Source organism: Dama dama, chromosome 16 (assembly GCF_033118175.1).
Source record: "Dama dama isolate Ldn47 chromosome 16, ASM3311817v1, whole genome shotgun sequence".
Classification (NCBI taxonomy): domain Eukaryota; kingdom Metazoa; phylum Chordata; class Mammalia; order Artiodactyla; family Cervidae; genus Dama; species Dama dama.
The window spans coordinates 17,621,830-17,693,918 of record NC_083696.1 but is presented as its reverse complement, the minus strand read 5'-3'; the positions used below and the strand labels follow the sequence as shown (position 1 = coordinate 17,693,918).

The following is a 72,089-nucleotide window of genomic DNA, read 5'->3' as shown; positions in this document are numbered from 1 at the left end:
CTGCCAGAGGACCAGGAAAGACCTGTTTGTTATGAATTCATGCTACAGGACACAGAGTTCCCTGGCTACTATGCAGTGAGTCTTAATTAGCTAAACATGATAAGAGTGTTCAAATACTGTGTGCTACTCTAAAAAGCTACACATTGACACAAAGTAATTCATAACTACTGGGCAAATTCCTTTCTGTTCCTTGCTCAATGCCTTTGCATGTTAAACTGCTCTTGTGATCTCAAAAGTCTTTATGTCTCCCTACTATCTCTCACTGACTAGACCCTTAAATTCCATTTCCAATATTTAGTCTCTCTTCAGTGAAAAAACATCTTAATTTCAAACTTGACACATTTAACCCATCGGTCCAACTCTTGCTTGTAGTTGATAAGATTTGGTTCTTGTCTTTACAATAACTTACCTTCAAACCAGGTACTAACTCTCTTTCGAGGTTGGAGCAACAATAGATATTTTTATCTTTCTTTTTTACCTGTAGCCAATTTTCATGACTCCTCATTAGTAGCTGAACTTCTAAAAAGGCAGCTACTGAAGAGTAATCATTTTGCCATAGAAATTCATTGATTTGTTGACATCTATAGAAATATGCAGGTTGCAGGTATGATAACTAGGATAAATTCCTCGAGTTCAAGTAAAGCATTGTTAGATTCCTCTAGTTCAAAATAGAAAGAAAATTAATATTTAGCAATAAATTTTAGGAATAGGACAACTTGCCCCTGAAGCCCAGGCTGAAATACAACCCCATTGTGGAGACCCACAAATACCTAAAGAACCTGCTTCAGGCTTTGAGACACAATTTAAATGTTCTAAAGGATGTTTCTAAACCTCTGTGTAAAATTTTAAATTGCTTCATAGATGAAATATGTATAAAACTTATGGGACTCCAGCAATAAGGCCCTAAAGACCTAATTACAGGAAGCCTATTACTCTGCTTCACAAAATCAGGAGGAACCGTGTACAATGTTATCAAAATTTTCCCAGTTGAATTCTCTCACTTTCTCTCTCTCTTTCTCTATCTCTGTCTATCTCTACCCCTGGCTCTCTCTTACACTACTCACACTAACACACAAACACACTTGTACCATATTCAAAGTATAAATGTATTTTGCTTTACTAAATAAATAGTATTTACAGTACAAAATTTCTTTATAGATTTTTTTAGAAACTATAGATTTTATAAATATTCACTTTATATATTTAGCTTACATAAATGCTGACTTTTTGAATAAACATATTACAAATTTCTAAAACTGATACATACTGTAAAAGAAATTTTTTTTTTTTAATTTAAAGAAAGAAAAAAGGAAGGAAAAGAAAGTAAGGCAAGCAAAGAAAGTGTATCCTTAAGCAATACACACACACACACAGGTGTAAAGAACAAAGATGAAAATAAATTGAGACTTCTGGTTCAAGACGGCAGAATAGAAGGACATGCACGAGGAACCAAAATTAAACTAGTTGTTCAACAACCATCAAAGGGGACTCTGGAACCCACCAAAAAAGATAAGCTCCTGCTACTGCTGCTAAGTCGCTTCAGTCGTGTCCAACTCTGTGTGACCCCATAGACGGAAACCCATCAGGCTCCCCCGCCCCTGGGATTCTCCAGGCAAGAACACTGAAAGGATTGCCATTTCCTTCTCCAATGCATGAAAGTGAAAAGTGAAACAGAAGTCCCTCAAGTGTGTCCGACTCTTAGCGAACCCATGGACTTCAGCCTACCAGGCTCCTCCATCCATGGGATTTTCCAGGCAAGAGTACTGGAGTGGGTTGCCATTTCCTTCTCCAAAAAAGATATACCACAAAAAAAGGTATACCACATCCTAAGACAAAGAAGAAGCTGCACAAAGACAAAGCTGCACCAAGATGGAGCTTCAGCTTCAGCATCCATCCTACCAATGAATATTCAGGACTGATTTCCTGTAAGATAGATTGGTTTGATCCTCTTGCTATCCAAGGGCCATAAAGATGTTATGTTAAAATGTGAACTTTAAACTGATTGGTTAGAAAGTACATATTTTAAGGACAGGAGCCAACCAAAAATGTACAGATCAATACTAGGAAGGACATAAACTGCTGTAACGCCTGTATTTCTGGGGGACTATTTACACCCTCTCAGTGTTTATGCTGTCTGTGTAAGGAGATCAAACCTGTCAAACCTAAAGCAAATCAGTCATGAATATTCATTGTAAGGACGGATGTTGAAGCTGAAACTCCAACACTTTGGCACCTGATGTGAAGAACTGATTCCTTGGAAAAGACCCTAATGCTGGGAAAGATTGAGGGTAGGAGGAGAAAGGGATGGCAGAGGATGAGATGGTTGGATGGTGTCACTGACTCAATGGATATGAGTTTGAGCAAGCTCCAAAAGGTGGTGATGGACAGGGAAGCCAAGTGTATTGCATTCTATGAGGTTGCAAAGAGTCGGACATGACTGACTGACTCAACTGAACTGACTGAGTATCTGTGCTGAGAGCTTTGTACTTTTTTCTCTTTAATATAAATCCTACTCACTTGCATGCAACTGTGAGTGTTTGCATGTTCTGTTCGGAAGTTCAGCTCCAGAAATAAGAACTCAGATTCCCATCTCAGGAATCCCCAGGGAATCTGGCCTTGAAGTTGGCCTTAGGCCAAAAAACTACCAGGAAGGGAATGCAATGCCACACTCATCAGCAAATAACTGGATTAAAGTTGCACTGAATAAGGCCCTGCTCATCAGGGCAAGACCCAGTTTTTCCCATTGCCAGTCCCTCCCATTAGGAAGCTTACACTTACCTAATGCTGCAATAAAAATGGTGACTTAGTGTGCTATGGAGGTAAAAATGAAGGCAATTCAGAATCAAGAAGTAATTTCCAAGAGAGGTGATAGGTGAACTGATCCTTAATTTGTGAGTAAAAACTTGAGAAAGAAGGAATATGGGAAGAAAATGTCAAGAAACAGAACCAATAACAACAAGGGTGAAAGACAAGACATGGCATCATGAATTCAGGGAAAGAAAAACTCAGCATCAAAGAAACCTAAATAAAGAGGCAGATGGGGGTTAGGGGAAGATGGAGGAAACTAAACAAACCAAAGCAAAGAGGGCCTCATTTGCCATAAGTGTCAATCATGGCTTAGTTACAAATGACAGAATACACTCTGGATGATTTAACCAGAATGAAATTATTTCATTTAATTTTATCATTAGATGATAGTGTGGGGGTGTTATCATTCCTTTTCAAAAACTTTTTTTTCCAAATCACAAATCCTGAGAAAACTTTTAAAATATAGAAGACTTTCATAATAAATTTTCTGAATGAAGAATCCTTTAGAGGCTCAAGTATTAAACAAGTATATCTGTATTATAATGATAGTGTATTTAACATAATGAGAATGTATTTGCCAAGCAAACTTGAATACATGGCAACATCAAAACAGGTGACTTGCCTTTCTTTCCTCCACATCTTGATTCCACAATCCTTTGAAGGGGACCCCCTTCTGGTGTTCTACTCTGAGGAGAAATGCACACATTAAAATTTCTATTTGCTTTAATACATTTTCTAGAGGAAATTTATAAATTGTTAAAAGACTCGGACCTAGATCAGTCATCTCAGAGAGTTTCTGGAAGCAGCTGGACTCAAGTTCTTAGAAAAGACAAAATTAGCATGCAGGATATCCTGTGGGTCAAAGATAACATGCCTAACTTCAGAAGTTTTCCACCTACTTGGAACTCTTAGTTGAGGTGGATGGAATTCTATGAGCTGGTGTATGGAAAGTAATAGGTTCTCATAACTTCTTTTGTCACAGTATGAATCTGATACATCAACGGTCTCAACTTTTGCCATCAGATTTAATCTGTGAATGATGATGATGGAAGCTAGAGGTAATTCAATATAGTTCATGACTATTTAATACTCCTTCTACTAAAATTAAAGAGTAATCTTGGAATAATAAAATAAATATACCTCAAATTCCACAAACATTTTTTCTTATTTGTCTATGTAAAAAATGTTTATGCTCAACATTCTAAGAATTTACAGATTTATCAATATAAAATGTGTCCAACCAAATGAATTTCCTAGGATGTGCCTCATTCTTGAACAAACCTATCATTCATTTTAGACTGTAAATTAGAAGTATTCTCTTTAAATAGAGTGAAAATTTGAAGAGAAAGCCAAGGAAAATCAAGATAATGTTATCTTCTTCTGACATCTCCCAATTCTCTGCTTCCAAAGATCACTACCCTAGTTAGTAACAGAGATAAGACATAAAGTCAGATATACACTAAAACCAAGAGCTTGGATATTCGAAGATTTAGAAAAGTAATTAAGATCCTCAGGATATCAAAGAATCTGGTCTTCTAAATCACACTGATATGACCTCCCATCTAACTCAATATTTGTCCACATTTTGACTTGAATCAGCAGACTGAATTTCAAACTACTTTTTAATTTTGCAAAATGTTCTTTATGATAATATTATCACATAAGCTGAAAAAAGATTTAAGGAAATACAAAAGACATCCTGATTGATTGCATAGGGCTCACCCAAAAGCCCCATTTACCCACTCCCTCCAGAGTTGCAAATGTTCAATATCAGTAAACTCCACAGGAAAATAAAATATTCGAAATACTGAGCAAGAAAATAGCATTTAGGACTACTTGGAGATTAGTGGGAAACTACAACTGGAAAGTGGGTACAGTGTTTTGGGAGATTTCTGTTTAGGTTTTTTCCCAACAAAGACAATTATTTACTTTGAAAGATTTAATGAAGTAATGCCTATAAAATAATATTGCATGAAATGTAGACATAAAAGGGCATGTAACACACAATGCCAATACTACAATGAATAGAGCATATTTTTCATAAAGTGTTAGAGTAATAGGTGATCTCTCTCTTCTCATTTTACTGTCCTGTATCTTGCAAATTCCTTATAAAGAGGATGAAATAACTTTGAAATGCTATATGCCATTATTGAATTTTTAAAATATAAAAAAGTTAAAATATAAAATAAAATATAAAAATTACAAAAAGATGTCAAGATAACCAAAACACTACATAATTCTCAAGTTTCAACACTGTCCAACATGTTTCCAATCCTATGCTTCTTCCATTCACTTGCTGAAGAAACTTCCATTAAATAGATGTGTTACTGCTTCCTTCACATCCTTGTTTCTGAGACTGTAGATTAAAGGACTCATCATGGGAGTCATTGCTCCATAGAACACAGTTTTAAGTTCGTCAGTAGCATCCATGTTATCTGAATTGAGCATCTCTTTAGACTTGGGCTTCATGTACATGAAGAGAATAGTTCTGAAGAATACTATAACCACAGTCAGATGAGCAGAGCAGGTAGAGAAGGCTTTGCTTCTCCCCTCAGAAGTGTGGATCGTCAAAATGCTGGAAATGATTAATGAGTAAGAAATGACAATCAAGAGAAGGGGTATCAATGTGGACAATGTCATAGCCACAAACATGATGAATGCATTGCCTGAGATGTCAGCACAAGCCAGTTTCCTGACACCCAAAATTTCACAGGAGAAATGATTGATGACATTATTCCTGCAAAAGGGCAACTGCATGCAGTTCATGTGGCAGAGTTGATAACCCTTGCAAACCAGGAGACAGCTGTCATGGGCAAATAGGAAGCCTTGCTCATGATAACAGAATATCTCAGAGGGTTACAGGTAGCCATATACTGGTCAAAGGCTATCAAACCCAAGAGCACACACTCTGTTGTCCCCATGGCCAAGCCAAGGAACATCTGCACAGCACAGCCAGAGGAGATGGACTTTTTTCCGAGACAAAGCTCACCAGCATGGGGGAAATGGAGACAGTGGAGTAGCAGATGTCCAGAAAGAAGAGGTTCCCCAGGAAGAAGTACATAGGGGTGTGAAGATGGGGGTCTAAGATGCTGATGAGAATAAGGGTGCCATTTCCCAGAAGGATGACCACATGCATTATTAAGAGCAGCACAAAAAAGAGTAGCTCATGCCTTGGGTAACCAGAAAGCCCCTTTAGAAAAAATTCCACCAGAATGGTTTTATTTTCCCACACCATTTTACATCTTTCTTTTACCTGGAAGAATTCAAATAATTTTTTTTACCAACAGTTTGTCTACTATGATAAGTCCAAGTTAATCAATGAACAAATACAGAAATTTTCCTGAACCTAATGAAAAGAGGGAAGAAAGAAAATAAGGAAGGGGAAGAAGAGAGAAGGTATAAGGGAATAAAAAAGTAAATAATACAGGAATAATACAAGAAGAGAATTGTGAGGGAGAAGTTATTGTACAGATTACTCTTTGTGAACCAGCAACTGTGTGAGGTTTTCTTCCACACATTACCTCATTTAAACTTCACAATATATATCACTTTAAAGATAAGGATCTTATCTAAGTTAAACTGTGACAGTTTAAGTCTAAAGTCATATAACTGATGTGTAGCAAAACCTGGGCTCAAATTCAAGCCTGCTTGTAGCCGATAATTATCTGAGAGTTAGGCAGCCTAGTTCCCGGGTCAGGAGGATCAACAGTAACCCACTGCTTACTGAAACACTGAAAGAAGTGTGTCAATCTGATGACAGAATGGTTAGTGATAAACTCAACTAGTGGTTATTGACTGCCTATTGCAAAAAAAAAAAAAACAGTTGCAAACCATGTGGAGCCCAGTAATCTAAAGTCTTCTTACAATGCAAATACCTTTCTTGGTGAGATACAGAGTGACTTTTTAAATTTTACTTTAAATTATCAGGCAGTAAAATATACAGAAAAATTTTGTCTCTTTCAGCTTATAGTTCTGTGAGTTCTAACACATATACAGATTCATATAACTATCACAGTAATCAAGACATAAAACTCTTCTCTCATCTTAAAACCCCCTTGTTTTAGGGGGTTAAAAATCACTCATTTCATCAATTCATAAATCCTGGCAAAGATGTATATGTTTTTGATCCTTAGAGTTTAACCTTTTGCAGAATGCCATATAAAAGGAATCACATAAGCCATTGCTGTCTGGCCTCTTTCACTTATTTTAAATCCTTCGAGGTTCATCAAAGTTGTTATAGGTGAGTAGTACTCCACTGTATTGATATTGATTGATATTCTATTGATAAAGCTTATCTATTTACCTGTTGAAAGACATTTGGGTTCTTTCCAGTCTGGGGTAATTACGAATATGCTGTTATAGACTTTTATGCTCAGATTTTTGTGTGAAAACAAGTTGCATTTTTTAGGGTGAAAATCAAGGGATAGCATACTGGATGATATATGACATAAATATTTAATTTTATAAAGACACTGTCAAACAGCTTTCTAGAGTGGTTGTATCATTTTTCAATTTCAACAAATAAGAATTCTAGTTGCTTCCCATCCTGATCAACAATTGGTATTGTCACTATACATATTTTTTACCCATTCTATTAGGAGTGTGGTGATATAATATCATAGTCATTTCCTTAATGACTATTGTTTTGGGGTTTTGCCACCCTTATGTTCTCTTTAGTAAAGCATCATTCATGTGTTATGCTCATTTTTAATTGGGTTATTTACTATCACTGCAGTTTGAGAATTCTTAATCTAGTCTGAGTGTGAAACGTTATCAGATATATGACTTGAATATACTGTCTGTAAGTCTGTGACTTGTATTGCAAACACATTTAACTGCCATTTTAATTGGCTGCTGCTTAAGTCCAGTGGAAGGGGACGCACAGAAAGACTGTGACCAAAAGGACACATCTTCCAACAGGTCTGTTCTTTGACAGATCTCACTTGAAGTGATTCCTCAGGGAGAGATCCACTGCCACCACCCAGAGAGCAGAAACAACAGGCCCTGCATCCAAATACCTGGCCTCATGAAAGCTTCAGGCCATTCCTTTTAAAGTTTCCTCAGAAATAGCACCTCTCTCCCTCAACACACACAGACACACACATACACATTTCCAATAATATTGTTCATGGTCACAGAATCCACTGAAACTGCTCTAATTCATTTACCAAACACACAGGCACTTAACATACAGACCATTTCTCCTTACTCAAGTAATTGGTGCATCGAGTCTTTAAGTAACACTTCTGGAACTATGAAAACAGCTACTGATCACTTGTATGTGCTTGCTGTTGTTCAGTTGCTAAGCAGTGCCTGTCTCTTTCCGACCCCATGAACTGCAGCACACCAAGCCCGCCTGTCATTTACTATCTCAAAAGTTTGGTCAGATTCATTTCCAATTAGTTGGTGATGCCATGCAATCATCCATCTTCTGACCCCTTTTCTCCTCCTGCCCTCAATATTTCCCACCATCAGAATCTTTTCCAATGAGTTGGCTCTTTGCATTAGGTGGCCAAAGTACTGGAGCTTCAGCGTCAATATCAGTCCTTCCAAAGAATATTCAGGGTTGACTTCCTTTAGGGTTTGATCTCCTTGCAGTCTAAGGAGCTCTCAAGAGTCTTCTCCAGCACCACAATTTGAAGGAATCAGTTCTTCAACACTCAGCCTTCTTTATCGTCCAACTCTGACATCTGGACATGACTACTGGAAAAATCACAGCTTGACTATATGGATTTTTGTTGACCAAGTGACTTTAATACACTGTCTAGTTTGTCATAGCTTTCCTTTCCAGGAGAAAGCATTTTTTAAATTTCATGGCTGCAGTTTTGGAGCCCAAGAATATAAAATCTATAACAGCTTCCACTTTTTACCCTTCTATTTGCCATGAAGTGGTGAGACCAGATGCCATGAGCTTCATTTTTTGAATGTTGAGTTTCAAGCCAGTTTTTTCACTCTCCTCTTTGACCCTCATAAAGACGCTCTTTAGTTCTTCATTTTCTGCCATTGGATTGGTATCATCTGCATATCTGAGGTTGATCAGATTCCTCCTGGCAATTTTAATTCCAGCTTGTGATTCACCCAGCCCAGCATTTCACATGATGTATGCTGTATAACATTTAAATAAGCAAGTTACAATATAGAGCCTTGTTGTTCTCCTTTCTCAATTTTGAACAAGTCCACTGTTCCACATCTGGTTCTGGTTCTTCTTCTTCTTCTTTTTCATTTATTTTCACTAGTTGGAGGCTAATTACTTTACAATATTGTAGTGGTTTTTGCTATACATTGACATGAATCAGCCATGGATTTACATGTGTTGCCCATCTCGATCCCCTATCTCGCCTCCCTCTCCATCCCATCCCTCTGGGTCTTCCCAGTGCACAGGCCTGACCACTTGTCTCATGCATCCAACCTGGACTGGTGATCTGTTTCACGCTTGATAGTATACTTATTTCAATGCTATTCTCTCAGACCATCCCACCCTCGCCTTCTCCCACAGAGTCCAAAAGTCTGTTCTGTACATCTATGTCTCTTTTTCTGTTTTGCACACAAGGTTATTGTTACCACCTTCCTAAATTCCAAATATATGTGTTAGTATACTGTATTGGTCTTTATCTTTCTGGCTTACTTCACTCTGTATAATGGGCTCCAGTTTCATCCAACTCATCAGAACTGATTCAAATGAATTCTTATTAATGGCTGAGTAATATTTCATAGTGTATATGTACCATAGCTTCTTTATCCATTCATCTCCTGATGGGCATCTAGGTTGCTTCCATGTCCTGGTAATTATAAACAGTGCTGCGATGAACATTGGGGTGCACGTGTCTCTTTCAGATCTGGTTTCCCCGGGGTGTATGCCCAGCAGTGTGATTGCTGGGTCATATGGCAGTTCTATTGCCAGTTTTTCAAGGAATCGCCACACTGTTCTCCATAGCGGATGTACTAGTTTGCATTCCCACTAACAGTGTAAGAGGGTTCCCTTTTCCCACACCCTCTCCAGCATTTATTGCTTGTAGACTTTTGGATAGCAGCCATCCTTACTGGCATGTAATGGTACCTCATTGTGGTTTTGATTTGCATTTCTCTGCGAATGAGTGATGTTGAGCATCTTTTCATGTGTTTGTTAGCCATCTGTATGTCTTCTTTGGAGAAATGTCTGTTTAGTTCTTTGGCCCATTTTTTGATTGGGTTATTTATTTTTCTGGAATTGAGCTGCGGGAGTTGCTTGTATATTTTTGATAGTAATCCTTTGTCTGTTGCTTTGTTTGCTATTATGTTCTCCCATTCTGAAGGCTGTCTTTTCACCTTACTTATAGTTTCCATCGTTGTGCAAAAATTTTTAAGTTTAATTAGGTCTCATTTGTTTATTTTTGCTTTTATTTCCATTACTCTGGGAGGTGGGTCATAGAGGATCCTGCTGTGATTTATGTCAGAGAGTGTTTTGCCTATGTTTTTCTCTAGGAGTGTATAGATTTTGGTCTTACATTTAGATCTTTAATCCATTTTGAGTTTATTTTTGTGTATGGTGTTAGAAAGTGTTCTAGTTTCATTCTTTTACAAGTGCTTGACTAGTTTTTCCAGCACCACTTGTTAAAGAGGTTATCTTTTCTCCATTGTATATCCTTACCTCCTTTGTCAAAGATAAGGTGTCCAGAGCTGTGTGGATTTATCTCTGGGCTTCCTATTTTGTTCCAGTGATTTATATTTCTGTCTATGCCAATACCATACTGTCTTGATGACTGTAGCTTTGTAGTATAGTCTGAAGTCAGGCAGGTTGATTCCTCCAGTTACATTCTTCTTTCTCAAGATTGCTTTGGCTATAAGAGGTTTTTTATTTTTCCATAGAAACTGTGAAATTATTTGTTCTAGTTCTGTGAAGAATACCGTTGGTAGCTTGGAAGGGCTTGTATCAAATCTATAGATTGCTTTGAGTACAATACTCATTTTCTTTGTATTGATTTTTCTGATCCATTAACATGTTATATTTCTCCTTCCATGTATTTCTGTCAACTTTGATTTCTTTCATCAGTGTTTTATAGTTTTCTGTATATAGGTCTTTTGTTTCTTTAGGTAGATTGTTTCCTAAATATTTTATTCTTTTCATCTCAGTGATGAATGGGATTGTTTCCTTAATTATTCTGTCTTCTCATTCTTAGTGTATAGGAATGCAAGGGATTTCTGTGTATTAATTTTATATCCTACAACTTTGCTCTATTCTTTGATTAGCTCGAGTAATTTTCTGGTGGTGTCTTTAGGGTTTTCTATGTAGAGAATCATGTCATTTGCAAACAGTGACAGCTTTACTTCTTTTCCAATCTGGATTCCTTTTATTTCTTTTTCTTCTCTAATTGCTGTGGCTAAAGCTTCCAAAACTATGTTGAAAAGTAGTGGTGACAGTGGGCACCCTTGTCTTGTTCCTAACTTTAGGGGAACCACTTTCATTTTCTCACCATTGAGGATAATGTTTGCTGTGGGTCTATCGTATACGTTCCTTCTATGCCTGCATTAACGAAAGTTTTTTATCATAAATGCCTTCTGAATTCTGTCACAGGCTTTCTCTACATCTATTGTGATAACCACATGGTTTTTATCTTTCAATTTGTTAATGTGGTGTATCACATTGATTGATTTCCAAATATTGATGAGTCCTTGAATCTGTGGGATAAAGTTCATTTGGTCAGGATGTATGATTTTTTAAATATGTTACTGGATTATGTTTGCTAGAATTTTGTTGAGGATATTTGCATCTATGTTCATCAGTGATATTGGTCTATTCAGTTCAGTTCAGTTCAGTCGCTCAGTCGTGTCCAACTTGCAATCCTATGAACCATAGCATGCCAGGCTTCCCTGTACATCACCAACTGCCGGAGTCTACCCAAACCCATGTCCACTGAGTCGGTGATGCCATCCAACCATCTCAACCTCTGTTGTCCCCATCACCTCCTGCCTCAATCATTCTAAGCATCAGGGTTTTTTCAAATGAGTCAGCTTTTCACATCAGGTGACCAAAGTGTTGGAGTTTCAGCTACAATATCAGTCCTTTGAATTAACACCCAGGACTGATCTCCTTTAAGATGGACTGGTTGGATCTCCTTGCAGTCGAAGGGATTCTCAAGAGTCCTCTCCAACACCACAGTTCAAAAGCATCAATTCTTCAGTGCTTAGCTTTCTTTATAGTACAACTCTCACATCCATACATGACCACTGGAAAAACCATAGCCTTGACGAGACGGACCTTTGTTGACAAAGTAATGTCGCTGCTTTTTAATATTCTGTCTAGGTTTGTCATAATTTTCCTTCCAAGGAGTAAGCGTATTGTAATTTCATGGCTACAGTGACCTACAGCAGTGATTTTGGAGCCGAGAAAAATAAAGTCTGTCACTGTTTCCATTGTTTCCCCACATATTTGCCATGAAGTGATGCCATGACCTTAGTTTCCTGAATGTTGAGCTATAAGCCAAATTTCTTACTCTCCTCCTTCACTTTCATCAAGAGGCTGTTTAGCTCTTCTTCACTTTCTTCCATAAAGGTTGTGTGATCGGCATATCTCAGGTTATTGATATTTCTCTCACCAATCTTGATTCCAGCTTGGGCTTCCTCCAGCCCAGCATTTCTCATGATGTACTCTGCATAGAAATTAAATAAGCAGGGTGACACTATATAGTCTTGATGTACTCCTTTCCCTATTTGCAACCAGTCAGTTGTTCCATGTCCAGTTCTAACTTTTACTTCCTGACCTGCATACAGATTTCTCAAGAGGCAGGTCAGGTGGTCTGGTATGCCCAACTCTTTCAGAATTTCCCACAGTTTATTGTGATCCACACAGTAAATAGCTTTGGTGTAGTCAATAAAGTAGAAATAAACATTCTTCTGGAACTCTCTTGCTTTTTCCATGATCCAGAGCATATTGGCAATTTCATCTCTGGTTCCTCTGCCTTTTCTGAAACAAGCTTGAACATCTGGAAGTTCACAGTTCACGTATTGCTGAAGCTTGACTTAGAGAATTTTGAGCATTACTTTACTAGAATGTGAGATGGGTGCAACTGTGCGGTAGTTTGAGCATTCTTTGGCATTGACTTTCTTTGGGAATGGAATGAAAACTGACCTTTTCCAGTCCTGTAGCCACTGCGGAGTTTTCCAAATTTTCTAGCATATTGAGTGCAGCACTTTCACAGCATCATCTTTTAAGGTGAAATAGCTCAACTGGGATTCCATCACCTCCACAAGCTTTGTTCGTAGTGATGCTTCCTAAGGTTCACTTGACTTCACATTCCAGATGTCTGGCTCTAGGTGAGTGATCACACCATTGTGATTATCTGGGTTGTGAAGATCTTTTTTGTATAGTTCTTTTGTGTATTCTTTCCACTTCTTCTTAATGTCCTGCTTCTGTTAGGTCCCTACCATTTCTGTCCTTTGTTGAGCCCATCTTTGCATGAAATGTTCCCTTGGTATCTCTGATTTTCCTCAAGAGATCTCTAGTCCTTCCCATTTTATTGTTTTCCTCTATTTCTTTGCATTGATTGCTGAGGAAGGCTTTCTTATCTCTCCTTGCTATTCTTTGAAACTCTGCATTCAGTACCTTATAACTTTCCTTTCTCCTTTGTTTTTCACTTGCCTTCTTTTCACAGCTATTTGTAAGGCCTCTTCAGACAACCACTTTGCCTTTTGCATTTCTTTTTCTTGGCGATGGTCTTGATCCTTGCCTCTTATACAGTGTCAGGAACCTCAGTCCACAGTTCTTCAGGCATTCTCTCTATCATATCTAATTCCCTGAATCTATTTCTCACTTCTACTGTCTAATCGTAAGGAATTTTATTTAGGTCATACCAAAATGGTCTAGTGGTTTCCCCTACTTTCTTCAATTTAAGTTTGAATTTGGCAATAAAGGGTTCGTGATCTGAGCCACAGTCAGCTCCTGGTCTTGTTTTTGCTGACTGTATAGAGCTTTTCCATTTTTGGCTGCAAAGAATATAATCAATCTGAATTTGGTATTGACCATCTGGTGATGTCCATGTGTGCAGAGTCTTCTCTTGTGTTGTTGGAAGAGGGTGTTTTCTATGACCAGTGCATTCTCTTGGCAGAACTCTATTAGCCTTTGCCCTGCTTCATTCTGTACTCCAAGGCCAAATTCGCCTGTTACTCCAGGTATTTCTTGACTTCCTACTTTTGCATTCCAGTCCCCTATAATGAAAAGGACATCTTTTGGGTAGTGAATTCTAAAAGGTCTTGTCAGTCTTAGAACCATTCAACTTCAACTTCTTGAGCATTACTGGTTGGGGCATAGACTTGGATTACTGTGATAGTGAATGGTTTTCCTTGGAAACGATCAGAGACCATTCTGCCATTTTTGAGATTGCATCAGGGTCTTTTTTCAAGCCTCTTGTAGCTGGTGATCAGAAGGCCTCTTTGGCCAGTCTTTCTTTGTGGCTCCACCTGTTCAGGCACTTAGAGGACTTCCTTGCCTGGGGTCCTTCTTTGTTGTTTGACATGTCAGGCACATAGAGGGACCCCCTGCCTGGGGTCCTACACTGTAGATCAGTGCATCAGTCACTTAAAAGAGCACCCTGGATGGGGTCCTACTCAGTAGTTCAGTGCAGACTCTCTATTCTATGGGCCAGCCTCTCTATTTTTCAGCTGCCAATGCTGGCGTGTCAGGAGAGAGAGGCTATGGTGATGGCTCCACCCCCACGCATGACTCAGCATAATCGCTGCTTGACTTTCCTCCACAGGCATTCCCCACCACAATCTTCTCCCTCACATCCCCTCTATCTGCCTCTCTGCAGTCAACAGCAGCCCTCGCCCTGGGACTGCTCCACAACCCCTAAACTCCAGCTCCCAGCCACTGCACCATCCAGGGTATGTATGGCTGCAGCAAGGACTGTCTGATTCTCATTCCATTTAGGCTGCCACAGATCAGCTGTTTCTCTCTTAGCCTTAAATGTTTCTCCTCTGACTCAGACAATTGCCCCAGTGTGGGGATCAGACCCCTGCTTCAGTTTCCCCACCCACTGAAGGCAGGTCCGATCCTAATAACACTCCCATTTTCTCCCCTAGTTCCTTCATCCTACCGAGTTTTCTGTGGGCCTATACATTATTTTCCGCTGGTCAGGTACTCTTTGTCTGCTCTTAGCTGGTGTTTTGCATTCACTTCTCTGTCTAAAGGTCTATTCCTGATGTATCCGTGGAGAGAGACGTATTCCATGTCCACCTATTCCTCCACCATCGTGTTTCTGGTGTTAATTTTTATCTCCTATGTTTTCTTCCTCTCTTCCATCCTGATAATTAAATCTGCAGAAGGGAGATAAAAGACCTTTTCTATCTGTTCAGGCCACCGAACTGTGGTCATTTTATTATATTTTTCAGCTGTTTTATGTATATGAAACCCAAGTCCAAGGACACAAAGACATCTGATGAGATCATTGGGCTGTCTTACGGAGTGGTAACCCCAATGTTGAACCCCATCATCCACATCCAGAAATAAGGATGTGAAAGAAGCTGTGCATAAAATCTTGAGTAGACACTTGACTTGCACTCATGGAAAATATGAAAGAGCTTAAGAATTGCTTGCGGAAAAGATATACTTTGGTATTCAGAGATGAACCTACAGAACTTAGTAAAATAAGAGTACTGTTAATATAAAGCTAAATGTGGAGTTCTCGTTTTCATAACAGTATACATCCTTGCCTTCAGAGGACCATTCAACTCCACAATCTTTGGTATTAGTGGTTGGAGCATAGATTTGGATTACTGTGATACTCAAAGATTTGCTTTAGAAATGAACAGAAATCATTCTGTCATTTTTGACACTGCACCCAGCTACTGCATTTCAGGCATCCAATCCCATCACTTCATGGCAAATAGATGAGGTAACAATGGAAACAGTGAGAGACTTTATTTTCTTGGGCTCCAAAATCACTGCAGATGGTGACTGACTCCATGAAATTAAAAGACGCTTGCTCCTTGGAAGAAAAGCTATGACCATCCTAGACATCACATTAAAATGTAGAGACAGTACTTTGCCAACAAACGTCCATCTAGTCAAAGCTATGGTTTTTTCAGTAGTCATGTATGGATGTGAGAGTTGATTCAAAAAGAAAGCTGAGCACTGAAGAATTGATGCTTTTGAACTGTGGTGTTGGAAAAGGCTCTTGAGAGTCCCCTGGACTGTAAGGAGATCAAACCAGTCCATCCTAAAGGAAATAGGTCCTGAGTGTTCATTGGAAGGACTGGTGCCGAAGGTGAAGCTCCAATACTATGGCCACCTGATGGGAAGAACTGACTCCTTGGAAAACACCCTGATGCTGGGAAAGATTGAAGGCAGGAGGAGAAGGGAACGACAGAGAATGAGATGGTTGGATGGCATCACCGAATCGATGGATCTAAGTTTGACCAAATTCTGGGAATTGTTGACGGACAGGGAAGTCTAGCATGCCGCATTTCAAGGAGTCACAAAGAGTGGGACACAACTGAGCAACTGAACTGACTGATATATCCCTGTAAACCTTTCCATAAAATATCTTTTCAGCAGTCTTTCTAGTTATAGGCATCAATAGCTCTTGGTTCCACACAGGCCATGACAGAATGATGAATATCATTCTCTCTCTTTCTGTGTGTTGGAGGAGGGACTCAGTTGTGTCCAACTCTATGAACTGTAGCCCACCAGGTTTCACTGCCCATGGAATTTAACAGGCAAGAATACTGGATTGAGTTGCCATTTCCTACTCCAGGGGATCTTCTTGGCCCAGGGATCAAACCCACATCTCTTGCATCTCCTGCATTGGCAGCTGGATTCTTTACCACTTTGACACCTGGGAAACCTATCTCTCTCTTATCTCACTCTATATTTCACTCTCTCTAACACTCTCTCTCTCTGTCCCCTTCCCACCTCCTTCTCCCTTTTCTTACCGTTCTCTTTCATCTCTCTCTTCCTTATCATCTTTCTTAGTTCCTGGAAGTAGTTGCTCTTTTTGTCTGTCCAGCATCCCATCATCTTGTCAAAGAATGCTTCTTTTCATGTTAAGGAATCAACTGTCTCCCAATCTCAGCGCATATTTTGCTGGGTAGGCCAGATCACACTACCTGGATTGAATGATAATCATGAAACACAGTTTGGGTCAATGAAAAATGAACATCCTCCTTAGCCACCGTGATTTATCCAGGGTAACATGTGACCAAAGCCATGCTCATCAGTCTTCATTGCTGAATGTTGTCTGAGTATCATAAAAGAATCACTCTTTTCTCAAGGTAAGCCTGGATTTTCTCCTATGCATTTTTGTCAGTATGTGAGATTCAGACTGAGAATCAAATCACCCAAGAGGAAAGTAAGCTGAGGGAAGGAAATAGACTGTGCTTGATGGCATCATTAACTCCTGGAAAGTTGGGTCTAAAAAATTACACATGTAGACTACTCAGTTGCTTGATCTAATATACTTCCTTTAATAAATAGTTTCAATAGATTTTGTAATTGCTTAAAAACATGTGTACTCTGATTAATACATTCTTTTACCTTAACTCATCCACTCTCTCTCCCTCACTAGTCCCCAGCTCTAAGTGTCCCTAATTTTTTTCTAATATGATCTGCATGAGCTCCTCCCTCCTTTTGTTATTTTTGATTCTCTGTTTCCATCTCTTTCTCAGTCTTGCTCTCTCATTCCTTCTTTGCCACAGAAATTTTTCATTTTTAGGACTCACTGGGAGTCCCAGTTTCTCTAGCTCAGAAGTCACCTCTGTTTTCAGTTACCAAATTTCAATAATATAATCTTTATATTGCATAAATGCACACATTTGGCTACTTCTTGATTATTTTTCCCCAGAATGTTCTATTGTACTTCTCTAACATTTTCTGTGATAATCTTATAACTATTTCTCCACTGTATTTAAGCTCTCCACAATCCATTTTGCCCCCAAAGAGTGAATAAAACATACATGTTCAAGAAGCTGTCATGTTTAATAAACAACTGAACTTGAGAACAAAAGAAAGTGATGCAGTTTTAAAAAAAGAATTTAATATAGAATATAACTGCTTCTCATATCTTCTAGATGGTTCTAGATACTTTTCTTACAATCATCTTTGTCATAGACATTTTTGCCACAAGCATTTTTGCTGCGAGGCTAATTGGCCATAAGGCAGCTTTGCCATAAAAGGTAAAAGAACAAAAAAAGAGGAACATCAAAAAAGTACACAAACATACCACATAAAGATGAATGACAAGTTTAAAGGACTTTACTGCAAGTATTTTGCAATATTTTAATACATTTAAAATGTGTTCATAGTCACGGCAATACTAGAAATAAAATATTTTATTTTGTGACTTGTACCTGAGTATTTGTCTTCTGAATCATTCATTCATAATATTTTATGCACTTTTTTCCCTGATGTATTTCCTCGTTCGGCATTGCATTTTTTCCCCATGTTTTTTAACTTCATTGACAGAGGTATCAGTTTCTAAATACTAGTATGCATATTTGTAACTGTACTTTGTATTGTTTTGTGAAAACCTCTACACTGCTGGGTTGTTTCTTTTTTAACATTTTCACAGCTGTTGACAGATGTTCCAAAGTTCTATGGGAAATATGGGTTCAAACCTGTGTCATTGAGACCCTCAGCCTCTTTCTACCTAGTGTACCATTTTTCAAACTAAGAAACCAATTCTTGACACAAAAGCAAATTATCATCATTTGTCAGCTCAATAAAGCCCTCAATAATATCACTAACTGGAAGAAATATTAATCCATTTCAAATAATTGAAATCAAACTTTCAAATAAAAAAGTGGGAATAAGTCAAATTGTCTTTCATAGTAACACTGACTTATGGCCAATCAGTTAGGCAGCAAAATATATTTGGGTTGAAATTCTTTTAGCAGAGATATCTATGGCAAAAGTGCTTATAGTGGAAGTAACAGACAAGCTACTAGACATTCCTCCTCAAAGTAGAATCTTTAAACCATTTTTCTCTTTAACTCCTTGTTCTGAGATCTGTTCACTTCCTTTTTCTACAAGCATTAGGCTTAACTCAAAAAATTGGGGTATACGACTAAAAGCACTTCTTAGTGTTCAGTTCAATTCAGTCACTCAGTCGTGTCCAACACTTTGCGACCCCATGGACTGCTGCAGGCCAGTCTTACAAGTCCATCACGAACTTCAGAGCTTGCTCAAACTCATGTCCATCGAGTCGGTGATGCCATCCAACCATCTCATCCTCTGTCGTCCCCATCTCCTCTCGCCTTCAATCTTTGCCAGCATCAGGGTCTTTTCCAATGAGTCAGTTCTTCCCATCAGGTGGCCAAAGTATTGGAGTTTCAGCTTCAGCACCAGTCCTTCCAATGAATATTCAGAACTGATTTCCTTTAGGATTGACTTGTTTCATCTCCTTGCAGTCCAAGGGATTCAAAGAGTCTTCTCCAACACCATAGATCAAAAGCATCAATTCTGTGGCACTCAGCTTGCTTTATAGTCCAAATCTCACATCTATACATGGCTACTGGAAAAACCATAGCTTTGACTAGACAGACCTTTCTCACCAAAGTAATGTCTTTGCTTTTTAATATGCTGTCTAGGTTGGTTATACATTTTTGTCCAAGGAGCAAGCATCTTTTAATTTCATGTCACCATCTACAGTGATTTTGGAGCTCCCCAAAATAAAGTCTGTCACTGTTTCTATTGTTTCCCCATCAATTTGCCATGAAGTGATAGGACTGGATGCCATGATTTTTGTTTTTTGAATGTTGAGTTTTAAGCCACCTTCTTCACTTTCCTCTTTCAATTTGATCAAGAGGCTCTTTAGTTTCTCTTCACTTTCTGCCTTAAGGGTGGTGTCATCTGCGTATCTGAGCTTATTGATATTTCTCCCAGAAATCTTGATTCCAGCTTGTGCTTCATTCAGCGCAATAAGGACCACTTCTTATTGTGGTCCTTCCCCAAAGAAAGAATGAGTCTACTCTCAAAACAGATGACAGTTTCTACTCTTATCACTACAGAAAAGAAATTCAGGCAATTTTTCAAAATTATGAGACCTCAATATCACACCAGATATTTAGAAATACTGGAGAGCAGAACCTTATCACACATACACATCATTAACTTCAAGAATAACAAGCATGAAATAATAAAAATATATCTACATCATCTGACCTATCCAAAGAAATGAAGAATTTTAAGGTAAAAGATCTCTTCAGGCAAACCTCTAAGACATATTATCAACCAAATCATGTTATTTTCCCATTATCACCAAAAGACCTTGGCTCAAATTATTTGTATGATTTCACATGTAGTTCCTGGATACCAATATCATATGCAATTTAGCCTATCTACCTCAAAGGAAAGGTGTTTTAACCTACCAAATAATGTTTAAAGGCAGTCAGCACAACAATCAGATCTCACAAAATTAAAAGCATCTATCTCTACATTTTATGCTTAAATATCCCCTCAAAGACACATAATGGGCTTTTATCCATCCTTTTTACATACCTCTAGTTATGGGGAGTTCATCAGCTCCACAGGGAATCTAGTTGTTAACCATGAGAAACACTTTTTTATCTGAAGCCAAAATATGTCTTCTGTAGTCTCTAATTTTCATTTTTATTGTATTCTTTGGGACAGTATAACTTGAGTTTATTTTTAGAACTAGAATTAGAATTGGAGTTTATATTTTAGAGTAGGTTATTAGTTCTTAGAATTTACAGAAATAGTTCAATAATTTCAACAGATCTATGAGTGCCTTCCAAATAATAGTAATTATGAACGTTAGTGTCTGAGATGGGGTTTGAACACAGATGTGTTTTATCCTAAAGGCCATATAATACCATTTGTTCTCTGCTACTGTCCTGATCTTAGCTCTTACAACCTTTTAGCTTGGGTGGTACAAAAACATTCTAAGTGGTTTCACAGTCTCTGCATTTTTCCTAATTCTATACAGTGTATCTACTTTCTAATTAATGGGTCTTCAAATATGCCAGCAAATTTGGAAATCTCATCAGTGGTCACAAGACAGGAAAAGGTCAGTTTTCATCCCAATCCCAAATAAGGGCAATGCCAAAGAACGTTCAAACTACTGCACAATCATCCTCATTTCATATGTTAAGGTAATGCTCAAAATCCTTCAAGCTAGACTTCACAGTAGTACATGGACTGAGAACTTCTAGATGTACAAGCTGAATTGAGAAAAAGCAGAGGAACCAGAGATCAAACTGCCAACATTTTTTTTTTTTTTTTGCATCATAGACTAAGAAAGGGAGTTCCAGAAAAACATCTACCTCCACTTCATTGACTACACTGAAGCCTTTGATTGCATAGTTCACACAAAACCATGGAAAATTCTTAAAGATATGGGAGTAAAAGACCACCTTACCTGTCTCCTGAGAAACCTGTATGTGAGTCAAGAAGCAACAGTTAGAACTTAGACATGAAACAACTGACTGGTTCAAAATTGGGAAACAAGTACAACAAGACTATATATTGTCATCCTGCTTATTTAACTTACACACAGAGTAAATCATGTGAAATGCCAGGCTGGATGAATCATAAGCTGGAATCAAGATTGGTGGGAGAAATATCAATAAACTGAAATATGCAGAAGATACCACTCTAATGGCAGAAAATAAAAAGGTTCTAAAGAGCCTCTTGATGAAAGTGAAAGAGGAGAGTGAAAAATCTGGCTTAAAACTCAACATTCAAAAAATGAAGAAAATGGCATCCGGTCCCATTACTTCATGGCAAATAGATGGGGAAAATATGGAAACAATTAAATACTCTTGGTGGGGGTGGGGTGGGGGGTTCCAAAATCACTGTAGATGGTAACGGCAGCAATGAAACTGAAAGACTATTGCTCCTTGGAAGAAAAGCTATGACAAACCTACACAGAGTATTAAAAAGCAGAGACATCACTTTGCTGACAAAGGTCCATCTACTCAGAGCTATCATTTTTCCAGTGGTCATGTATGGATTTGAGAGTTGGAAGAAAAGAAAGCTGAGTCCCAAAGAACTGATGCTTTTGAGCTGTGGTGTTTGAGAAGACACTTAAGGGTCCCTCGGACTGCAAGTAGATGAAATCAGTCAATCCTAAAGGAAATCAGTCTTGAATATTCATTGGAAGGACTGATGCCAAAGCTGAAGCTCCAATGCTTTGGCCACTTTGTGTAAAGAGTCAACTGATTGGGAAAGTGGGTAATATGATGAGATGGTTGGATGCCATCACTGACTCAGTGGACATGAGTTGGAACAAACTCTGGGAGATGGTGAAGGACACGAAAGGCTGGCATGCTGCAGACCATGGTTTCAAAAAGAGTTAGACACAGCTGAACAACTGAACAATTCAAAAATTACTTTGGACTTCCATCTAAAATGAAAACATATTGACCTGACATGAATATCCCTCCACTAAATCATCACCACCTGAAATTCCAGTATTATCTCGTATTATCCATTCTCATTGTTTCAACGAATCACCCATAAACTGATGAATCCAAATCTATAGTCACATCCCAGATTTCTCTTCTGTGTGTTTTACAGCAGTATCTTATTGAAATCAAATAAGTAAAACACATGTCTTTGACTTATCATGTTAATTTATATCATACTGTCTCCGTCCTGTTTTTCCATGTTCCCTCTTTAGGAGTTTTTCCTAGATACTTAAATAATTTCCAAAATTCTTAAAACGAGAATGTGACATTATGCCAGTAAGATGGCATAATAAGAAGCACCCAGCCCTAGTTCTGCAAGACAATCACAGATTTGACAATCATCTATAGATAAAAGTGCCTGTGCGGGAGCTGCAGGATCTAATTGTAACGGTACTACACACCAGTGGAGACAAAGACTAAGGAACAAAGTTTGAGAAAGCAGGCCAACACCTCAGTAGCAGGCCCACCAACTGTGGACCTAATTGCAGACACAGATGCTGCACTATCCTCCTGCAGAACTGGCTGTAGTCCTGCTTATCCTTGGTTTTGCTACCAGCTCTGAACTTATATGAATTTAGCAGGAGCCACACTTAAACCAACCCCAGTAATAGGTTCCCAAGCCATAGTCCTGACTGAAAACTTTGAAGCAGTCCCACGATCAAGCACCAGCTCAACTTGATCATGGTCCTGGAAACAGTAACATCTATCCAGGGTGAACCCACTGATACCCCTATTAACAAGGGTATCAGACCTGATATCAACCATAAACCCTACTACAGACAGAGATGCAGCCCTATGACCCAGCTCCAGGCTCACCTGACTGCAACCCTGGAGGTAGTACTGGTTGACTAAGAATCCAACAGGAGAGAGTCACCACCTGCCAAAACCATCTGTAAAGACTGGAAGAGGGGACATGCTCCTTCAACTGCACAAAGACAAATGCAAGTCTACAAGAATAATGAAGAATCAGGCAAAAATGATACATCCAAGGGAAGCAATAAAGCTTCAGAAACCAACCCTAAAAAATAACAGAGATCCAAGAACTATTTGACAAAGAATTCCAAAAAAATATCTTAAAAGAGCTCAGTGAGCTGTAGACAACCAAGCGAAATCAGGAAAACGACACATGAACAAAATGAGAAATTCAGTACAGAAAGAGAAAACATTCAAGAAGAATGGTTACAAGAATCTTACTACTAAGAATAAATATATACAGTACATATATATATAGTATATATACAATATATATATATCATAGATTATTATATACTGTGATGGTGGCATGGAAGTCACTTTTAATACTAGTATATAAATTAAAAGGCAAAAGTAGCAGAATAACTGTAACCACTGATATTTTTAAATAAAAACACAATATAAATATAAGTAAAATCTGACATCAATTATATAAGTGGGAAGTAACATGTAAAATTTCTGCACACAACTGCATAAAGTTCTTATGAACTTAAAAGGGACTGCTATAATTTTTAAATGTTGATACAAATCCTATGGAAAAGATAAAACATATAGTAGATACACAAAAGAGAACCATAAAAGAATCAAAGTATACCACCAAAAAATTTTCATAAATCCAAAAAAAAAAAACAAAAACAAAAAGACAAGAGATAAATAAGAGAGCTACAAAACAGACAGAAAGTGATTTTTTAAAAAATGAAAATGGTAACTCCTCACCATGCTATCAATAATTACTTTGAATATAAATGGACTAAACTTCATAATCAAAAAACAGAGTAGCTGAATGAATTAAAAAAATAAGACTCAACTATGTGTCACCTACAAGAGATACACTTTAGATTTAAGGACACACAAAGGCTGAAAGTGAAGGGATGAAGAAAGGCATTCCAAGTAAATGAAAACCAAAGAGAGAGGTGGCTGTATTTATACTAGAAAAACAGACTTATAGTCAAAAATTATCATAAAAGACAAAGAAAGTCATTGTATAGTGATAAAAGGGTCAATCTGTCAGGAAAATATAACAATTATAAATATATATGCCCAGTTCAGTTCATTCCAGTGTGTCAGTCGTGTCCGACCCTTTGCGGCCCCATGAACTGCAGCACACCAGGCCGCCCTGTCCATCACCAAGTCCCGGAGTCCACCCAAAACCATGTCCATCAAGTCAATGGTGTCATCCAACCATCCCATTCTCTGTCATCCCCTTCTCCTCCTGCCCTCAATATGCTTCCCAGCATCCATTAAGTCAGCTATTCACATCAGGTGGCCAAAGTATTGGAGTTTCAGCTTCAACATCAGTCCTTCCAATGAACACCCAGGACTGATCTCCTTTAGGATGGACTGGTTGGATCTCCTTGCAGTCCAAGGGATTCTCAACAGTCTTCTCCAACACCACAGTTCAAAAGCATCAATTCTTTGGCGCTCAGCTTTCTTCACAGTCCAACTCTCACACCCATATATGATGACTGGAAAAACCATAGCCTTGACTAGATGGACCTTTGTTGGCAAAGTAATGTCTCTGCTTTTTAATATGCTGTTGAGTTTGGTCATAACTTTCCTTCCAAGGAGTAAGCATCTTTTAATTTCATGGCTGCAATCACCATCGGCAGTGATTTTGGAGCCCAGAAAAATAAAGTCAGCCATTGTTTCCACTGTTTCCCCATCTATCTGCCAGAAATGATGGGACCGGATGTAATGATCTTAAGTTTTCTGAATGCTGGAATTTAAGCCAAGTTTTTCACTCTCCTCTTTCACTTTCATCAAGAGGCTCTTTAGTTCCTCTTCACTTTCTGCCATAAGGGTGGTGTCATCTGCATATCTGAGGTTATTGATATTTCTCCCGCCAATCTTGACTCCAGCTTGTGCTTCCTCCAGCCCAGCGTTTCTCATGATGTACTCTGCATAGAAGTTAAATAAGCAGGGTGACAATATACAGCCTTGACATACTCCTTTTCCTATTTAGAACCGGTCTGTTGGTCCATGTCCAGTTCTCACTGTTGCTTCCTGAACTGCATACAGGTTTCTCAAGAGGCACGTCAGGTGGTCTGGTATGCCCATCTCTTTCAGAATTTTCCACAGTTTATTGTGATCCACATAGTCAAAGGCTTGGGAATAGTCAATAAAGCAGAAATAGATGTTTTTCTGAAACTCTCTTGCTTTTTCCATGATCCAGCGGATGTTGGCAATTTAATCTCTGGTTCCTCTGCCTTTTCTAAAACCAGCTTGAACATCTGGAAGTACGCAGTTCACATATTGCTGAAGCCTGGCTTGGAGAATTTTGAGCATTTCTTTACTAGCGTGTGAGATGAGTGCAACTGTGTGGTAGTTTGAGCTTTCTTGGCATTGAATTTCTTTGGGAATGGAATGAAAACTGACCTTTTCCAGCCCTGTGGCCACTGCTGAGTTTTCCAAATTTGCTGGCATATTGAGTGCATCACTTTCACAGCATCATCTTTCAGGATTTGAAATAGCTCAACTGGAATTCCATCACCTCCACTAGCTTTGTTCATAGTGATGCTTCCTAAGGCCCACTTGACTTCACATTCCAGGATGTCTGGCTCTAGGTGAGTGATCACACCATCATGATTATCCGGGTCGTGAAGATCTTTTTCATACAGTTCTTCTGTGTATTCTTGCCAAATTCAGACTTAAATTGAAGAAAGTGGGGAAAACCACTAGAGCATTCAGGTACAACCTAAATCAAATCCCTTATGATTATACAGTGGAAGTGAGAGATAGATTTAAGGAACTAGATCTGATAGACAGAGTGCCCGATGAACTACGGACGGAGGTTCATGACATTGTACAGGACACAGGGATCAAGACCACTCCCAAGAAAAAGAAATGCAAAAGGACAAAATGGCTGTCTGAGGAGGCCTTACAAATAGCTGTGAAAAGAAGAGAAGTGAAGAGCAAAGGAGAAAAGGAAAGATGTAAGCATCTGAATGCAGAGTTTCAAAGAATAGCAAGGAGAGATAAGAAAGCCTTCCTCAGCAATCAATGCAAAGAAATAGAAGAAATCAACAGAAAGACAAAGACTAGAGATTTTTTCAAGAAAATAAGAGATACCATGGAAATATTTCATGCAAAGATGGGCTCAATAAAGGACACAAATGGTATGGACCTAACTGAAACAGAAGACAGTAGGAAAAGGTGGCAAGAATACACAGAAGAGAGGAGCTAAGATGGTGGAGGAATAGGATGGGGAGACCACTTTCTCCCCTACAAATTCATCGAAAGAACATTTGAACGCTGAGCAAACTTCACAAAACAACTTCTGACCGCTAGCAGAAGACATCAGACGCCCAGAAAAGCAGCCCATCATCTTCGAAAGGAGGTAGGACAAAATATAAAAGATAAAAAGAGAGGCAAAAGAGCTAGGGACGGAGACCCATCCCAGGAAGGGAGTCATAATAGAGGAAGTTTCCAAACACCAGGAAACCCTCTCACTGGCGGGCCTGGGGGAAGTTTTTGAATCTCGGAGGGCAACCTAACTGGGAGGAAAAATAAATAAAACCCACAGATTACATGCCTAAAAGCAACTCCCAGCAGAAAAGTACCCCAGATGCCCGCATCCGCCACCAGCAAGTGGGGGCGGAACGGAGAGGAGCGGGCAGCATTGCTTAGGGCATGGACTGGGCCCGAATGCCTTGAGGGCAATCAGAGGGAGCTAATGCGAGATAGCAACTTAAACTGTGGGATAGCAAGAGAAAGAGAGAAAATTAACCAGCTCGAACACACTTCCGGCCGTTCGCAGAACAAAGGGACTGAGCAATTCCAGAGAAGAGCTAGCCGCCTGTGGACTGGCCCATCCCCCACCAGAGGCAGGAGGCAGAGGGGAAGGGAGAGAGGCAAACTCGGCCCCAGAAACAGCACCCCCTACCAAACTGCAAATAGGCCTTCAGTTTCTAACCAAAGACTTCCTGAGATACTGGATGGTTGACATCCGCCGGGAGGGTCGAAGCTAGAGGCCACCTCCTGAAAATAGACACAAGGTGCAGTCACCCGACTGGTGGGCAGAAACTGAGGCTGGGACCGCGGAGGGGAGAAGGCGCACCGCATCCGGGGAGAGTGTGCCCGTCAAGCGCCTGGCTGCCTGAGCTGCTCGGGCGGGGAAGGCACAAAACGCAGGCCCTACCGAGTCTGCGCTTTTGTGTAGTAACCGAAAACTGGAACCACACGCAACGCAGGGCCCGCTTCATATAGAGTAGCCGGGAGCCTGAGCAGTGTAGTCGGGGAGAGCACACACCCTTGAGCGGGGGCAAACCCAGTGTGGCCAGAACACTGTGAGAGCTCCCCACACACAGTGATATCTGTCTGCAGAGCCCCTCCCTCCCCGCAGCGGGACTGAACTAGAGAACCTAAACAAGAGACCACCTCCACCTGCCTGTGTCAGGGTGGAAATTAGACACTTAAGAGACTGGCAAACAGAAGCCAAATAAACAAAGGGAACCACTTCAGAAGTGACCAGTGCAACAGATTAAAATCCCTGTAGGAAACACCAACTACACAGGAAGAGGCCTATAGTTATTGAGAAGTGTAAGCTGGAGCGAGGAGCTATCTGAAACTGAACCAAACCCACACTGACTGCAGAAGCTCCAGAGAAATTCCTAGATATATTTTTACTTTTTTTTTTAATGAAGAAAAAAATTTTTTTTTCTTTTCCTTTCTTTTTTTATTTTTTCCCTTTTATTTTCTTTTAAAATTCCCTATTACTCCTCCATCACTCCTTAGCTTTCATTTTCATTTTCATATATTTTTACTATTTTTTTTTAATTAGGAAAAAAATTTCTTTTTCTTGTTTTATTTTTTCTCTTATTTTCTTTTAAAGTCCTCTATTACTCCTCTACTACTCCTTAATTTTCATTTTCATTTCACTATAACCTTGCAAAAAAAGGAGAAGCCCAATTTTTAAACTGAACTTCATATATATTTCTAAAATTTTTTGTGTTTTTTGTTTTTAATATTGTATTTTTAAAAGTCTAACCTCTACTCTAGATTTTTAATCTTTGTTTTTCAGTATTTGATATCAATTTTGGACATTTAAGAATCCAATATTCAGTACCCATTTTTACTCAGGAGTGTGTTGATTACTCTCTCCCACTTTTGACTCTCCGTTTTCTACCTCAGAACAGCTCTATTTCCACCCTCCCCCTTCTCTTTCCAATCCAATTCTGTGAATCTCTGTGGGTCTCTGGGCTACGGAGAACATTTTGGGAACAGAGAACTGCATAGGTCTGTCACTCTCCTCTTGAGTTCCCCTTTTTCTCCTCCTATCATCTCTATCTCCCTCCTCCCTCTCCTCTTCTTCATGTAACTCTGTGAACATCTCTGGGTGGCCCTCACAGTGGATAATCTTTTCACCATTAACCTAGAAGTTTTATTATCAGTGCTGTATAGTTGGAGAAGTCTTGAGACTACTGGAAGAATAAGACTGAAATCCAGAGGCAGGAGACTTAAGCCCCAAACCTGAGAACACCAGGGAACTCCTGACTACAGGGAACATTAAGCAATAAGAGACCATCCAAAAGCCTCCATACCTACACTACAAGAGCCAACCACCACCAAGAGCCAATAAGTTCCAGAGCAAGACATACCACGCAAATTCTCCAGCAATGCAGGAACATAGCCCTGAGCGTCAACATACAGGCTGCCCAAAGTCACACCTAACACATAGACCCATTTCAAAACTCATTACTGGACACTCCATTGCACTCCAGAGAAAAGAAATTCAGCTCCATGCACCAGAACACCGACGCAAGCTTCCCTAACCAGGAAATCTTGATAAGCCAATTGTTCAACCCCACCCCCTGGGTGAAACCTCCACAATAAAAAGGAACCACAGACCACCAGAATACACAAAGCCCACTCCAGACACAGAAATCTAAACAAGATGAAAAGGCAGAGAAATACCCAACAGGTAAAGGAACATGAAAAATTCCCACCAAGTCAAACAAAAGAGGAGGAAATAGGGAATCTACCTGAAAAAGAATTTAGAATAATGATAATAAAAATGATACAAAGTCTTCAAAACAAAATGGAGTTACAGATAAATAGCCTGAAGACAAAGATTGAGAAGATCTAAGAAATGTTTAATAAGGACCTAGAAGAAATAAAAAAAAGAGTCAATTAAAAATGAATAATGCATTTATAATAGCCAGGACATGGAAGCAACCTAGATGCCCATCAGCAGATGAATGGATAAGGAAGCTGTGGTACATATACACCGTGGAATATTACTCAGCTGTTAAAAAGAATTCATTTGAATCAGTTCTAATGAGATGGATGAAACTGGAGCTCATTATACAGAGTGAAGTAAGCCAGAAAGATAAAGAACATTACAGCATACTAAAATATATATATGGAATTTAGAAAGATGGTAACGACAACCCTATATGCAAAACAGAAAAAGAGACACAAAAGTACAGAACAGACTTTTGAACTCTGTGGGAGAAGGTGAGGGTAGGATGTTTTGAAAGAACAGCATGTATATTATCTGTGGTGAAACAGATCACCAGCCCAGGTGGGATGCATGAGACAAGTGCTCGGGCCTGGTGCACTGGGAGGACCCAGAGGAATCGGGTGGAGAGGGAGGTGGGAGGGGGGATCGGGATGGGGAATACGTGTAACTCTATGGCTGATTCATATCAATGTATGACAAAACCCACTCAAATGTTGTGAAGTAATTAGCCTCCAACTAATAAAAATAAATAAATTTTTAAAAAATGAATAATGCAATAAATGAGATCAAAAACACTCTGGAGGGAACCAACAGTAGAATAATGGAGAAAGAAGATAGCATAAGAGAGGTAGAAGATAAAGTGGAGGAAATAAATGAAGCAGAGGGGAAAAAAGAAAAAAGAATCAAAAGAAATGAGGACAACCTCAGGGACCTCTGGGACACTGTGAAACGCCCAAACATTCGAATCATAGGAGTCCCAGAAGAAGAAGACAAAAAGAAAGGCCATGAGAAAATACTCGAGGAGATAATAGCTGAAAACTTCCCTAAAATGGGAAAGGAAATAGCTACACAGGTCCAAGAAACCCAGAGAGTCCCAAACAGGATAAACCCAAGGCGAAACACCCCAAGACACATATTAATCAAATTAACAAAGATCAAACACAAAGAACAAATATTAAAAGCAGCAAGGGAGAAACAACAAATAACACACAAAGGGATTCCCATAAGGATAACAGCTGATCTATCAATAGAAACCCTCCAGGCCAGAAGGGAATGGCAGGACATACTTCAAGTAATGAAAGAGAATAAACTACAACCTAGATTACTGTACCCAGCAAGGATCTCATTCAGATATGAAGGAGAATTCAAAAGCTTTACAGTCAAGCAAAAGCTGAAAGATTTCAGCACCACCAAACCAGCTCTTCAACAAATGTTAAAGGATCTTCTCTAGACAGGAAACACAGAAAGGTTGTATAACCGTGAACCCAAAACAACAAAGTAAATGGCAACGGGACCATACCTATCAATAATTACCTTAAATGTAAATGGTTTGAATGCCCCAACCAAAAGACAAAGACTGGCTGAATGAATACAAAAACAAGACCCCTATATATATTGTCTACAAGAGACCCACCTCAAAACAAGGGACACATACAGGCTAAAAGTGAAGGGCTGGGAAAAAATATTTCATGCAAAGGGAGACCAAAAGAAAGCAGGAGTCGCAATGCTCATATCAGATAAAATAGACTTTCAAATAAAGGCTGTGAAAAGAGACAAAGAAGGACACTACATAATGATCAAAGGATCAATCCAAGAAGAAGATGTAACAATTATAAATATATATGCACCCAACATAGGAGCACCACAATATGTAAGGCAAATGCTAACGAGTATGAAAGAGGAAATTAATAGTAACACAATAATAGTGGGAGACTTTAATACCCCACTCACAACTATGGATAGATCAACAAAACAGAAAATTAACAAGGAAACACAACTTTAAATGACACAATGGACCAGCTGGACCTAATTGATATCTATAGGACATTTCACCCCAAAACAATCAACTTCACCTTGTTCTCAAGTGCACACGGAACCTTCTCCAGAACAGATCACAGCCTGGGCCGTAAATCTAGCCTTGGTAAATTCAAAAAAATTGAAATCATTCCAGTCATCTTTTCTGACCACAGTGCTGTAAGATTAGATCTCAATTACAGGAAAAAAAATTATTAAAAATTCAAACATACGGAGGCTAAAGAACACACTTCTGAATAACCAACAAATCATAGAAGAAATCAAAAAAGAAATCAAAATATGCATAGAAAAGAATAAAAATGAAAACACAACAACCCAAAACCTATGGAACACTGTAAAAGCAGTGTTAAGGGGAAGGTTCATAGCATTACAGGCTTACCTCAAGAAACAAGAAAAAAGTCAAATAAATGACCTAACTCAACACCTGAAATAATTATAGAAGGAAGAAATGAAGAACCCGAGGGTTAGTAGAAGGAAAGTAATCTTAAAAATTAGGGCAGAAATAAATGCAAAAGAAACTAAAGAGACCATAGCAAAAATCAGCAAAGCTAAAAGCTGGTTTTCTGAAAAAATAAACAAAATTAACAAACCATTAGCAAGACTCATTAAGAAATAAGGGAGAAGAACCAAATTAACAAAATCAGAAATGAAAATGGAGGGATCACACAGACAACACTGAAATACAAAGGATCATAAGAGACTACACCAGCAGTTCTATGCCAATAAAATGGACAACTTGGAAGAAATGGACAAATTCTTAGAAAAGTATAACTTTCCAAAACTGAACCAGAAAGAAATAGAAGATCTTAACAGACCCATCACAAGCAAGGAAATCGAAACTGTAATCAGAAATCTTCCAGCAAACAAAAGCCCAGGACCAGAAGCCTTCACCGCTGAATTCTATCAAAAATTTAGAGAAGAGCTAACACCTATCTTACTCAAACTCTCCCAGAAAATTGCAGAAGGTAAACTTCCAAACTCATTCTATGAGGCCACCATCACCCTAATTCCAAAACCAGAAAAAGATGCCACAGAAAAAGAAAACTACAGGCCAATATCACTGATGAACATAGATGCAAAAATCCTTAACAAAATTCTAGCAAACAGAATCCAACATGATATTTAAAAAATCATACACCATGACCAAATGGGCTTTATCCCAGGAATGCAAGGATTCTTTAATATCCACAAATCAATCAATGTAATACACGACATTAACAAATTTAAGGATGAAAATCATATGATTATCTCAATAGATGCAGGAAAAGCCTTTGACAAAATTCAACATCCATTTATGATTAAAACTCTCCAGAAAACAGGAATAGAAGGAACATACCTCAACATAAGAAAAGCTATATATGACAAACCCACAGCAAACATTACCCTCAATGGTGAAAAATTGAAAGCATTTCCCCTGAAATCAGGAACAAGACAAGGGTGCCCACTCTCACCACTACTATTCAACATAGTGTTGGAAGTTCTGGCCACAGCATTCAGAGCAGAAAAAGAAGTAAAAGGAATCCAGATAGGAAAAGAAGAAGTGAAACTCTCACTGTTTGCAGATCACATGATCCTCTACATAGAAAACCCTAAAGACTCTACGAGAAAATTACTAGAGCTAATCAATGAATATAGTAAAGTTGCAGGATATAAAATTAACACACAGAAATCCCTTGCATTCCTACACACTAACAATGAGAAAACAGAAAGAGAAATTAAGGAAACAATACCATTCACCATTGCAACAAAAAGAATAAAATACTTAGGAGTATATCTACCTAAAGAAACAAAAGACCTATACATAGAAAACTATAAAACACTGATGAAAGAAATCAAAGAGGACACAAACAGATGGAGAAACATACCGTGTTCATGGATTGGAAGAATCAATATTGTCAAAATGGCTATTCTACCCAAAGCAATCTATAGATTCAATGCAATCCCTATCAAGCTACTAATGGTATTTTTCACAGAACTAGAACAAATAATTTCACAACTTGTATGGAAATACAAAAAACCTCGAATAACCAAAGCAATCTTGAGAAAGAAGAATGGAACTGGAGGAATCAACCTGCCTGACTTCAGACTCTACTACAAACCCACAGTCATCAAGAGAGTATGATGCTGGCACAAAGACAGAAACATAGATCAATGGAACAGAATAGAAAGCCCAGAGATAAATCCACGAACCTGTGGACATCTTATCTTCAACAAAGAAGGCAAGAATACACAATGGAAAAAAGACAACCTCTTTAACAAGTGGTGCTGGGGAAACTGGTCAACCACTTGTAAAAGAATGAAACTAGAACACTTTCTAACACCATACACAAAAATAAACTCAAAATAGATTAAAGATCTAAATGTAAGACCAGAAACTATAAAACTTCTAGTGGAGAAGATAGGCAAAACACTCTCCAACATAAATCACAGCAGGATCCTCTATGACCCACCTCTCAGAATATTGGAAATAAAAGCACAAATAAACAAATGGGACCTAATTAAACTTAAAAGCTTTTGCACAAGAAAGGAAACTATAAGCAAGGTGAAAAGACAGCCCTCAGATTGGGAGAAAATAATAGTAAATGAAGCAACAGAAAAAGGATTACTCTCAAAAATATACAAGCAACACCTGAAGCTCAATTCCAGAAAAATAAATGACCCAATCAAAAAATGGGCCAAAGAACTCAACAGACATTTCTCCAAAGAAGACATACAGATGGCTAACAAACACATGAAAAGATGCTCAACATCACTCATTCTCAGAGAAATGCAAATCAAAACCACAATGAGGTACCATTACACGCCAGTCAGGGTGGCTGCTATCCAAAAGTCTACAAGCAATAAATGCTGGAGAGGGTGTGGAGAAAAGGGAACCCTCTTACACTGTTGGTGGGAATGCAAACTAGTACAGCCTCTATGGAGAACAGTGTGGAGATTCCTTGAAAAACTGGCAGTAGAACTGCCATATGACCCAGCAATCCCACTCCTGGGCATACACACCGAGGAAACTAGATCTGAAAGAGACATGTGCACGCCAATGTTCATCGCAGCACTGTTTATAATTGCCAGGACATGGAAGCAACCTAGATGCCCATCAGCAGACGAATGGATAAGGAAGCTGTGGTACATATACACCATGGAATATTCCTCAGCCATTAAAAAGAATTCATTTGAATCAGCTCTAATGAGATGAATAAAACTGGGGCCCATTATACAGAGTGAAGTGAGCCAGAAAGATGAAGACTGATACAGTATACTAATGCATATATATGGAATTTAGAAAGATGGTAACGATAACCCTATATGCAAAACAGAAAAAGAGACACAGATGTACAGAACAGACTTTGGGACTCTGTGGGAGAATGCGAGGGTGGGATGTTTCAAGAGAACAGCATCAAAACATGTATATTATCAAGGGTGAAACAGATCACCAGCCCAGGATGGATGTAGGAGACAAGTGCTCGGGGCTGGTGCACTGGGAAGACCCAGAGGGATGAGATGGGGAGGGACGTGGGAGGGGGGATCGGAATGGGGAACACATGTAAATCCATGGCTGATTCATGTCAATGTATGGCAAAAACCACTACAATATTGTAAAGTAATTAGCCTCCAACTAATAAAAATAAATGGAAAAAAATAAAATAAAAAGGGTGATGTAAAGTCAGAACATGTAGAATTGAATAGTAATTTGTTTACCTACTGTGTTTTAAAATACTTCTTACCATTATGAACTTTATTCCTCACAGAATTATAGTGATGATAAAATAAGTATGATGAACATTTTCATAAATTGTAAAACCCTAAACCAATGTTATTATTAATGACTGGCATGATATAAAATCATAAGTCAATATTTTTAAGAAGTTAAGCATGTTATCTCCAAAATGATGATATTCAAAGTAAGTCTGAATCTGGAATAGCAATTATTTATTAAATAGTTCTCTGTTGACTCAGAATTTGTGCATCAGAATGTCAGAAATGGAATATTAAGTTTGTATTTTTAATAAAGTACCAACATAATTATTGTCTCTCTTCTATTCCCTGACACATGAGCTAAAAGAAAAATTTGAAAATCTAAACTCACAACTGTAAACCCAGCCAGCTAATACTGACTTGTTGCCCTTCCTCCAATGTTCTCTTACTTCATATTGTAATAGTGTATAGACTCCTTAAACCCACATCTCTTCTGGATTACTCCAGGTATGAAAATGTGAAATGGAAAGGACCAACTGGACAGACATTGAGTTCATTCTACAGGGACTTTCTGAGTATCCAAGAGCAGAAAAACTCCTTTTTGTGATGTGTTTGTTGATGTACCTGGTGATTCTCCTGGGGAACAGCACTCTGATCATCCTCACTCTCCTGGATTCCCACCTTCACACCCCTATGTACTTCTTCCTCGGCAATCTTTCCTTCCTTGACATTTGGTACACATCCTCCTTTATCCCCTCAATGCTGATACACTTTCTATCAGAGAAAAAAACTATCTCCTTCACTAGATGTGTTGTTCAGATGTCTGTCTCTTACACTATGGGGTCGACAGAGTGTATACTTCTAGCAGTGATGGCATATGACCATTACGTAGCCATCTGCATCCCTCTGAGATACCCTATCACCATGAACAAGGCACTCTGTATTCAGACGGCAGCTCTCTCCTGGGGATTGGGCTTTCTCAACTCATTGACACAAAGAATTCTTGCAGTACAGTTGAAAAGCATCAATTCTTCGGCACTCATCTTTCTTTATGGTCCAACTCTCACATCCATACATGACTATCGGAAAACCCATAAGCTTTGACTAGACAGACCATTGTTGGTTATGTCTCTGCTTTTTAATATGCTCTCTAGGTTTGTCATTGCTTTTCTTCCAAGGAGCAAGTATATTTAATTTCATGGCTATAGTCACCAACTGCAGTGATTTTGGAGCCCAAGAATGTAAAGTCTGTCACTGTTTCCATTGTTTCCCAATCTATTTGCATGAAGTGAAGGGATTAATTGCCACGATCTTAGTTTTTTGAATGTTGAGTTTTAAGCCAGGCTTTCACTCTCCTCTTTCACTTTCATTAAGATGTTCTTTAGTTCCTCTTCATTTTATGCCATAAGGGTGGTGTCATCTGCGCATCTGAGGTTATTCATATTTCATATTCATATTTCTCCCAGCAATCTTGATTCCAGCTTTTGCTTCATCCAGCCCAGCATTTCTCATGATGTATTCTGCATATAAGTTTAATAAGCAGGGTGACAATATACAGCCTTGATGTACTCGTTTCCCAATTTGGAACCAGTCTGTAGTTCCATGTCCGGTTCAAACTGTTCCTTCTTGACCTGCATACAGATTTCTAAGGAGGCAGGTAAGGTGGTCTGATATTCCCAACTCATTAAGAATTTTCCACAGTTTGTTGTGATCCACACAGTCAAAGGCTTTGGCATAGTCAAAAGCAGAAGTAGATGGTTGTTTTCTTTTTTTTTTCTGGAATTCTCTTGCTTTTTCTATGATCCAAAGGACTGTTGGCAATATGATCTCTGGTTCCTCTGCCTTTTCTAAATCCAACTTGATCATCTGGAAGTTCTCAGTTCATGGACTGTTGAAGCCTAGCTTGGAGAATTTTGAGTATTGCTTTGCTAGCATATGAAATGAGTGCAATTCTATGGTATTTGAACATTCTTTGGCATTGCTTTTCTTTCTACGGGATTATAGAATACTATAGTGACTCTTTTTCTTTCAGTACTTTAATGTTGTGGTTACTTTATTATGTCAGGCTTGCAGTAAGAACAACAACCTCTCTCTTAAGAACATAATGTACCTCTTTTCTGATTTTTAAGCAGTTTGATTATGATGAACCTTTTGGCTACTCAGATTCTTTTGTCTATGTGTTTATTGTTCTCATCAAGTTTAGAAAGTTTCTATCCATTATTTAAACATTATCTTTGTTTTGCATTTTGTATTTATTTAAATATTATTTTGCTAATGCTTTTTCTTTTTTGGACTCCAATTATGTTGTATACCATATCACTTAAAGATGTCTCACAAAATTAATGGTCTGTTCACTTTTCTTCATTCTTTTTTCTCTTTGTTTTATTTTAAAGTGTTACTATTTCTCTGATTCCTTGTTCACTAATCTTTCCTTCTGCAAGGTCCAATTACTTTAATTCCATCCAAAGTATACTGGATAGATTCATATTAGATACACTTCATTACTAGATCTTAGAATATGTCTTTTTCAAACATTGCTAAATATAATTTTATATTTATAAATATAAATAAATGTATTTATTTATAAATATATATCTCTAAATATAATTTTCTATATCTCAAATGACATGATTTTTTCTCAACCTTCTTGACTATATTAAATACAGTCAAAATAACTTGTTAATGTCATGTCCAGTAATTCTATCAGTGTCTTGTTTGCTGCTTTAAAAATCTACTTACTTTTATTTTATTTTTAATATTTTATTAAAACATTATTAACAACTAAAAGGTGTATCTATTTAGGTTATACAAGGTGAATTTTATAGGTGTGCAATGCGTTGATTTTATTCTCAGCCTTGTGTGAGCTCTGAAAATCATTCCCTTCAGTTCTCCTGGATAATCCTTTCCCAGACCTCGCTTAATTTCTTCATACCCCGCACTGATCAGTACTCAGCTGAAAGCAGAGGGGTGTCCCTTTAGAGCTCTAGCTCTTTTTTCTGTAGCTTCCTCCTCTCTGGATTTGGACTGGAAAACTAGCTGCCTTGTTCTCCCTGTCCTCTCAGTTCCATCTTCAAATCCTTTCCCGAACAGTTCCCTCTCCCTGTCTTATTACCTGGAAATTCATCACTCAGAGAAGTAAGTTAGGAAAATTAAAGAATTCACTTCATTTGTTTCTCATCTCTCAGGGATCACTGTCCTATGCTGTTTGATGTTCAATATCTTAAAATTGATTTTTCACACTTATTTCTGTTTTATTTTTATTGCTTCAGGTAGAAGGGCAAAACACTGTCCCTGTTTCTCCTTCTTAGTCAGAAGCAGAAATCTAATACTCCCCACCTTTCTGCTTTCCCCATCAGAAAACAAATCAGTTCAGTTCAGTCACTCAGTTGTGTCCGACTCTTTGCAACCCCATGGACTGCAGCACACCGCACTTCCCTCTCCAGCACTAACTCCCAGAGCTTGCTCAAACTCATGTCGATCAAGTCAGTGATGCCATCCAACCATATTAAACAAATATTTCCATATATTCCAGAATGGGTGGCAATAGAGTAAAGCTGAGAAAGAAAGTCAAGAGAGAGAGACAGAGAGACAGACAGCTAACAGAGGAGGAGAGATTTGGGGGTATTTTATGCTAATATTCCTAAGAGCTGCCACAGTGATAGGACTAGACATGAAATAAAGTAACAGTTGCTACTCAATATAATTGAAATCACAAGTAATTTCAAACAAACTAAACTCACAATCTAGCCAGAATAAAGATCAAAAACTGACTGTGTAGCCAAGACATGGAAGCAACCTAAGTGGTCATTGACAGGTGAGTGGATAAAGAGGTGATATATATACAGAAAGGAATATTACTCAACTATTAAAAAGAATGGAATAAGGTCATGTGCAGCAACATGGATGGACATATAGATTGTCATACTAAGTGAAGTAAGTCAGACAGAGAAAGACAGATACTGTATGATATCACTTTTATGCGGAATCTAAAAGAAGATAGACATGAACTTATAAAACAAAAACAGACTTATAGGCTTAGAGAATGAACTTACTATTACCAGGGGAGAAGGACAGAGGGGGAGGAATAGATAGGAGTTTGTGACTGACATGTACACACTGCTGTATATGAAATGAATAACTACCAAGGATATACTGTATAGCAAAGGGAACTCTGCTCAGTATTACTAACAACTTAAATGGGAGAAGAATTTGAAGATTAATAGATACATAAACATATTACTGAATCACTTTGCTGTAAACTTAAGACTAACACATTTTTATCAATTACACTCTAAAATAAGTTGACTGACAGGTGATCTTTCAGAAGTAGCAAGAAAGAATTTTATTATAAGTATAACAGATAAGTTATCTGTATTTCATAGAAAAGAAAATCAAGCTAGCATGCTTAAAAAATAGCCTAAGATCACTCAGGTTGTGCAGACAAAAATAAAATTGGAATTCTATATTCCAAATCACAGGTGTTCTGTTCTTTTTATTTTCCCCTTCACTTCAACTCTGACCAATTATAGGAAAATGAAGCCAAACATTTTATAGATATTTGTCCCAAACTTCTGCATAGACAGTATCACCCACGCCTAGGGCTCAATTTCTATCACTGAGCAAAGGACTTTTTAATATACAGCTTGAGTCCTGATTTCTCTCCTGGACTTCACTAATCTGTCTTCACCTGAAAGTCTAACCATCCATACACTCAACCAGTCATCCAACTTACATCATTGCCTTTATGAAGTCATCATCCTTAAGCTTCTCCTCTATTTCAATCAATGGTTGCATCAGAGTTCTTTACTTATACTAGTAGAATCATTGTTGATGACTATCCATATGTGAGTGATCCTCAAATTCAGTACCGTAACCATGAAGTTCCCATATTCATCCTATCTTTTCATCTCATTGCTTTCTAAATCTTCACTGCCTCTATGTACATTGTCTCCACGGTCCTCTAATTCATTTATCCCATTCTCAATTGTACCTCTATACTGTCGAAAGGCCAGTCTTTCTAAACCTAACATCTTAGCCTGATCACATCACAGGAGTATGAGAAAATATTCACTGACCTGCTCTTTCCACAGAAAAAAGCCCAGTATGACAGGATTTTTGACAAATAGGCTTCATCAAACCATTTCACCTGCATTTCTCTCTCTTTTTTTTTTTTTTTTTTATTAGTTGGAGGCTAATTGCTTTACAATATTGTAGTGGTTTTTGCCATACATTGACATGAATCAGCCATGGATTTACATGTGTTCCCCATCCCGATCCCCTCTCCCGCCTCTCTCCCCATCCCATCCTCTGGGTCTTCCCAGTGTACCAGCCCTGAGCACTTGTCTCATGCATCCAACCTGGGCTGGTGGTCTGTTTCACCCTTGATAGTATACTTGTTTCAATGCTGTTTATAATTGCCAAGACATGGAAGCAACCTAGATGCCCATCAGCAGACGAATGGATAAGGAGGCTATGGTACATATACACAATGGAATATTACTCAGCCATTAAAAAGAATTCAATTGATTCAGTTCTAATGAGATGGATGAAACTGGAGACCATTATACAGAGTGAAGTAAGCCGGAAAGACAAAGACCAATACAGTATACTAACACACACATATGGAATTTAAAAAATGGCAATGATAACCCAATATGCAAAACAGAAAAAGATACACAGATGTACAGAACAGACTTTTGGACTCTGTGGGAGAAGGTGAGGGTGGGATGTTCTGAGAGAATAGCATTAAAACAAGTATATTATCACCTGCATCTCTTAAACGAATGCTCATCAAAGTCCTGAGGGGATCTCTCCCTTCCCTCGCCTTTGATAATAAAAAGTACTAGCAATAGGTTGCTAGTTTTTAATTTGTTTTCTCGTCTGATTGTCACAGCTTCACAATGTAGACATTGCAGCGTCCATCTTCCAAAGCACAGGCCAAGTTCTCATACGGAAGAAGCCACTAGCCTTGACTTCAATTTCCTCTTTTTATCGTATGTAAAAAGAAATAAATAATGGTAACACCACCCTAATACTAAATGTATTAAAATGTATTAAACATGTATTAAATGTGTTAAAATAATATATTAAATGTAAAAATAACAAATTACAAGATACTAGTCATAGGAAAAAGCTGACTTAAAACTCAACATTCAAAAAACTAAAATCACGGCATTTGGTCCCATCAATTCATGGCAAGTAGATGGGGGAAAAACTGGAAACTGTGACAGATTTTACTTTCTTGGGCTCCAAAATCACAATGGATGGTGACTGCAGCCACGAAATTAAAAGATGCTTACTTCTTGGAAGAAAAGTTATGAGAAACCTAGACAGTATATTAAAAAACAGAGACATTACTTTGCCAACAGTGGTCCATATGGTCAAACTTGTGTTTTTTTCCCCAGTAATCATGTACAGATGTAAGAGTTGGACCATAAAGAAGGGTACACATCAAAAAATTGATGCTTTCAAATTGTGATGCTGGAGCAGATTCTCGAGAGTCCCTTGGACAGCAAGGAGATCAAACCAGTCAATCCTAAAGGAAATTAATCCTGAATATTCATTGGAAGGACGGATGCTGAAGCTGAAGCTCTAATACTTTCACCCCTGATGGGAAAAGCCAGCTCATTGGAAAAACTCTAATGCTGGGAAACATTGAGGGCAGAAGGAGAAGGGGACATCAGAGGATGAGATGGTTGGACGGCGTCACTGACTCAATGGATGAGTTTGAGCAAATTTCAGGATATAGTGAAGGACAGGGAAGCATGGTGTGCTGCAGCCCAGGGGGTCTCAAAGAGTCAGATATGACTTAGCAACTGAACAAGTCATAGGCAATAAAAATAATGAGCAATCCACCATTATCTATTATGTGTACTATGGAAGTTTATTAAAATCAGGCAGACCAAACCACAATACTAACACCTATAATGGTATCAGAAGACTTAAGAGTTCTTCAGAAAGTGAAGTTATAATCATAGGCTTATAGATACTTGGTGAAGTCAGTTTCAGAAAAGTACCTACTTGGAGATAATAAACCCAAGGCCAGATAACAGAAAATTTTAAAAGGAATGCAAATTTTACCTTAGGAAGGCTGCATATAGAAATAGAGTTTTGGGGGCTTGGTTAAGTTCTACTTCCTCATTCATACATCAGATTCTCTCTGACCTTATGAAGACAGTGAAAGTCTAATCTTTGAAGGAAGGCTGATGAGTCAATATGACAAGTTGGAATTAATAATTATCTTAAGCCTCACTACTGTGTTAGCTTTTATTTATATATACTTATGATACCTCCATTCTTTCAGCTTTCTATTATTGCTCCATTGGCCATAAATCATTGCTTTCAAGAATTATTACCAGATAATTATTGATCAGTTCATTGACTCCAATCTAACTACCTCAGGTTGTTGCTCTTTGGACAAACTAGATTAATCTTGTCATAATTTGCTAACACAACCTAAAATCAATCTCAGTACATCTTCTATCTCTTTCTTCTATACCAGTGGGAGGTCCTCAACTTGAGTACAAGTCCTTAAAACAATTCTACAGATATTATTAATGATTCCATGATAAAAAACAAATAAGTTTTGTACATTTAGCCATCTGGCCCAGACAGGGATTAAATATGCTATGAAATTTTCTATGTATACATTTTAATTCTTTGTATATTGTGGTTTATATAATAAGATATTTCACATATTTCAATATTTTATACCCATTTAATAGGCTTTCATTATTGTAGCATCTATAACACAGATTTCATGTCTTTTTTTTTTTCCCTAAGTGTTAATGAGTTCATCGATACCATTGGATTTAAGGAACCAGGTGTCTGGAATAACAGGATTAAACAGAGTACTAATAGTTTCTGAATATTCATTGGAAGGACTGATGCTGAAGCTGAAGCTCCAATAGTTTGGCCACCTAATGAGAAGAGTAGACTCATTAGAAAAGACCCTGATGCTGGGAAAGATTGAAGGCAGGAGGAGAAGGGGACAACAGAGGATGAGATGGTTGGATGGCATCACTGACTCAGTGGACATGAGTTTGAGCAAGCTCCAGGAGATAGTGAAGGACAGGGGAGCCTGGTGTGCAGCAGTCCATGGGGTCACAAGAGTCAGACACTACTGAGCAACTGAACAGCAGCAACTACCAGTAGTTTCACTGAAACACCTTTTATCTTCTTGTGAATTTACCAAAAAAAAAAAATAAAAATAGAAAAGGTCAGCATCTGAAGACTAACAACATGACATTAAATTTTCTGATATTTTTTTTTTCCTTGACTGGCACTCATCCACTCTACTTCTATTCAGGATATATTTCTGCAGATATTTTATATCTGTATATAGATGCTCACATCACACACACACATATATGCAGACAGAAACATATCCACACATTTAAAACACAGCCACACATTTAGAGAATATGTAATTATTTCTATTCCATTTAGTTACGTTAAAAACGAGTTCATACTAGTTTGCTAATTCTGTCATAACAAAACATCAGAGACTGGGTGGCTTAAACAAGAGAAATTTATCAGGTCATAGATTTGGAAGCTAAAAGTCCAAGATTAGGATGTTAGCAGGTTTAAAGTCTTCTGAGGCCTCTGCTTGGCTTCTAGAGAGTCACCTTCTCACTATGTGCATTCAAATTTTCTTTTCTTATAATGACACAAATCAGATTGTATAAGGGCCTACAATAACAGCCTCATTTCAATTTAACCACCTTTTTAAATGTCGTATCTTCAAATATAGATGCATTCTGAGGTACTGGGTACGTGTGGGGGTGGCGGATGGGGGGCTAGGCCTTCAACATTAGAGTTTTGAAGGGACATAATTCAGCATTAAACAGAGGCTAATAATAAATTAGCCAAAAGTCTAGTAAAGTAATTACATTTACATGTTGTTGTTGTTGTATCAGTTGTTCTTCAGTTGCTCAGTCATGTTCACCTCTTTGCGACCCCATGGACTGCAGCACACCACTGAGTGATGCTATCCATTGAATCGGTGTTGCCATCCAACCATCTCATCCACTGTCATCCCCTTCTCCTTTTGCCTTCAATCTTTCCCAGCATCAGCGTCTTTCCTAATAAGTCGGCTCTTCGCATTAGGTGGCCCAAGGTTTGGAGCTTCAGCTTCAGCATCAGTCCTTTCAATGAATATTCAGGATTAATTTCCTTTAGGATTGACTGGTTTGATCTCCTTGCAGTTCAAGGGACTCTCAAGAGTCTTCTCTAACACCACAGTTCAAAAGCATCAAGTCTTCAGTGCTCAGCCTTCTTTATGATCCAACTCTTCACATCCATTTGTAAATTACATGTACACAATTTGAATACTCACCAACATACGAACTTAATGTTATATTTACAATGTTATAATTACATTGTAAATTTACATTGTACATATATATTACAAAGTTATATTTCCAATGAAGTACCATCTCACACTGATGAGAATGGCCATCATCAGTGTGTCTACAAATAATAAATACTGGAGAAGGTGTGGAGAAAAGTGAACCCTCCTGCACTGTTTGTGAGGATGCAGATTGGTACAGCCACAATGGAGACCAGTATGGAAGTTCTACAAAAAACTAAAAATAGAGTTGCCATAGAACATTGCAATCTACTCCTGGGTATATATACAGAGAAAATGCTAATTCAAAAAGATACATGTACCCCAATGTTCATAACAGCAATATTTGCAATAGCCAAGACATGGAAGCAACCTAAGTTCCCACTGACAGATGAATGAATAAGGAAGATGTGGAATACATATACAGTGTAATGTGACTCAACTCTACAAAGGATAATGCAATGTCATTTGCAGCAATATGGCTGGACCTAGAAATAATTATACTAAGTGAAGTAAACTAGAGAAAGACAAATAGATGATACCACCAATTTGTGGAGTCTACAAAAAAATGATAAAAATGAATTTATTTACAAAATAAACTCACAGACACAGAAAACAAGCTTATCATGACCAAGAAAAGAAAGGAGGATGATGGATAAATTGAGAATTTGAGATTAATTGATTGCTGTTGTTGTTTAGTTACTATGTTGTGTCTGACTCTTTTGCAACCCCATAGACTATACAGCCCACCAGGCTCCTCTGTCTATAGGATTTCCCTGGCAATAATACTGGAGTAAGCTGCCATTTCCTTTTCTAGGGGATCTTCTCAACCCAGTGATAGAATCTGTGCCTCCTGCATTGTCAGGCAAATTCTTCACAAATGAGCCACCAGAGAAGCCTGATGTTAATAGATACCCAATTACTTAATACTACACACAAAACAGATAAATAACTAGGATCTACTATACACATGGGGAAATATATTCAATATCTTATCACAACCTACTTTGGAAAAGAATCTGGAAAAGAATCTTAAAAAAATACACACACATAACTGAATTATTTTGTTATATACTTGAAACAATATTAATCAACTATACTTCAATTTTTTAAAATTTTACATGTATTCCCCATCCCGATCCCCGCCACCACCTCCCTCTCCACCCAATTCCTTGGCTGATTCATTTCAATGTATGACAAAAACCACTACAATATTGTAAAGTAATTAGCCTCCAACTAATAAAAATAAATGGGGAAAAAATTTTAGAAAGAAATCAAAATAACACTAAACCAACAAAAATAGTTATATTTAACCCTATAACACCAAATAAAAATTAAAACTTGTCATCATGAGACTATTTGTTTAAGATCAGATAAACTTATGTATGATACATTGATATTACTTAGACTCTCAGTGATTAGTCAAAGAAGAGACTTAGAATATTGCACATCACATTTAAAAATGAGTGTCTACCCCAATTATCTCCTGATATATAGAGAGAGCACGAAATATCCCTTAATATTTATAGATATCATTTGCTACTAGAGACTGAAAGAGCACAAACAGAGTTCCTAACCAGCAGTTTTTTCACAGCCACTTTCACTTCTCTGTTCCGTAAACTATAAATGATAGGATTCAACATGGGAGTTAAGCCAGCATATACCAAAGCTATAAATTTATCTACTTCCTGTGAATCTATAGTTGATGGCTTCAGGTACATGGAGAGAGCTGTCCCATAGAATAAAACCACTACACTCAGGTGGGCTGCACATGTTGAAAAAGCTTTGCTCCGACCATCCAGTGAGCTGATTCTTAGGATGCTAGAGAGGATGAATGCATAAGAAATACAAATGAAGAGCACTGGCATAGGAAGAAGAAGTACACTGATCACCAGCATGATTAACTGCACCTTGGAAGTGTCTACACAAACCAGTTTCAGGACGGCCAGAATCTCACAAGTGAAATGATTGATGACACTCCTTCCACACAGTGACAGCTGCAACACAGACACAGTTTCCACCAGGGCAGTGAAGGAGCCTGTCACCCACGAGCCAGCTGCAATCTGAACACAAATCTTCTTGTTCATGATGATGGGGTATCTCAGGGGGTTGCAGATGGCTACATATCGGTCATACGCCATCACAGACAGGAGCACACACTCAGTGGAGCCCATGGCCAGAGAGAAGTACATTTGAGCAGCACACCCTGAGAATGAGATGGTGTTTTTCCCTGAAATAAAGTTTGCCAGCATTGGAGTCAGGGCAGAAGAAGTATACCAGATGTCCAGACATGACAGGTTGCTGAGGAAGAAGTACATGGGTGTGTGTAGGTGAGAATCCAGGACACTAACTGACATCAGAATAATATTACCCAGTAAGGTGATCAAGTACATCAGCAAGCACAGCACAAATATGATGACTTCAATTTGGGGATAGTGAGTAAATCCCAGAAAAATAAAATTAGAAATGACTGTTGCATTTGTCTTGTCCATTTTATTCTTCTTTGTTCAACTGTAATAGTGAATAAAAGTATACATGGCCTATGTTTAAAATTTACACTCTACCAACTTTCAAGGAGTTTTTGGTAGAGGAACTTTAAAGGGAGCATTGCCTTCCAATATGACTAGCAATATTCATTCATTCATCCAACATTTACTGAATGCACTCTAAGGCACTGAGAATCTACAGTGAAGTTATACAAGTTCTTCTCTCAAGTAAATCAAAATCAAATAAAAGACTCACTCAAATAAATTAAAAGTTACAAGAACATGATATACATATGCCCCAAGAAACTAGGCGAACACAGAGACAAATGCTAACCTACGTCAGGGGTATTGCTTAGTAAGATATTTTGAGATTTGTTTTAATCAAAATATGAACTGGCCTCAGTCAAGGTAAAGATCAGAAGACGTTTCTGGGCAAAGAAACATTTTTTTGTTGCTGTAAAAGTTGCAACAGGAAAGGTATTGGTTGCATTCCAAAAAGTTTCAAATTTTGTGGGAAAAAAAAAACACACAGATGGAAATGCCACACACTAAGGAATATAAACAGGAGATCAGCCAAGTGTCCACTCACTCTAACGCTATGTGATATCTATCTTCAAGAATGCATTTTTGACTATGGAGTAATCTTGAACCCATCCTTTATTAGAAGGTTAAGTAATTCATAATGTAAATCAAATTATTTACAATATATCTCACAACTGATCACATATGGAAGAAAGTTTGAAACCACTGTCTTTCAAGATAGAGTTCAAACAAATTCAGTCACAAATTACACAAGCCTCACATTCTCATCATTGAACATTCTCAACATCAGAACTTCTCTGATCGCATCTTCCAGTACTCTACTTCTACCTTCTGGTCTAAAACAACAACCACTCTGTGGTTCCACATTCTTAGCATGCCAATTTACATTTTATATATTTTAATCTACAATTATCTATCTGAAGTACTTTTCCTTCCCGGCCCCAATCTTAATTTTCTTGAATACTTCAATTAGTTATCAAAACTATATGTCATAAATCATAAGTACAGCTGCATTCTTTGTACACAGTTACGTTGTTCAAGTATATCACACTGACTATACCCAGATATGCACATCGCTATTGCCGTTGCAGTGGATGCTGAGCTTGTGAAGAGATTGTTCCTGACAACACTAGCAAAGTAATAAGTCATATTTAAGATTTTTAATTACATATGGCTGCTTTGAACATGGCAAGTTTTTAATACGTGTTAAGATAAGTGCATTTTCACTGTGGTTCTCTGTGTCAACAGAAAAGCCTGAAGACCTCTGAACTTGTTATACACATCTGCAAATTTCTCTGATCATTTCTCTGATCTTAAAGAAACTAGTTGAATTAAGAAACAAAATGATTAGCTCTTAGATTTAAGTATCTGATATACAGTCATACGTGAAAAAGACAATGATCACTTGTGCTCTTAGAAGAGGAAGAAATACTTTCCAAAAGGTCATCTTCTGTAAGGAATTAGAGCACTGTCCTCAGAGTGTGAGACTTTAGGCTCTGAACCCAACCATGCTATTTACTGGCATGCAAAATTTAGCAAATCACTTGACCTCTTTGAAACTTGATTGTAAGGGCTCTCTGGTGGTTCAGCAGTAAAGAAACCGCAAGCAATGCAAGAGACACAAGTTTGATTTGTGGGTCAAGAAGAAAGCCTGGAGGAGTGCATGGCAACCCCATCCAGTATGCTTGTCAAGAATATTCCTTGGACAGAGGATCCGCACTGGCTACGATCCATTGGTTAACAAGGAGTTGGACCCAACTGAAGGGTAATAATTTCTATCTTGTGCAGATTTGCAAGATCTAGATTAACTTGATTTAAATTCTCCCTCAATAGCCCCAATTCCATGATCGCGTTCATGTTTCACAGAATCACAATAGTGGTTTATGATTTCATGTTCTCCCCGCTTTCCTGAAGCATAATTGCCTCTACGCTGCTACAGTGCTGGCCCACACTGACTCAGATTTTTAAAACATAGCAACTTTTTCATAATCTATTTAAATTTCAACCTCCAATCCATGTATGAAAATGAAACACTTTACCAGTTATTTCCAGAAGTGCAAAAGTGAGACATGTCTGGTCTCTAAAATCCACTTTGGTCAGCATATACGTCCCCTCCACTGAGGGTTTCTCTATGGGGTTTTCCCCACCCAGCACTCAGTTTTCCGTTCCTGGCTCTGGGCCCTCATGTCCTCCCTCCCATCACCTGCTCTTTTGTCTACTTTTAGAAACACAACAATGAAGTATTCTCCTTTTCTCATCCAGATTGAGTCCGACTCATTCCTTCATTCTTATCTTAGATCTTTGTCAGGGTCTCACCTGGAACACATAGTCAAAAGTTTTATCCGACAATCAAAACTCATTTCTTCATCTCAATATTTTCCATACCAACTAGCACTTCTTTTTTAAGTAAATATCTTTATTCTGGTTTCCTGGCCTAGCTGAGACCTATTAATAAATTTTGTAAATCTGAGATTACAGAAAGTGATGGTTAATGTCTGTTCCCATTTACCTCAGCACACGGAATGTGCATCTTCACTTTTGGTTAAAGTGTGCTTCAATATTTAAAGGTGATCTTCAGCAAAGTCTTTCTTGAGAGTCTACTGTAGTGCTCAAAAGAGTAAAAGATTCTAAATTTTGCAATTTCTATGGTACTCTCTGAAAACTGTGTTAAAGTGGGTTGTGCACATATTTTTACTCAGAAGATGGTAATGAAAAAGGACATGGATACTCCTAGTTTGCAAAATATCAACCCAAATCTTGCCTGACTCACAGTGTCAACATACATAGCTCACGTTAATTAAAAACTGTTTAATAATTTAAGAGAAATAATGATATAAAGATTTGTTCTGCCCAAATCACCACTATGATTTTCTCCAAAAATCTTCCAAAGGGCAATCCCTGGAACTTCACTACTCTAGTCTCCTACTGCTTTTAGGGACCTTCCAACTCCCTTAACAATTTAACATTGTTATTCTGAAACCTAAAGAAGTTTAAAAAGTTTCAGTTTCTCCTGGGTGTAATTCTCCAAGTTCAATTAAGAAATTCAGGGCAAAAAAACAACAGTAAAATTTTTGTAATTATTTCAAGCCACTTGGCTAAGCAAAAGGCCTGATTCTTGAAAAACTTCTGTGGAAGCAGAACTAGAGGAGACTATTTGCCTATTCCATTCCTTTGCAGATGGCCCTTGAACTATATAGCAAACATTCCAATTAATAGAACTGTAGAGATGCCATCCCAAATAGCCTCTGAGCTTGTAATGTGACCCATTTCCTTTCAGCAATCTCTACAGTTATCTCAGTTATCAAAGTAATAGAAGATAAAACATTCTTATTCAGCTTTTAAATGGCCACAAAGTGAGATTTGGGCTCTAAGATGTTTTCTTGCTACTTCTTTGAGGAAAACTGTCTGTTATTTACATTCACTTAATAAGATTTTATATTTATTTTTATTATTGGTTTTCTAAAATTTTACAAAGAGATTCTTAAATCTTTTTCTTTTTATTTACCCTTCTTGACATTATAGATCTCCTTGAGTTTAAGGCTTGATGTCTTTCACAAGCTTGAGAAAATCATTCAGTATTAGCCAGTTTCTCTTCTAGCCCATTTCCTCTTTTTCCTCTCCCTCTGAGTGTTCAGTTATACATACTAGACTTTTCCAACATGACCCATGTAGCTCTTACAGTCCTTTCTGTATTTTCCATTCTTTTTTTCTCCATGCATCAGTCTGGATATTTTCTACTGATTAACCTTTCAATTTGCTAAGCCTTTCTTCAACTTTGTCTAAGTTGTGGAAAATCCATCTCTTTAGTTCTTCATTCTCGCTGCATTTTTCAGCTCCATAACATCTACTTGACGTTTTAATATAACATCAAATGCTCTAGTGAACTCGTCATCTTGTACTGTATGTTGAGGTACATGTTAATACTGGTTCTTGTCAAATAGGTCTGATAACTTCTATATTTGGATCATCCTGAGAGACTTTCAATCATCTGTCTTCATCTTTTGGTCTTATATCTTACCAGTTATCATACATAAAAAACATATAATCTCTGGATGATGTTTTATTTATACAAAGAGAATTTCCTTTATGCTTTGATACAAGCCTAGATTGGGAAAGATTGCTTTAATCCAAAGAGTCATTGAGACAAGTTAGAGATGGATTTCAGGTTTTGTAGAACTTGGCCAAAATCTGTTTCATCTCCTATTTTAGATTTATCCCTATAGGTTCCAAACTGAGATCCTGAAGTTTGTATAAGGGAGATTTCCCTTTCAAGAGTCAACAGACTTCAATTTTTATCTCATATCCACTGTGGGACTGATAAAACCTAACCTAACATATTTAACCCCCTTTCGCTCAATTTTCAGCACTCTTTCTCTAGGAAGCCTAAAAATTAGCTAGTGCTTCCTGCGGTAAATGAATTATACCGTTTGAGATCATTTAACTTCCTTAATTCAGATACTTGGCCTCCCTTCACTTCAGAATAGAATGTCTTGGTAGGTTTAACTCTCTCTAGAACCTTAGCTCCTCATATCCTGACTCATTCAGAAGGAATCTGTTTATAAAAAAACATACTTGTCTAGGTTTGTCATAACTTGTCTTCCAAGGTGAAAGCATCTTTTTTATTTCATGGCTACAGTCACCATCTGCAATGATTTTGGAGCCCAAGAAAATAAAATCTATCACTGTTTCTACTTTTTTCCCATCTATTTGCCATGAAGTGATGGGACCAGATGCCATGATCTTCATTTTTTGAATACTGAGTTTTAAGACAGGTTTTTCACTCTCCTCGTTAACCTTCATCATGATGCTCTTCAGTTTCTCTCTGCTTTCTGCCATTAAAGTGGTAACATCTGCATATCTAAAGTTGTTGATATTTCTACCAGCAATCTTGGTTCCAGTGTTTGATTCATCCAGCCCAGCATTTCACATGATGACAATCTACAGTCTTGGCCATAGCAAATAGTGCCACTACGTACATTCGGGTGCACATATCTTTTTGAATTAGTGTTTTTGTGTTTTATGGATATATATCCAGGAGTGGAATTGCTCGGTCATGTGGTAGTTCTATTTTTAGTTTTTTAAGAAATTTCCATATTGTCTTCCATAGTGGCTGCACAAATTTACATTCCCACCAACAGTGTACAAGGGCTCCCTTTTCTCTACATTCTCACCGACAATTGTTATTTGTGTTCTTTTTGATGGTAGCCATTCTGACATGTATGAGGTGATATCTCATTATGATTTTGATTTGAATTTCCCTGATAATTAGCTATGCTGAGCATCTCTTCATGTACCTGTTGGCCATCTGCATTTCCTCTCTTGAAGAATATCTATTCAGTTCTTCTGCTCATTTTTAAATCAGGCTGTTTGCTTTTTTGACTTTGAGCTGTATGATTCATTTATATATATTGAATATTAATCCTTTATCAGTCATATGATTTACAAATATCTTCACCTATTCACTAAGTGATCTTTTCATTTTGTTGATGGTTTCCTTTACTATGGAAAAGCCTTTAAGTAGGCCCCATTTTTTTTATTTCTACTTTTATTTCCTTTGCTTTAAGATACATATCCAAAAAAATCATTGCTGCAATTTATGTCAAAGAGTGTTCTGCCTACGTTTTCCTCCAGGATTTGTGTAGTATCTGGCCTTACACTTAGGTAAAAGATTTGCCTTTTGCAGCAATACAAATGGACTCAGAGGGCATTATGCTAAGTGAAACAAGTCAGACAAAGAAAAAAAAATTATATGAATCACTTATACATGGAACCTAAAAAATACAACAAACTAGTGAATGTGACAGAAAGGAAGCAGACACACAGATCTAGATCTCCCCTCTACCCTGATGCTGGGGAAGGTTGAGGACAGAAGAAAAATGGGGTGACAGATGATGAGACGGTTGGAAGAAATCACCAGCTCAGTGGACTTGAGTTTGATCAAACTCCAGGAGAGAGTGAGGGACAGGGAAGCCCAACATGCTGCAGCTCAACGGGTCACAATGAGTTGGATGTGACTTCTCAATGGAACAATAACAAACAGAACAAATGAGGGCTTACCAGCGGTACAGGGTTGGGCAGGATATGTGGGCAGGCAAGTGGGAGATAGAAACTAGTGAATATAACATAGGCTAGAAATAGGTATTTACAACATGGAAAATATAGCCACTATTTAGTAATAACTAAACATTATATAACCTTTTAAATTGCATTTTTAAATAGTTTAATTATTTTTAAAGTGATTTTCTGAGGAAAAACTAACATTTTCAGTGGGAAAACAAATTATCAGTCCCTCTATAAGAAAATAACACTTTTTAAATAAACAGATAATACAGTATTAGTATCCTAATGAGGAGCTGCCAGAAATAATGACCATTCTAGTGAATTACTGCCTGAATGTTCATAGAGCCATACAAAGTTATTATTATGGATAGGCATTACATAATTTTCAGTGACAATTCAAAACCTAATTTGTAGCATGTTTTCCTAGTGGACTATCTCCAAATTTGATGAACGACCTTCCCAATTAACTTGAAGAATCCCTGGGAGTATCTTACATGTGCTGAATATATGTCCGCCTTTTCCCCATCAGGATACTGCTATCACACAGTTATGATCTGCTATTCCTATCACTCTCCTGGAATCTGATTCTCACATTGTCTCAAATAGGCCCTACTGTTTAGTGTGACCACAAATTAGATGATCCAAACTAGGACACTTTTAACATGAAATGAGTAATTACTAACTACACTGTAGCAGCTGGTATTAATTAAACCAGTTCTGAGCAAATGGAAACATATGCTCACCATTCCAAGCTTGTTTCCATTAGGGTCATCACACTCCAAGACCACAGGATGTTTCACACATAAAATATTGGCATCATATTTTGTTACCAGCACCTAAAACAGTACTGTTTGTGCCATGGCTGATGGAAACTACTTAAACTTTGGTCTACACCTGATCACTTCCAAGGACCAGATCTAAGTCCGTGGAGTCAAGCTAGGAAAACAAACAATCTCTGACAATATCATACATCCTTGGAATTCAGGGCGATAATACATTTAAGATATCATTCTAATCTGAGGCACAGTGAACCCTATTAATATAATAGGAGACGAGAGATAAGAAGAGAGTCATATGATAAAGAATCTTCCTTATGGTGGAGGTTAGGAAGAAAGAGAAGTGATGTCTAATTAAGGTTTTCTTTTTTCCTTTTCTGCATTGTAATTTCCGTATAGCTTCGTCAAATCTTCAGTTAGTAAAAAGAAGTCCAGAGCCAGCTATAGCTCAGGGAACAAAGGGAAAATAATCCACACATGACATAAAACAAACTGGAAAAAGAACCACATCAATATTGATGACACTGAAGAACAGGCACAAATGACTAACAAGAAGCCTAAATAGTGATCAGAAGTAAGAAATGATTAGCCACAACCAGAAGTTTCTAAAAATAAATATTCCCTCACACTTCTGTATTCTATCTCCCTCTGAATGGCACATTTTTCTGTCCTAATAAAGTCAGATAAAGTTCAAAAACTGCTAGTCTCTGTTCCCAAAGAAAGACCAATCTTCCATATGGTGTTTCCACTTTCTGGGAGGGTGCATAATGACCAACATTGAATCCAACTATTGAGAAAACCTGAAAACCAGTGAAAAAACTGATCTCATTTTTCAAAAAAAAAAAAAAAAACATCATTAGGGGCATCTTCTCATTGACCATCATGATGAAAGAAGTAAATGTAAAAGAATAACACAAAAAATAATATATATATATATAAACTTTTCAGAAAGAAACTCCCAAGAACTCATTTTATTCCCTGTACAGTTTCAGAAAGCATAACATTCCAAGAGGAAGTCAGTTAGGTCTTTTTTTTTTTTTCTTTTTTTTAATTATATGTAGGATCTGGGAATGATTAACTGATGGTTATCTCAAATTTCTCAGAGAACATTTTCAGAAAATTACTAATAGAGTTAAAACAACGTTTCAAGGAGATAGAGATAGAAATAGAAAGTACTCAATAGAAATAGACTCAATTTCTCTCTTTGTGTTATGGTAGTCTGTATAATGTTCCTCACTGCCTCATTTGTGAAATATAAGGGGAGAAATGTATGCCTTCCTTATAGTGAAAATAAATACAAGATTTAAAAAAAAATTAAGATAGAAAACCAAGAATATTATAAAATCTAAATAAAAATGAACAATTAAGTATTATGGGATTTTTGTTAGCATTAAAAAGCTAAAGCAATCAAAGAGAAATAAAACCAAGGAACTTAGTACCTCAAAGTTTTTTTTTTAATTCTAAAATAAACATAATCAAAACTAAATAAAATTTAAAATTCAGAGGCTAATATGATAGCAGTTACAGAGAAAAGAGATGTAATATTAAAATAAACATTAAAGTCTAAGATGAAAATCTGAAGTGTGCACTCACATCAAGAAGAAATAGGGACTTCTTTTGTGGTCCAATGGCTGGGAATCTGCCTTGCAATGAAAGGGACATGGGTTTGATCTCTGTCTGGGGAACTAAAATCCCACACACCTGGGACAAACAAGCACAGTAAGCCTGAGTGCTGCAGCTACTGAGACCGTGAGCTCTGGAGTCCACGTGCCATAACTAGAAAGCTCATGTGCTGCAATATCCCACACGCTGCAACTAAGATCCAACAGAGCCAAAGAAAGAAATATTTTAAATAAAATGACAAAGTTAATTTTTTTAAAGGTTGAAGGTTACAAACAGAGGAAAGAAATATAAATCCCAGATAAAAATCAAATGTAGACACATCTAAAAGACAGATTCACATTTCTTAATAACAGATTCCTCTTGGTTTGGCAATACATTAAATACTTCATGGGTAGAGAGCCAATGGAACAGAGAAAAAGATATAGCTCTACTTTTATCAGTGGATAATTTGACTCAGAAGTTATTTATATTTACAGCTTTAAATATCAGGTATTTGGTTGTAAGACTGAAGCAGTTAGATCCCATGTATCATAAGGTATATTTAAAAAAAAAATGCCAAAGTAGATATGTTGAAAGTAGAAAAGAATAATTTAATGCCTCCTAGTTGGATATGAGGGGCTACCCTGGTGGCTCAGTGGTGAAGAATCCATCTGCCAATGCAGGAGATGAGGGTTTGATCCCTGGATCAGGAAGATGCCCTGGAGAAGAAAATGGCAACCCATTCATATTCTTGCCTAGGAAATCCCATAGAGGGAGGAGCTTTGTGGGCACAGTCCACTGGGCTTCAAAAGAGTTGGAGAAGACTCAGTGACTAACCAACAAAAAAGACAGTTGGAGATGAACAAAACTTAACAAAAGTAATACTACCCTAGGGATTTTCCTGGTGGTCCAATGGTTAAGAATCCACCTGTCAGTGCAGGGGAGGCCAGACTGATCCCTGGTCAGGGAATTAAGATCCTACCTGCTGCCTGCCTCACAGCTAGGAGGATCCCATGTGCCGCAACTAAGACAGAAGTGACCAAAAATAAATATTTTTTAATAATAGTTAGAATATTGCTCTAGAACCTAAAAGTATAACAGTATACAGAGACCTAGACAGAGAACAATCAGCATTACATATCTGAACAAACTCCAAGTAAACTGAATTATTTTAGCAGTTATAGTATTGCAAATTAATAATTTTAACTTAGTGTTAAAAATCTGAAAGTAGGTATCATTCTGTCTTGTAAGCAAAGTAAGGAACTATGAAATTGGCCAAAAGATTTTTAAGGTTTTGACACTAGTATATCTTTCTCCTGTCTTAAAATCTCTCTTCCTACTACACTATCCCTCTACTAGCCTCATAATCAAGCTCTTCAGCAACAACAAACTATAATCATTGACTCTTAAAATACTGAAATTTCTTAACTTACTTTCCTTATGCTCTGGACCAAAAATAATATTTTAGAGCTTGAGGGCATAGAGAGATAAATTTGATGCAGCATTAAGAACCTATTTGACACTTTGATTTCCTTAATTGATTCCTACATTGTGATTATAAACGTCACCTGTCTCTTTTCCATTTACTTATTAAAATTTTTACCTCTCACTAAATGTTTTACTGCTTCCTTCACATCCCTGTTTCTAAGACTATAGATTAAAGGATTAATCATAGGAGTCATCACTCCATAGAACACAGATACTAGTTTGTCAGTAGCATCCATGTCATCTGAATTAAGTGTGTCTTTAGATTTGGGCTTCATGTACATGAAGAGAATGGTTCCATAGAATATTATCACCACAGTCAAGTGGGCTGAGCAGGTAGAGAAGACTTTGCTTCTCCCCTCAGAAGAGCGAATTCTGAGGATGCTGATAATAATTAATGTGTAAGAGATAATGATTAGCAATAATGGTGTCATTATGAATAAGGTTGTGGCCACAAGCATGATGAACTCATTACGTGAGATATCAGCACAGGCCAATTTCATGACAGCCAGAATTTCACAGGTGAAATGATTGATGACATTATTCCTGCAGAAAGGCAATTGTACTACACACCCAGTTTGTACTGTCGAGTTGACAACTCCTATGATCCAGGAGCCAGCTGCCATGGACACATAGGAACCCTTGCTCATGATGACAGAATATCTCAGAGGGTTGCAAATAGCCACATACCGGTCAAAGGCCATCATGCCCAGGAGCACACACTCTGTTGTACCCATGGCCAAGCCAAGGAACATCTGCACGGCACAGCCAGAGAAGGAGATGGTCTTTTTTTCTGAGAGGAAGCTCACCAGCATGGGGGGAATGGAGACAGTGGTGAAGCAGATGTCCAAGAAGGAGAGGTTCCCCAGGAAGAAGTACATAGGGGTGTGAAGGTGGGAGTCTAAGATACTGATGAGAATAAGGGTGCCATTTCCGAGAAGGATGACCACATACATTATTAAGACTAGCATATAAAAGAGTAGTTCAAGCCTTGGGTAACCAGAAAGCCCCTTCAGAAAAAATTCCACCCGAATGGTTTGGTTTTCCCATTCCATTCTATGCTTTCTTCTTCACCTGTAATACATGAGAATATGTTAAGATAAAATATGTACTCTACTATGATTATATTCAACTATGTACCAATGTAGAAGTACCATATACTCATAGGAAGAAAGCAAAATATAAAAAGGAATAGATCAAAGAAAGAAGAAAAGAAAGAAAGTGGACCAAATAGAATAGAGAGGGGGAAGGGAAGAGAAACAAACATATTTCAAGCTACAAGCAATATGCCATGTAATTTATTGAATTTCATCAAGGTTCTGGGAGAGAGGTATCATCATCCGCATTTTACAATAAATAAATCAAAGCAAAATATTAAGTAAACTCAATTAAAGGTAAATTTAGAGCAGAGGGAAGATTCAAACCCAAGTCTTCCTTGCTGAAGCCTGAGCTTTTGCTCATATTTGTCACCACAAGTTAACTAGAGTTTAAAATAAATATGAGTATTGCATTATGTGTAACTGAAAAATAAACTATTTTTATTGGCTACAAACCACCACTGGAAAAGCAAAGGGCAACTCACTCCAGTGTTCTTGCCTGGGAAATCTCATGGACAAAAGAGCCTGGGGGGCTACAGTCCATGGGGTCACAAAGAGTTGGACATAACTTAGTGACTAAACAACAACAACAAACCACCACACAATAGATTAATGATTTTGTCACTTTTCCATGTTATACTGTTATGCTTATTATCTGACTTGTCCATTAGCATGAAAAATTTATCAAGGCAGGGACTTTTTCTTGTTTACTTCTACAATACCAGTCTCTACAATGTAACAGATACAGAGATAAGAGGTTCAGAAATATTTGTTGAATAAATGAATACAGTCAAGGACCAAAGGACTAATATTTCTTACTCAACTAATTATTTTATTTGTACATTACCTAATTTAGTCTGAGAATCACCCCTATTAGGCAATTATTGCTATTATTAGCATTGTCATTCATTATAAAAAGGGAACACATGCTAAGTCGCTTCAGTCGTGTCCGATTCTATACGATCCCAAGGACATCAGCCCACCAGGCTGCTCTGTCCACAGGATTCTCCAGGCAAGAATACTGGAGTGGGTTGCCAATTACTTCGCCAATAAAAAAGCAAGAAAATAAGTAATTTGCTTAAGGTCAAGGTCATGGTCATAGCTAAATAAGTGGTTGAGCCAGAACTTGAATCCAAGCCTATGGCTATGGAGTTCAAACTTAATTGTTCATTTTGCAGAGAACTTGACTCACAGTCTAGAATATCTTGTAATCTAATAGACAATACTAATATTTCAAAAGAAATATCAGACTAAAATAGGGGATTAGTCAGAGAGATTTCAATATGGTGATTTAAGCGCACTTTAATTCTTTATATTTTGAAGGAAATTATTCATTTCTGTGACAAAAATGTATCTATTAGTGTATAATTCTTCATAATTCTGTAGTCTCCCCTTATGAGTAGTTCTATCTACTTTTTCACTGCTATTCTTAATTGATTTATCTTTCCAATAGTTTCACAAGAGGTTTTCCCCTATTACAAGTTTTCTCCAAAAAAAATTTTTTTTAATGCTATTGGAGAGATTTGTCCTTTCCACTTTGTTTCATTAATGTAGGCTTTTGTGTTTGTAAATTTCTTTAGGCTTATTTGGCATTTTCTAATTTCAAGAAATAAGAAAAAAATATTTCTTAATATTTTATCTTTATCCTCTTTCTAGTTCTGAGTCATTTAAAACACTTTGTTTTACTATAGACTAAGTTTCGATATGAAATGTTCTTGTTACTGGTTTCCAGATAATTTTTTCTCCTTCTGTCTTTAATCCAAGTGTTATCTAGATATGCATACCTAGTGATCAGATATTTTTATTCCATTTTATTCTATCTAATTCATTTCATTATGATAAAAAATGTGACCTGTAATTCTAAAGTTGCATATTTTTGGTTCCATTTACTTGATCCATGTTGTAAATGCCAACAAAAAATAAAAATATGAATTCCCTTTGGGGGAAATATATTATTTATATATATATAATAATAATACATGTATACACATAATCAGGTTTATTAAATGCCCTATTCAAATATTTGAGATTATTTTCTTTTATCTGTATTCAATTAACTCTATCTAATGATGGTTGGATCATATCATTGACTCGATGGACATGAGTTTGAGCAAGCTCCGGAAGTTGGTGGTGGACAGGGAATCCTGGCGTGCTGCAATCCATTGAGTTGCAAAGAGTCAGACACAACTGAGTTACTGAACTGAAATGAATCAAGTTTTACTTGTATATCTACAATTATCTTTATATGCTTCGTTTCTAGGTTGTTTGGTGTATACTTGTCTATGGCTGATAAACTTCTTCATACATTGTGAATGTTACAATTAATTTTTATCACATTTTGTCCTTTAAATTTAAATTCCACTTTTATGATATTGACATCCAGGCAAGAATACTGGAGTGGGTTGCTATTTCCCTCTCCAGGAGATCCTTCTGACCCCGGGACTGACCCACATCTCTCACATCTCCTGGTTGGCAGGCAGGAGCTTTACCACCAGCGCCGCCTGGGAGGCTCCACTTCAGCTCTTTGTGTGTGCACCAAGTCGTGTCCAGTTCTTTGTGACCCTATGCACTGCAGAACACCAGGCTCCACTGTCCGTGGGATTTTCTAGGCAAGAATATTGGAGTGGGTTGCCATTTCCTACTCCAGGAGATCTTCCTGACCCAGGGAAGTACAGAATGTGATAAAAATAGGTCAATTAATTATAACATTCACAATTTATGAAGAAGGTTTTCAGTCATAAACAGGTGTGCACTAAGCAACACAGAAACTAAGCATATAAAAATAATCCTAGATACACAAGTAAAACTTGATTTTAAATATTTATATAGAATTGATTAAATATAGATAACAGAAAATTCTCTCAAACATTTCAATAGGGCATTCAATAAATGCCCTGATTATGTGTACACATGTATTGTGTGTATATATATATATAAATCATAATGTCTCGCCCAAAGATAATTCATATTTTTTGTTGCATTTTCAACAAGGATCAAGTAACTTGCTGCCAAAAATATATAACTTTAGACTTTCAGGTCACATTTTTTATTATAATAAAATGAATTAAATATAATAATTGTATAAAAATATCTGATCACTAACTATGTGTAACATATATATGGGCGTAAGTTGTTAATTCTTTTTACAGTCATTGCTGTTTTATGAGCATATTCACTCCAATCACTTTAGAATACAATTACAAATGTACTTCATTTCTTTCCTTCCATATACTTTATTCTTATTACATACTTGTTTGCATTACTTATATTTCCCACCTTCTTATTTCTGCTGGCTGATTAAATTGTCACACACCAATTGTTTGCCTTGACTTGAACACTTTGTTCATTTTTTCCATTCCATGAGTGGTGAGTTAGCTTCTTTCTCTACTTTGAAAATCTGACATACAGACCAAACATTTGCTTGTAAAAAATAACTATTGTGTTGGCCAAAAAGTTCATCCAGGTGTTTCTACACCAGCTTACAGATAAATCCAAATGAACTTTTTCAACTAGACTGCTTCTAATCTCCTAAATTCTCCCTCAAACACAAAATGAAGATAGAACTACAAGAATAGTTATATTCCTCCATTTCTATCCCTACCACACAATTCCAAGAGGCTACCAAGATAAATTAGGAGAATCAAATTTAGATTAATTTGAAGATCAAAAATATATATTAGCTAGAAACACACAAATTGATACATGAATTGAGACTATTATTGCTAATTGACACCTTGTCACTCTATTTGGGACTTTATATGTTTATATACATATATAATATACACACACATACATATATATATATATATATATATATATATATATGTTGAAAGGAATGTTTAAGAAACGTAGTGACCAAATTCCTAAAGAACTTTTGCTCAGAAAAATTTCCTAATATCACTCACTGTGACTTATCCTTGGGTATCACTGCACTGATGTCTTACAGGGATGAGCCATGGTTTCATCTCTAATGACCTTGCCTTCTAAAGGTAAGGAGACAGGCTCTCTTATACATTCTCAGTGAACACATAAATTGGTGCATCCTCTGTGGAGGACAAATTGGCAGTGTTAAACAGAATCATAAAGGCATGCATGCAACTTTGACTACAGAATTTACCGCTAGGTAATTACCACACAATTATGCCTGTGCATGTGTAAAGTAATTTATTTAAAAACTGATTCATTAAACTACCATTTGTAATAGCAGATGTGGAAGCAATTTAAATTTCTATGAGAAGAGGACATAGAAATAATGAAATACTGGTGCTGTCAAAAAGATTAAGAGACTTTTTGTGCATTGATAGGGAAAGATCGTCAAGAACTATTAAGTGGAAAAGTAATATTCAGAACTGACTTCCCTGGTGGCTCAGTGGTAGTTGACAAGAACCACTGGAGAAGGAAATGGCAACCCACTCCAGTATTCTTGCTTGGGAAATCCCAAGGACCGAGGAGCCTGGTGGGCTACGGTCCACGGAGTTGCCGAAGAGTAGGATGTGGTTTAACGACTAGACAGCAATATAAATGTTCAGAACAGTATATAAGGCACAGTAATATTTGTGTATAAATATTTTGCATATATGTGTCTGTTAGTAGCTCAGTCGTGTCTGACTCTATGCGACCCCATGGATTGGGGCCTGCCAGACTCCTCTGTCCAGAATACTGGAGTGGGTTGCCATTCCCTTATCCAGGGGATCTTCTTGACCCAGGGATTGAACCCAGGTCTCCTGCACTGCAGTCAGACTCTTTACCGTCTGAGTCACTATATGTGTCTGTACACACACACACACACAGAGGCACACACATGCACACATATATACCAACATTTTTTTGCTCCTATGTAGGATACTTATAGAAAAATAAACAGGAATAGCTTGTTATCTCTAGGAAAGGAAATGAATAGTTTATTAACAGAAATGGAAGGGAGGCTGTTCACTGTATGTTATTCAGTACCTTTTAAAATTTTTGAATCTTGTGACTATAATACCTATCATAAAATAAATTACATTTAAGCTAAAGAATTCTTGTCTTTGAGATGTATAACCTTTCTCCTTTCACTTTTTTGATAGCATACTACATCAAACCATCCACTGCCATGGGACACAACTACATATGGTTAAAAATTGTTCTTATTCGGTATCATACCTTAAATGGGAACTGCTAAAGACTAACAAGTCCTTTAAATATTCATGTTTAATATTCAACATACTTTCAGTAGTATCATTAGGATTTGCAGGCCCATATGGATCTCCTGTCCCTTCATCAAGCTGTAAGCTATCCTCTGATCTGGTTTAGAATCTGTACTTCTACCCCAGTCATTTCCTTTCCATTAAATGTTTTACTACCTTTAGGAGCTAGTAAAATTCCTGGAATAAAATTACAGCTCAATAAATGTTAGTTGTTATTCTTGCTTCACTCACAAGTACAAAAACCCTTCCCTCTTCAGAATTCTTTGTCTCCCTATCTTTAAACGTTACTTTGCTCTGAATCTCAGGTCTATCTTCCCAATTTCTGGGCATAACTAGTCACCCCAGAATCACTCCAAGCTCAACTTCATTTCCCCATTCTAAACTCATCTCCTATCCCCAGCTCTTAACATTTTGTAGCTTTTTATAAAATTTGCATTTTGTTAGCATTTTTCAGATTTTCTGGGTTACTGTGTAAATGACTTGAGACCCCAAAGGGCAGTAGATTCATGTGAAGTTCACTGAATAATGGAGGTTATACCTACACCTGTAAAAATCATCTCTACAAAAATCCTTGTTCCATGAGCTGCCTCCATGCTACATGATATTCTACCAAACATACTCCATAAAACTGTTAGGAACACAAGCCTTGGAGGTAGGCTTAGTTTAAATGGTAACTCTGCCCCTTACTAACCAGGGTGGCGTGGGCATATTTCTGATCACCACCTTCCCCAGCTATAGCATGAAGATAAAGATAGCACCTGTACCATATATTTGTTGATAAGATTAAATGAGATAGTATATATTATACAATTACCACAATAATGGTTTCCACTATTAGTAGTTTCCTTTATGCCTCTCTATCATGGTTCTTCCTTCTGTTAGTCTTTTTCATCTTTGAACCAGTCATCGTCTTTTCATATGGACAGGAAGATACAGCTGAAAAGTTTACTCACGTCACACACAGTGTTCTGACAGATGGTATTATGCTCATCTTACCATCAGATCCTAATATACTTTATCACAGTATATAACACTCCAATCCTTTATCACACTCTGACCCTTTGAATGTCAGCAACTGAGTGGCAAAAAGGAAAAATCACTCATAAGGTTCAATTCACTCCATAAAAAAAATAGGATTTTAGGGAGGCAGTAGTATGTTCCTTGTCTTAAAAAGATGGCTGAATTTTTTTTAACTGAGACTGTGTTAACATTTTTAGAAAGTCTATGACATAAAAAAATAAATGAAAAAGTCACTCATTTCTACAATTATAACCTAATGATAGAAAAGCAAATATTCAAAATAGTCACCAATAGTGTATGCAAACACACAAAGATAATGCTCAATCAGGTCTCTTTCTGGCTATTCACTGCTTTGGTAAATCATCTATTTCAGATATGAGGTTTCTTTAAGGCAAGTTGGTCATAGTTTTTCTCCTCACATGTGTTCTCTGCACAAAGAGTCCCTAGCACAGTATCTGGCATGGAGTTCACCTTGTTCTCAGCTGACCGAGCCAAATGAATCAGAGCTGCTGCCAGAGGACAAGGAAAGACCTGTTTGTTATGAATTCATGCTACAGGACACAGAGTTCCCTGGCTACTATGCAGTGAGTCTTAATTAGCTAAACATGATAAGAGTGTTCAAATACTGTGTGCTACTCTAAAAAGCTACACATTGACACAAAGTAATTCATAACTACTGGGCAAATTCCTTTCTGTTCCTTGCTCAATGCCTTTGCATGTTAAACTGCTCTTGTGATCTCAAAAGTCTTTATGTCTCCCTACTATCTCTCACTGACTAGACCCTTAAATTCCATTTCCAATATTTAGTCTCTCTTCAGTGAAAAAACATCTTAATTTCAAACTTGACACATTTAACCCATCGGTCCAACTCTTGCTTGTAGTTGATAAGATTTGGTTCTTGTCTTTACAATAACTTACCTTCAAACCAGGTACTAACTCTCTTTCGAGGTTGGAGCAACAATAGATATTTTTATCTTTCTTTTTTACCTGTAGCCAATTTTCATGACTCCTCATTAGTAGCTGAACCTCTAAAGAGGTAGCTACTGAGGAGTAGTAATCATTTTGCCATAGAAATTCATTGATTTGTTGACATCTATAGAAATATGCAGGTTGCAGGTATGATAACTAGGATAAATTCCTCGAGTTCAAGTAAAGCATTGTTAGATTCCTCTAGTTCAAAATAAAGAAAATTAATATTTAGCAATAAATTTTAGGAATAGGACAACTTGCCCCTGAAGCCCAGGCTGAAATACAACCCCATTGTGGAGACCCACAAATACCTAAAGAACCTGCTTCAGGCTTTGAGACACAATTTAAATGTTCTAAAGGATGTTTCTAAACCTCTGTGTAAAATTTTAAATTGCTTCATAGATGAAATATGTATAAAACTTATGAGACTCCAAAAATAAAGCCCTAAAGACCTAATTACAAGAAAACTATTACTCTGCTTCACAGAATCAGGAGGAGCCCTGTGCAATGTTATCAAAGTTTCCCCAGTTGAATTCTCTCTCTGTCTCTCTCTCTCTGTCTCTGTCTATCTCTCCCCCTGGCTCTCTCTTACACTACTCATACTAACACACAAACACACTTACACCATTTTTGAAGTATAAATGGTTACTTACAGTACAAAATTTCTTTATAGATTTTTTAGAAACTATAGATTTTATAGACATTCCCTTTATATATTTAGCTTATACAAATGCTGAGTTTTTGAATAAACATATTATAAATTTCTAAAACTGATACATACTATAAAAGAAAAATTTTAAAAATATATAAAGAAAGAAAAAAGAAAGGAAGAGAAAGTAAGGCAAGGAAAGAAAGTGTATCCTTAAGTAATACACACACAGAGGTGTAAAGAACAATGATGAAAATAAATTGAGACTTCTGGTTCAAGACGGCAGAATAGAAGGACATGCACTCATCTCCTCCTGAGATGAGCTCCTGAGAGGAACCAAAATTAAACTAGTTGTTCAACAACCATCAAAGGGGACTCTGAAACCCACCAAAAAAGATATACTATATCCTAGGACAAAGAAGAAGCTGCACAAAGACAAAGCTGCAGGGAGATGGTAGCAGCATGATAAAAATCAAATCCCATACCTGCCAGGTGGGTGACCCACAAACTGGAGAATAATACCCACTAAGTTCTCCTACTGTTGTGAAAGTTCTGAAACCCACATCAGGCTTCCCCTCCTGAGGATCCAACAAAGGGACTGGGAATGAGGTAGAAATTGCTAGGCAGTCAGTGTAGGACTCTGAGACCTCATTCCAGTTTTCAATAAACATCTCACTCCATTAACCTAAAACTATACCTTTTGTCCCGAATTCCTGAAATGTGTCCTTGGTCTGATAAATTATCAGCACTCAGATCCAGGAAAGGTCAGTAATTAACATCTCTTCCATATGCCTGAGGGAAAAACAACTGGTGATCCATTAATCTTTAGCCCTTACATCTGGTCCACTTTTAAATGGCCAGGGGGCACGATAAAGGGTGGGAACTTAATCTAAGGATCAATACAAACCATTCAGTTCAGTTGCTCAGTAGTGACTCTTTGCAACCCCATGGACTGCAGTATGCCAGGCGTCCCTGTCCATCACCAATTCCTGGACCTTGCTCAAACTCCATTGAGTTGGTGATGCCACCCAACCATCTCATTCTCTGTCATCCGCTTCTCCTATTGCCTTCAATCTTTCCCAGCATCAGGGTATTTTCTAATGAGTCAATTCTTCACATTAGTTGACCAAAGTATTGGAGCTTCAGCTTCAGCATCCATCCTTCCAATGAATATTCAGGACTGATTTCCTGTAAGATAGATTGGTTTGATCCTCTTGCTATCCAAGGGCCATAAAGATGTTACGTTAAAATGCAAACTTTAAACTTATTGGTTAGAAAGTACATATTTTAAGGACAGGAGCCAACCAAAAATGCACAGATCAATACTAAGGACATAAACTGCTGTAAGTCCTGTATTTCTGGGGGACTATTTACACCCTCTCAGTGTTTATGCTGTCTATGTAAGGAGATCAAACCTGTCAATCCTAAAGCAAATCAGTCATGAATATTCATTGGAAGGATGGATGCTGAAGCTGAAACTCCACAATTTGGCTACCTGATGTGAAGAACTGATTCCTTGGAAAAGACCCTAATGCTGGGAAAGATTGAGGGTAGGAGGAGAAGGGGATGGCAGAGGATGAGATGGTTGGATGGTGTCACTGACTCAACGGATATGAGTTTGATCAAGCTCCAAAAGGTGGTGATGGACAGGGAAGCCAAGTGTACTGCATTCTATGAGGTTGCAAAGAGTCGGACATGACTGACTGACTCAACTGAACTGACTGAGTATCTGTGCTGAGAGCTTTGTACTTTTTTCTCTTTAATATAAATCCTACTCACTTGCATGCAACTGTGAGTGTTTGCATGTTCTGTTCGGAAGTTCAGCTCCAGAAATAAGAACTCAGATTCCCATCTCAGGAATCCCCAGGGAATCTGGCCTTGAGGTTGGCCTTAGGCCAAAAAACTACCAGGAAGGGAATGCAATGCCACACTCATCAGCAAATAATTGGATTAAAGTTGCACTGAATAAGGCCCTGCTCATCAGGGCAAGACCCAGTTTTTCCCATTGCCAGTCCCTCCCATTAGGAAGCTTACACTTACCTAATGCTGCAATAAAAATGGTGACTTAGTGTGCTATGGAGGTAAAAATGAAGGCAATTCAGAATCAAGAAGTAATTTCCAAGAGAGGTGATAGGTGAACTGATCCTTAATTTGTGAGTAAAAACTTGAGAAAGAAGGAATATGGGAAGAAAATGTCAAGAAACAGAACCAATAACAACAAGGGTGAAAGACAAGACATGGCATCATGAATTCAGGGAAAGAAAAACTCAGCATCAAAGAAACCTAAATAAAGAGGCAGATGGGGGTTAGGGGAAGATGGAGGAAACTAAACAAACCAAAGCAAAGAGGGCCTCATTTGCCATAAGTGTCAATCATGGCTTAGTTACAAATGACAGAATACACTCTGGATGATTTAACCAGAATGAAATTATTTCATTTAATTTTATCATTAGATGATAGTGTGGGGGTGTTATCATTCCTTCTCAAAACCTTTTTTTTCAAATCACAAATCCTAAGAAAAATTAGTAAAATACAGAAGACTTTCATAATAAATTTTCTGAATGAAGAATCCTTTAGAGGCTCAAGTATTAAACAAGTATATCTGTATTATAATGATAGTGTATTTAACATAATGAGAATGTATTTGCCAAGCAAACTTGAATACATGGCAACATCAAAACAGGTGACTTGCCTTTCTTTCCTCCACATCTTGATTCCACAATCCTTTGAAGGGGACCCCCTTCTGGTGTTCTACTCTGAGGAGAAATACACACATTAAAATTTCTATTTGCTTTAATACATTTTCTAGAGGAAATTTATAAATTGTTAAAAGACTCGGACCTAGATCAGTCATCTCAGAGAGTTTCTGGAAGCAGCTGGACTCAAGTTCTTAGAAAAGACAAAATTAGCATGCAGGATATCCTGTGGATCAAAGATAACATGCCTAACTTCAGAAGTTTTCCACCTACTTGGAACTCTTAGTTGAGGTGGATGGAATTCTATGAGCTGGTGTATGGAAAGTAATAGGTTCTCATAACTTCTTTTGTCACAGTATGAATCTGATACATCAACGGTCTCAACTTTTGCCATCAGATTTAATCTGTGAATGATGATGATGGAAGCTAGAAGTAATTCAATATAGTTCATGACTATTTAATACTCCTTCTACTAAAATTAAACAGTAACCTTGGAATAATAAAATAAATATATCACAAATACCACAAACATTTTTTCTTATTTGTCTATGTAAAAAATGTTTATGCTCAACATTCTATGAATTTACAGATTTATCAATATAAAATGTGTCCAACCAAATGAATTTCCTAGGATGTGCCTCATTCTTAAACAAACCTATCATTCATCTTAGATTGTAAATTAGAAGTGTTCTCTTTAAATAGAGTGAAAATTTGAAGAGAAAGCCAAGGAAAATCAAGATAATTTCTCCCAATTCTCTGCTTCCAAAGATCACTACCCTAGTTAGTAACAGAGATAAGACATAAAGTCAGATATACACTAAAACCAAGAGCTTGGATATTCTAAGATTTAGAAAAGTAATTAAGATCCTCAGGATATCAAAGAATCTGGTCTTCTAAATCACACTGATATGACCTCCCATCTAACTCAACATTTGTCCACGTTTTTACTTGGATGAGCAGACTGAATTTCAAACTATGTATTAATTTTGCAAAGTGTTCTTTATGATAATATCATCATGTAAGCTGAAAAAAGAATTTAAGGAAACACAAAAGACATCCTGATTGATTGCATAGGGCTCACCCAAAAGCCCCATTTACCCACTCCCTCCAGAGTTGCAAATGTTCAATATCAGTAAACTCCATAGGAAAATAAAATATTCGAAATACTGAGCAAGAAAATAGCATTTACAGGTTTAAACTACTTGGAGATTAGTGGGAAACTACAACTGGAAAGTAGGTACAATGTTTTGGGAGATTTCTGTTTAGGTTTTTTCCCAACAAAGACAATTATTTACTTTGAAAGATTTAATGAAGTAATGCCTATAAAATAGTATTGCATGAAATGTGGACATAAAAGGGCATGTAACACACAATGCCAATGCTACAATGAATAGAGCATATTTTTCATAAAGTGTTAGAGTAATAGGTGATCTCTCTCTTCTTCTCATTTTACTGTCTTGTATCTTGTAAATTCCTTATAAAGAGCATGAAATAACTTTGAAATGCTATATGCCATTATTGAATTTTTAAAATATAAAAAAGTTAAAATATAAAATAAAATATAAAAATTACAAAAACCTGTCAAAATAACCAAACACTACATAATTCTCAAGTTTCAACACTGTCCAACATATTTCCAATCCTATACTTCTTCCATTCACTTGCTGAAGAAACTTCTATTAAATAGATGTGTCACTGCTTCCTTCATATCCTTGTTTCTGAGACTGTAGATTAAAGGACTTATCATGGGAGTCATTGCTCCATAGAACACAGTTTTAAGTTTGTCAGTAGCATCCATGTTATCTGAATTGAGTGTCTCTTTAGACTTGGGCTTCATGTACATGAAGAGAATAGTTCTGAAGAATACTATAACCACAGTCAGATGAGCAGAGCAGGTAGAGAAGGCTTTGCTTCTCCCCTCAGAAGTGTGGATCTTCAAAATGCTGGAAATGATTAATGAGTAAGAAATGACAATCAAGAGAAGGGGTATCAATGTAAACAATGTCGTAGCCACAAACATGATGAATGCATTGCCTGAGATGTCAGCACAAGCCAGTTTCATGACACCCAAAATTTCACAGGAGAAATGATTGATGACATTATTCCTACAAAAGGGCAACTGCACCACAAACGCAGTTCATGAGGCAGAGTTGATAACCCCTGCAAACCAGGAGCCAGCTGTCATGGGCACATAGGAAGCCTTGCTCATGATAACAGAATATCTCAGAGGGTTACAGGTGGCCATATACTGGTCAAAGGCCATCGTGCCCAAGAGCACACACTCTGTTGTCCCCATGGCCAAGCCAAGGAACATCTGCACAGCACAGCAAGAGGAGATGGTCTTTTCTTCTAAGAGGAGGCTCACCAGCATGGGGAAAATGGAGGTGGTGGTGGAGCAGATGTCCAGAAAGGAGAGGTTCCCCAGGAAAAATTACATAGGGGTGTGAAGATGGGGGTCTAAGATGCTGATAAGGATAAGGGTGCCATTTCCCAGAAGGATGACCACATGCATTATTAAAATTAGCACAAAAAAGAGTAGCTCAAGCCTTGGGTAACCAGAAAGCCCCTTCAGAAAAAATTCCACCACAATGGTTTTGTTTTCCCACACCATTTTACATCTCTCTTTTACCTGGAGATATTCAAACAATTTTTTTTAGTAATAGTTTGTTTACTATGGTAAGTCCAAGTTCATCAATGAACAAATACAGAAATTCTTCTGAACGTAATGAAAAGAGGGAAGAAAGAAAATAAGGAAGGGAAGAAGAGAGAAGGTATAAGGGAATAAAAAAGTAAATAATACAGGAATAATACAAGAAGAGAAATATGAGGGGGAATCTATTGTACAGATCACTCTTTGTGAACCAGCAACTGTGTATGAGCTTTTCTTCCATGGATTATCTCATTTAAACTTCACAATATATATCACATTAAAGATAAGGATCTTATCTAAGTTAAACTAAGACAGTTTAAGTCTAAAGTCATATAACTGATGTGTAGCAAAACCTGGGCTCAAATTCAAGCCTGCCTGTAGCCCATAATTATCTGAGAGTTAGGCAGCCTAGTTCCCGGGTCAGGAGGATCAACAGTAACCCACTGCTTACTGAAACACTGAAAGAAGTGTGTCAATCTGATGACAGAATGGTTAATAATAAACCCAACTAGTGGTTATTGACTGCCTAATTGCAAGGAAAAAAAAAAAAACAAACAGTTGCAATTCATGTGGAGCCCAGGAATCTAAAGTCTTCCTACAGTGCAAATACCTTTCTTGGTGAGATATAGACTGATTTTTTAAATTTTAAATTATCAGGCAGTAAAATATACAGAAAAATTTTGTCTCTTTCACCTTATAGTTCTGTGAGTTCTAACACATATACATATTCATATAACTATCACAGTAATCAAGACATAAAACTCTTCTCTCATCTTAAAACCCCCTTGTTTTAGGGGGTTAATAATCACTCATTACATCCATTCATAAATCCTGGCAAAGATGTATATGTTTTTGATCCCTATAGTTTAACTTTTTGCAGAATGCCATATAAAAGGAATCACAAGAGTCATTGCTGTCCAGTTTCCTTCACTTATTATAAATCCTTTGAGATTCATCGAAGTTGTTATAGGTGAGTAGTACTCCACTGTATTGATATTGATTGATACTGTATTGACACAGCTATGTATGTACCTGTTGAAAGACATTTGGGTTCTTTCCAGTTTGGGGTAATTATGAATAGGCTGTTATAGACCTTCATGCGCAGATTTGTCTGTGAAAACAAGTTGCCATTTTTTAGGGTAAATATCAAGGGAT

The 72,089-nt window shown here is 37.4% G+C and overlaps 3 protein-coding genes and 2 pseudogenes across 3 annotated transcripts; 1 reads left to right on the top strand and 4 right to left on the bottom strand.

Annotated features, from left to right (window-relative positions):
- Nucleotides 1-5,097: 5,097 nt before the first annotated feature.
- LOC133071401 (olfactory receptor 13C9-like) lies at nucleotides 5,098-6,043 on the bottom strand (annotated as a pseudogene).
- A 29,346-nt stretch (nucleotides 6,044-35,389) lies between these two features.
- On the top strand, nucleotides 35,390-38,175 carry LOC133071330 (putative olfactory receptor 13C6). Its single transcript, XM_061163946.1, has 2 exons — nucleotides 35,390-35,875; nucleotides 38,137-38,175. Exons 1-2 carry the CDS (start codon nucleotides 35,390-35,392, stop codon nucleotides 38,173-38,175), a joined length of 525 nt encoding a protein of 174 aa, XP_061019929.1.
- Nucleotides 38,176-45,748: 7,573 nt separating this feature from the next.
- Nucleotides 45,749-46,708, bottom strand: LOC133071329 (olfactory receptor 13F1-like). The gene has a single exon (XM_061163945.1). It carries the CDS (start codon nucleotides 46,706-46,708, stop codon nucleotides 45,749-45,751), a length of 960 nt encoding a protein of 319 aa, XP_061019928.1.
- Nucleotides 46,709-56,765: 10,057 nt separating this feature from the next.
- Nucleotides 56,766-57,722, bottom strand: LOC133071399 (olfactory receptor 13C2). The gene has a single exon (XM_061163995.1). It carries the CDS (start codon nucleotides 57,720-57,722, stop codon nucleotides 56,766-56,768), a length of 957 nt encoding a protein of 318 aa, XP_061019978.1.
- Nucleotides 57,723-69,941: 12,219 nt separating this feature from the next.
- Nucleotides 69,942-70,895, bottom strand: LOC133071400 (olfactory receptor 13C9-like; annotated as a pseudogene).
- Between the last annotated feature and the right edge of the window lie 1,194 nt (nucleotides 70,896-72,089).

What these genes read in the sequence shown, in the direction of transcription:
- LOC133071330 (XM_061163946.1), top strand. Translation starts at nt 35,390, where the DNA reads ATGGAAAGGACCAACTGGACAGACATTGAGTTCATTCTACAGGGACTT. An exon ending in TGACACAAAGAATTCTTGCA is followed by an intron (nt 35,876 to 38,136) that starts GTACAGTTGAAA and finishes TTATTGCTTCAG; the next exon opens with GTAGAAGGGCAAAACACTGT.
- LOC133071329 (XM_061163945.1), bottom strand. Translation starts at nt 46,708, where the DNA reads ATGGACAAGACAAATGCAACAGTCATTTCTAATTTTATTTTTCTGGGA.
- LOC133071399 (XM_061163995.1), bottom strand. Translation starts at nt 57,722, where the DNA reads ATGGAATGGGAAAACCAAACCATTCGGGTGGAATTTTTTCTGAAGGGG.